Raw genomic sequence first — 70,133 nt, 5'->3', positions numbered from 1 at the left:
TTGTTTGGGGTCCCAAGTCAAGTGCAGCAGCCAGGGTGCTCACTCGTACCCCATTGTAAGACATTTTTCCTGCTCTTGCATCGTTGCATTGGCTTGCTGTCTCAACGTGCGTGGGATTAAGATAATACTGTTTGCATTTAAAGCCTTACAAGGGCTTCCTCCACTTTATATTCAGTAGCTAATTCAATATTATGCCCCTTGAAAGCTCTTTAATTTGCCGATGGTGCCCTTCTGTGTGTACCTCGATCTCGGCTGCGTTCTTAGGGTGATTGGGCATTTTCCTCGCAGCGGCTTTTGCCTGGAACATCGAACAAAGACGCTCACCACATCGCGCGCTTTCAGATGCGCTTCTGCAGCCGTCTGGAATGCTCTTCCTTCCGATATTTGGAAGCCATTGGAGTTATGAACTTTCAAATCTAGATTTAAAACTAATTTCTTCAGAACTGCTATTTGTGTTTTGTTTGTTGTCCTTCCCCTGCACCTCCGATTAGCACGATTGGCTACGTAGAGTGCTAAAGAAGTTCAACAGACATACACACAGAAGTTTAACAGACATACACACACATATGTAGCCCCCTGGCTGTGGAACTCCCTACTGATGCCCCTCCCCCCCCTTCCCGGTTGTGGAACTCAATACCATTGGAGATCAGGCTGTCGGACAGTTTTGATAAGTTATGATTAACAACACATCACTTTAAAAACAGCCTTCTTCGTATAGGCTTGTACCTCTCTGGCTCTAATTTTGCCATCCGGTTCTTTATTGTATTCGTCCTTTTCACGAGCGGTGCCTTGAGACATCTCGAAAGGCACCGAATTAGTGCAAATTATAATTGATCAATCCAGCTCTAATATCATACCAATGTCAAGCATTTTATGCTTTGAAAATGCATTTGACTCGGAGGTAATTAACGCAGTCTTCCCATCTTCCAAAACCCGAGGTCTAAATAAAAATATAGAAATATGAAAAGTAAAAGTTGAACTACACAGATTACATCAAGAAAGTACCAACATTATGTCCACATAAGAAGGGGAATCAGACAACGAGACACATTCGCCCAAGAATGTATTCACAGTTACACGAGGATATTTTTTTCTGAAAACTGGAGTAGAAAACAGACACTTCTAGATTTAAAGCTTTCGTGACTGCTAGGATCCATACTCTTTGGTTCTATTGGGTAAAGTCACGTAGGTGAATTTTTTTTTATTTTCACCTACGTGACTTTACCCAATAGAACCAAAGAAAACAGACACTGATATAAATACTGCAATATTGACCGCGTCAGATTTGTTGATGACACAGTCGTCATAACAACAAATGGAAATGTTAGGAAACGATGGAAGGACGCAAGAAAATAAGGCTGCAAACTTGGGGCTCGAAATATGAGCAAAGCAAAAGTTCTGTACAATAGGGCCACTCGACATTTGAAGATACGTCGCAGAGACTCATGTGGGAAACGCAGCAGGGGATGCTAACCTAGTGCTGGATGAGAGCAGATGAGAGTGCTATTGGAACATGCACTTAATAATGAAATGCGACGTAACAATGTGTCTGAATAAAGGTTCTAATCAGGACTAATATTAAATTATAATGCATTTATATGGCCTTGCTTAAATTCCTCAGCGACTCAAGGCTGCTTACTGGATATACAATCCGTTGGCAGGCATGATGTGGCGTGTGGATCATAAACGTGGTCGTTGACAAAAAAATGGAACAAAAGCCTGAAATGTGCACAAAAAGAGCATGGAGGTGCATTTCTGGAATTAGACCGAGAGAGGCATGTTGGTCGACGCGTAGAGTATACACTCGTTACAAGACACATTCACTGTTAAACGTGACATCTCCAGGTGGTGCGCGTGATATCTCTACCGGATACACGTGGCATCTCTAGGGGGTGCATGTAGCATCTCTAGGGGAAATGCATGACAACTTTAGGGGATATGCGCGACATCTCTAGAGGATACATGTGGCATCTCTACGGGGTACGCGTGACATTTTTAGGGGGTGCACATGCCACTACGGGATACGCGTGACATCTCTAGGTAGTATTCCAGCATTGTGAAGAGTGAGGGTTCCCAGATGTGGAGACGAGGGTTGTACAACTCCCTTCCCGTGGGAAGTGCCATGCCCTGGCTCGCCAGAAGGCGGCACAGCCAGTGGACGAATCGCCATCTGTTTCCATCTGTACAGGAATTGAGTGTTGCCCTCCTTACGTGCGTGGGGTTTCTCCGGGTGCTCCGGTTTCCTCCCACTTGAAAAAACGCTCGTAACTTGGATGAAAATATCTTAAAATAATACAAAAAAAACAATGCAAGACCCTCCTGAAAAAGTCATCGGACTCAGTGTGGCTCTCTTCGCTAAATAAATAAATCTCCATTTTACTCTTCTATGGCTGCGCCTGTTGACCAAGGAAAGCCTCAAGACCGCCTTTTCAGCATGCACACTGCCAATCTTTCGCAGCAGGGGGCCATGTTGCTGCGTGTAATCCCAATTGAGTCATGTGCAGGTAATTGTCAGCAGTGCGATGTTTGGCCAACACCAGTGACATAGCACACATTGTAATAACGTGATTTAGTTCAACTGTCAATTCGTTAATGATTTTAAGTGTACGCTGCTCTTTCGATTTAAAGCTTTCGTGACTGCAGGGATTCATCTTCTTGGTTCTTTCGGTAAAGTCACGTAGAATGGGGATAAAAAAATAAAACTAAAAATTCTCACGACGTTTCGGAGGCAACACAAGCTTCCGTCTTCAGGTGGGACAGTCACGGCAAGATCGCTGATCTTGCCGTGACTGTCCCACCTGAAGACAGTCACAGCAAGATCGCTGATCTTGCCGTGACTGTCCCACCTGAAGACAGTCACGGCAAGATCGCTGATCTTGCCGTGACTGTCCCACCTGAAGACAGTCACGGCAAGATCGCTGATCTTGCCGTGACTGTCCCACCTGAAGACGGAAGCTTGTGTTGCCTCCGAAACGTCGTGAGAATTTGTATTATTATTTTATCCCCATTCTACGTGACTTTACCGAAAGAACCCATATGTACGCTGCTCGTCTGTACGCAGTTGGTCTGATCGTGGTAGACCACAAGCAAACGGCTGGTCCATCTTACGGCAAGATCCGTAGGATGGACCAGCCGTGGGTGGGGGACGGGGGGCATGGTCCGACTATTCGGGGATTTTTCTGGTCTCGTGAATGACTACAGCGGACTGCACAGTGCATACCACGCGAGTGTGCGCCTCACCCTGCACAGCAAACTGTACGCACACAGCCCTCTCGAGCTCCAATCGGAACTTCCCAGCGTCCGTCCAGTGCCAGACTCGTCGAGATGTCAGTTTATATCCCACCGAGACTGTGTGCGTTGTATTATCACAGAATGTTGCATTGTAGGCATCGTGCAGAATGACCCTGACGGTGGTTGGCATCACGCGCTATCCGCACATCGTTAAGAAACTGCAACATCACACACCACGCAATCATGCTGCCGTGTCTCCCATTCACGCCACCATCGTCCACGCACCCGCTACAGGGCTGGGATTGATCGAGGACTTAAGACATCGCCCAGCGATGGCTGGGAGCTCTTCGCAAGGCGTCTCCATGCAACGGCAGCCCAGAGTCTTGCTCACTCTACTGCTACAGATGCTTCACAGGAAATTCGCGCGCGTCACTCGATGACCACACCCCACGTGTACACAACACACCCCACGTGTACACAACACACCCCACGTGTATACACCACACCCCACGTGTACACAACACATCCCATGTCAACACACACACCCGTGTATACACCACCCCCCACGTGTACACAACACATCCCACGTGTACACAACACCCCCCACGTGTACACAACACATCCCATGTCAACACACACCCGTGTATACACCACCCCCCACGTGTACACAACACACCCCACGTGTACACAACACATCCCATGTCAACACACACCCGTGTATACACCACCCCCCACGTGTACACAACACACCCCACGTGTATACACCACCCCCCACGTGTATACACCACCCCCCACACTTGTACACACCCCACGTGTACACCAACCGCACTTGTGTTATATACACCCCCCACGCAACACACCCCTCCTGCACACACCCCACGTACACGTACTACGTGTATACATACTACGTGTACACAGCAGCCGTCATTCACCACTGACGGCGCTGGTGCCAGGCTAGGTTCACAGTGGCCATGCGAGCCGTGCGCGCGCCCACGTGGACCCGAGCCCCGCCCCGGTCTACGTGCCAGGCGCGAGGCTGTCAATGGAGCGGCTGCCGTGACGTCACGACACTGGGCCCGACCATTCGGCCCGCAGCTGCAAGGGGAGAAACGTTTGACGGAGCGCAGCAACGTGAGCAGCCTGGATAGTGTGTGTGTGGGCACCACCGCGGTGTCCACGGGGATATCGCCGCTACCCACACGCAGCAACGCGTTGTGGTGGAGTAATCGAATCGCAACGAATTTAACTGGCAGGTTCAACACAAATGTGTTTGTATTTTGTTTTTCTATGCACGATATGGCGACACCACGGGTGGAGGAGAAGACGCGACTTCCCGGAAAGAGTTTTCACCCTACCCCCCCCCGCGCTGGGCTCGTGATGGTCTCGTCGGCAGTGGGGACGTGCGGCCGTGAACGTGCGGCGCGCGGCGGCGGGGCCTGGAGGGGGCCGGGGGGCGGGGCGGGGCCCGCCCGCTATAAAAGCGCCGGGCGCAGCGCCCCCCCAGAGCCCCAAGCACGCGGTGCTGGAGCGGGGTTGCACGGGGTCGCGTGGGGTCGCGTTGTCGGCTGCAGCGTTCACTGCGTCTAGTTGTGCATTGTAGATGGCTCCGCGTGTACGCGTGGACTGTAGGGGGGCTCTGCTTGTAGCCGTGGACTGTAGCTGTGGACTGTAGCCGTGGACTGTAGCGGCCTCCGCGTGTAGGTGTGTGTATTGTAGCGGACTCCGCGCATCACGCTGGAGGAGACAGCCCCTGTGTGCAGGCTGCCTCTCTACTCATGGGTGCACAGACGCAGTCCACAGGGACTCACGCAAGTTTGGAGCGCTCTGCGCCGGGCCCGTGCGCTCGTGCTGTGGTGGAGGAGGGAGGTGGCCCCAGGCCGTGTCCGGCAGCTCCTGTCGCTCGCATATTGTCCGCCTGTCTCAGTGTGCGTGTGACAGCGGCTGTCGGCTGCGCGCCCCGCCAGCGTCTCGCTGCACCTCCATGAACACGCGCATCGTCTCCGGCAGAAACGGCGGCAGCGGGGTCCCTACAGCCCAGGAGGGAGGTCTCCTCAAGCACAGACATCGCACGAATCTCCTCGACTTTCAAGTTCAACCAGCCAGGAACGACGTGGGGCCCATCCGTCGGACGAGGCTCCAGAAACGGTGCTAAACGAAGTCTCATCCAAGCTCAGAGGGGGAGGTTTCGTCAATATGTAGGGCCGTCAGTGGTGGCCTCAAATCCAACGGGGAGGCCAGCGCGCCAAATACCACGAACCATGAGGACATCGATCTTAGAAGACCGAAACAGATCTTCGATCTTGGACAAAGGACCAATCTGTACCATAAACGAGGACACGTGTTTTACGTTGCCTTGGGCTGGACCCACATCAGGGAAGACGAAGCCGTCACGAAGAAATAAACGAGCACGGTCTGCAGGGGCATGGTGAGGGCTAGGGGGAAGGCCCGGGACGTTGGGTCGGTCCACTGCTGTGGCTACAGTCGCGATGGGGCATGCAATGTGCACGACCGATGAGGCGATTCGAGTTTGGCACATGGGCGTTTTGGAGTCATCGAGGCAAGAGAGGAGAACCACTCTACAAACATCACCAGCATCAACACCACCTCCACCAGCATCACCACCAGCAGCAACCACGTGCTCCGCCACTTTCTCCACCACCAACATCATCACCAGAATCACCACCACCAGCATCACCACCACCAGCATCACCACCTCCACCAGAATCACCACCTCCACCACCTGCCAGAATTGCCACCACCAGCATCACCACCTGCTCCGCCACTTCCTCCACCACCAAAATCATCACCTGCATCAGCATCATCACCACCTGCTCCACCAGTATCACCATTTCCTCCACCAGCATCATTACCACAGTGAGGCCCAGGGCATAATGTTCGCGATCCTCGGCTCCCCACTTCTCAAGTGAGGGGTGACTATAGGCAGTGAGGAGGGGTGAATACAGGCAGTGAGGATGGGGGGGGGGTTGACTACAGGCTGAGGGTTACACGCAGTGAGGGGGGACTACAGGAAGTGAGGGGTGACCACAGTGAAGAGTGCACGAAGTGAGGGGTGACTATAGGCAGCGAAGGGTGACTACGGGCAGTGAGGGGTGACTACACAATGAGGGGTCACTACAGCCAGAGAGGGGTGACTACAGCCAGAGAGGGGTGACTATTCAATGAGGGGTGACTACGGGCAGTGAGGGGTGACTACGGGCAGTGAGGGGTGACTACGGGCAGTGAGGGGTGACTACGCGCAGTGAGGGGTGACTACGCGCAGTGAGGGGTGACTACAGGGAGTGAAGGGTGACTACGGGCAGTGAGGGCCGACTACGGGCAGTGAGGGCCGACTACGGGCAGTGAGGGCCGACTACGGGCAGTGAGGGCCGACTATGGGCAGTGAGGGGTAACTACGGGCAGTGAGGGGTAACTACACAATGAAGGGTGGCTACGGGCAGTGAGGGGTGACTACAGCGAGTGAGGGGTGAATACACAATGAAGGGTGACTACGCGCAGTGAGGGGTGACTACACAATGAAGGGTGACTACGGGCAGTGAGGGGGGACTACAGGCAGTGAGGGGTGACTACAGGCAGTGAGGGGTGACTACAGCCAGAAGGGTGACTATACAATGAAGGGTGACTACACAATGAAGGGTGACTACGGGCAGTGAGGGGGGGGGATTACAGGCAGTGAGAGGTGACTACAGCCAGTGAGCGGTGACTACACAATGAGGGTGGGGGGACTACAGGCAGTGAGGGGTGACTACGGGCAGTGAAAGATGACTACGGGCAGTGAAAGATGACTACGGGCAGTGAGGGATGACTACGGGCAGTGAGGGATGACTACGGGCAGTGAGGGATGACTACAGCCAGTGAGGGGTGACTACGCAATGAAGGGTGACTACGCAATGAAGGGTGACTACGGGCAATGAGGGGGGGACTACAGGCAGTGAGGGGTGACTACAGCCAGTGAGCGGTGACTACACAATGAGGGGGGGGACTACAGCCAGTGAAGGGTGACTACGGGCAGTGAAAGATGGCTACGGGCAGTGAGGGATGACTACGGGCAGTGAGGGTGACTACGGGCAGTGAGGGGTGACTACGGGCAGTGAGGGGTGACTGTAGGCAGAGGGGTGACTACACAATGAGGGGTCACTACAGCCAGAGGGGTGACTACAGCCAGAGAGGGGTGACTATTTAATGAGGGGTGACTACGGGCAGCGAGGGGTGACTACGGGCAGTGAGGGATGACTACGGGCAGTGAGGGCCGACTACGGGCAGTGAGGGCCGACTTCGGGCAGTGAGGGCCGACTACGGGCAGTGAGGGGTGACTACAGCCAGTGAGCGGTGACTACACAATGAGGGGGGGGGGGCTACAGGCAGTGAGGGGCGGGACTACAGCCAGTGAGGGTGACTACGGGCAGTGAGGGGTGACTACGGGCAGTGAGGAGTGACTACACAATGAAGGGTGACTACGCGCAGTGAGGGGTGACTACGGGCAGTGAGGGGGGGGACTACAGGCAGTGAGGGGCGGGACTACAGCCAGTGAGGGATGACTATGGGCAGTGAGGGATGACTACGGGCAGTGAGGGGCGACTACGGGCAGTGAGGGGTGACTACGGGCAGTGAGGGGTGACTACGGGCAGTGAGGGGTGACTGTAGGTAGTGAGGGGTGACTACAGGCAGTGAGGGGTGACTACAGGCAGTGAGGGGCGGAACTACAGCCAGTGAGGGGTGACTACTGGCAGTGAAAGATGACTACGGGCAGTGAGGGATGACTACGGGCAGTGATGGATGACTACGGGCAGTGATGGATGACTACGGGCAGTGAGGGGTGACTACGGGCAGTGAGGGGTGACTGTAGGCAGTGAGGGGTGACTACACAATGAGGAGTGACTGCAGGAAGTTAGCGGCATCGTGACGCTGAGATCACCGCTGGGGCTGCGCGTGTGGAGCGGTCGGTGCGTCCATGGCTGCCGATTGCCGCAGCTGTGGCTGGCAGTCCAGCGGGGAGTGACCCCGCACGGGAGCCGAGTCGTCCGCGTTTTCGCACGTGGAGCGCTCCCGACTCCGGCCTGAGTGGCCGAGTGGGAGGAGAGAAAAAGTTGATGTGGAGCTGTTGAATAAAGCGGTCGCGTTGTGTGGAGGATCACTTTGTGGTGGTGATGGAGATGGTTGTGGAGATATTGTAGATGTTTTCCTAGCTAGGCAGCGTGCTTATTACCGGCTCCGGCGTGGCAGCAGAGGTCACAGAATCAGTCGAGCGGCATTATATTTTCATTAGCTGCATAACGCTGTGTGGAAGCTACCTGGCCTGTCGCTCCAAACGAAACTGCGGGTCTTCTCGGCCACAGTCATGCCCTGACTTCTGTATGCATGTGGAACATGGAGCACTTTTAAGAAACATCTGCGCCGGTTTGAAATATTTCGGCTGGTCTGCTTACCATCCATCCTTGGGTTTACCAGGCTGAACTGTGTGGGGAACTCGCAGATCCTTGAAAGGTTGGCTAGGTCACGTGGCCCGCATGTCCAAGCAGCATCTGCTCGACTGGATAGATGGGATGGTCTGATGTGGTACAGGAGGATATGGAGCTGAGTGGATTTGCCGATGACTGGTAACAGTGTCAAGATGGGCATCTGTGGAGGAGGCTCGTGAAGGACGCTTTTGGCCAGTTGGAGACAGTCATCCAGCAACAACGGAGGATGGAGAAGCGACGCTCACAACAACCAGCGGAACACCGGACGGTTAAAACTAAGCAAGTTGGCGCAGTGGGGGGCACAGGTGGTGCATCTGCCATCAAAGTCAACTCATGGCGCCTGGGTCTGTTCCGTGACCTGTCGTGGAGCTTGCGATACTTCACGTGGCCTCAAAGTGCACCTGGCCTGGCACAGGCGCCGGGGTGACGTCGCCACCACTTAGTTGCGAATGGCGGCTGTGTTGTTGATGATAATGACAGCGTTGAGGGCGGTGATGGCGATGATAGTAATGTCTCGTCGCTGGAATGCGTGTTTCTGCCATAACTTCGCTGGAAACGACACGTTGCCTCATTTGCAAGGGTACGTGATCCTTAAAAGACATCCGCAATTGTGTAATGTAGACCAGGTCTAGTAATGATGCACTCGCTCTTCAGTCACTTAGGTTGGGTTTGTTGGCGGCGTGTGAATCCGTGACACCAGAATGAGCATCGGGTCGAGCTTCCCAGGTCAAGGAGTCCGTGATGGCGCGGGGCAGCACAGAACGCCGCTTTCAAAATGCGCTCTGTGTGCAGCAGCAGCATGAGAGTTGAGTTCTCTCGTACATGCAACCAGGCTGTTGAATGCCCCGAGGAGGTGGGCAGAGGATGTCTCCCGAGCCAGGCACCGCGCGTTGTGATGCTGACGATGCCCAGGGATGACCGGTGCAGCCCTCGAACGCCTGCAGGGGCCGCGAGCCTGCCCCCTGCCACTGACTTTGTTCAAATCTGTAAACGGCGAGAACAAAAAACCTCTATCGTAGTGAAAAACTAGTGGAGGCCGGAGAGCCCTGAGTTCTAACACGAACTTTGTATGTATGTTGAACTTCTTTCGCACTATATGTAGCCAACCGTGATAATTGGAGGTGTGGGGTAAGGACAAACTAAACACAAAAAGCAGTGCTAAAATTAGTTACTTCAATCTAAATTTAAAAGTGCATAGCTCCAGTGGCTTCCTAATATTGGAAGGAAGAGCATTCCAGGCGGCTGCTGAAGCGCATCTCAAAGTGCGCGATGCGGTGACCTTCCTTGCGGGCGCAATGCAATCTGGGTTCCTTTAGAGGGCCGTTGATTGGGACACTGTGTGGATGCTCTCTCGATCTTTAACCGTCTCTGTACTCCGAGGTGAGCGTGAGGGGACGTGACGGGTATCGTTCACTCGGTGGTTGTCTCGTCTAACGAGGCCATTGTCTCTGTGGGGCCCGACAATTAAAGCAGTGCGTATTCAAAGCCTACGTGTTAAACTGAGTGCGTATTCATCTCGCGTATGGCCAATGAACAGCAACTTTTTTTAGATTGGAAAAGACCAAATCCTCGCGGTATATGAATCCTCGCGGTGTTTTGTGTGCACCATTGCCAACGCAGTATCACCGTCAATATAAATTAGCTCAAGCCTCCCGTAAGTCACGTGCTTGTGGCGCCACCCTCAAAGATCCCTCCAGTCTCCCCACGCCGTGGAAACACGCTGCTCCGTGCAGTAACGTCAAGTGCCTCGTGTCACCTCTTCGTCCCTGTCATCACCTCTCCTGACCCTTTTGCTCCCGTTTCTCAGTTTCATTTCCCCTTATTTTCCATTCTCTTTCATATCCCGTTCACATTGGCATGCATTATAGATGCGACTCGACTCGCATCTCCCCGTGATGTGCCACGGGTAAACAGCTGCTACTAAAATTAGAGATCAATTCGTACGTGGTTGATCCACTCCATTGCTTTGTCTGAGAGTTGTTGGATTGCAGAATCATCCGTCCGCATCGCCTTCAGGTTATTATTTCTGGCTACACGACGGGAAACGTTCCGTAGGGTCTGTGGTTCGTAGCCGCAGTCGCATATCGTGTAATTGCTACGCTGTGATGATGATTCCCAAGAATTGTGCATCAGGACACTTCACGGAGCGTAGCAGGGCTGCATTGCACCGAGGGATCACTAATCATTGTGAAACCAGTAGCAATGTAGCGGCAGAGTAGTGTGGAAGCAATGCAGGTAATGGTCCGTATCGCTGTTGTTTCTGGTGACTCGGTCTGATTGAAGGTACTGTTGCCCTTTGTTGGGCTTTCCGAGTATACCGTGATGTGGCATCTTCCCATAATGTCATCAGTTGAATGTTCCCCGTAGCATTCAAATTCAAACATCGGCTGCAGGATTCCTACTTGGGTCCAATGTGTGTTTATAGTGCTTGATAATTGTTCGGAGTTAAAGGAGGCTCTGCTGGAGGGGTGTTTCTCTCTGGCCACACCTGCCATTTGGAACTCTATCTCGCTGCAAATGTACGTATTGGAGGTACACTTGTGCCACATAACACCACACCGGTCTTCATAAACCAGTCTCACGATGTCGCTGCTTGCCCTTGAGTGAGCATCAGACCCTCCATCAGAAGTTGCCTTCGATTCAGCAGCTGCTTTCCCATTCGAACTTGCGGTGACACCACGAGTCGTAGTCGTTTGCTACCACCGTCCGCCAAGAAATTATTCCGGAAATGAATCGAGGAACCGTCCGACCAAGTCTAGGGCACGAGGAGTCAAATCTCGCTGCCTTTGGAACACGGAGCAGCCAATTGCCATCAGGCTGGGTGCTGCTATACGGCAACAGACTGTGAAGCTTCGTGTTCAGCCGCTCATAACATTCGTCTTCCGACTGCTTCGACACCACGAGAACTGATTTAAACGGAGTTGCGAATCGCGAGAAAGTAAATGATTAACGCGAAATAGTTGCTCTTTTTATACCGCCACGACGTTTAAATGCAGAGCAGCAGCATCCAAGTTACTGCCCTCGTCTAAGAAGCAAATGCTGACAAACTCAGACGTGTGTATTACAAGTTGTATTGTTGATATTGTCAATCCTCCCTCAATGTGAACCCTGCAGCAACAATAATAATACAGAGGTAACGCACAGTCGTTCATTACGTGGAGCTTTTTTCTTTAATCCATCCTATGCAATGTTATACATCCATCGTCAGCTGTGTTCATTCACTCTAACATGTGCCTATATTGTGCTATATCACTCATGCAAAAGCGTACCCTGCTCCGAAATACAAAATACGATTCAATCCATCGTCAAAATGCTGTCCATATACAGTACACGACTTCCCATTTCAGAACGCAACGCCACTGCAGCAGCAGTCACGACGTACAGGACCCGTGTCATCAAGACATGGTCCTTAACTTTTAAGTCTGGCAGTCCGCCAGCACCGATTCAAGCAAGCGCGACTCTGCTGATGAGACGCGGTGTATGGCGAAGTCGGCCCAGAGTTTTCCTTGCACGACGTATTCGGTCAACGCCGCCAATATTGCGCACTCGCAGAATGCCGTGGAGCCGACTGGGCTGCAGACGACGGCGCTTGCGTTGTCCGTGTGGCGAGGCGGGCCTCCGTCTTCACAATCTCACGCCGCCGCCCGCGACCTCGGGGCCCAGCTCAAGACGTCTCTAGGAGAGGCTCAAATTGAGTGCAAGGCAGCAGGGGTCTGTGGCCCAGACGCCCACTCCTTCCCCTCGCAACTCCGCAATGACGATGCTGGGGCCCCACTGCTCTCTCGTCGCTTTAGAAGTTTAACCAATGCATTATTTTTGGTAGTCGGCAAGGATAAGCGGAGTACCGAGAAACAAGACCCTGACGATGCCTGCTGTATATTTGGAGTTTGGGAGTTCCTTCTCTCTCCACCATGGTCTTGTGACATTTTCATTTTCTCCGGGTCCTCCAGATTTTTGCCTTCAACATTTAGAAACACGCGTTTCAGAGTATTTGGCTTCAACACATTTACACGTGATAAGCCACTTCGTTGAGCTGTCATTAGTGGCCAGGTCGCTTCTGAATAACAGCTACATAGCTCAATGGGTATTACCGGGTAAAAATATAAAATAGTTGAATAGTTTTATTTTTGTTTTGTTTTAAAACAATGCAAGGGGCGGAACGGGGCGGGGGGAGGGCAGCATCATCCACGACTTGGCTACATCTGCCATCTAGTGGCCACCGCGTGGCCCAGCACGTGGACGCCTCGAGTCGCCTGCCCGGACCGCACGCCCCGCGTCTTGCCACCAGAGCCACCTCCGTGTTGAGGCAGGGAGATTTCCGTCCACGTACACAAGCAATACAGGTGAATGTGTATGCTCTGACTTTAACATAGCTATTTCTGTGACCAGTTACAAGCTAATCACTCAGCTATTTCAATGCTAAATTCTATGCTAATTCCTTTGTCAAGGGGTGCCTCTGCGGATGTGTATGCTTTAACTTAACTATTTCAATGCTAAATTCTATGCTAATTCCTTTGTCAAGGGGTGCCTCTGCGGATGTGTATGCTTTAACTTTTAACATAGCTATTTCTGTGACCAGTCACAAGCTAATCACTCAGCCATTTCAATGCTAAATTATATGCTAATTCCTTTGTCAAGGCGCTTTGTTTCCTCTCACACAGCTTAAAGGTCGTGATCTGAACGTGGCTCTTTCACTCCAGCGCTGTCCTACCAGACAGTCTCGTCCCTTCACCTGATGAAGGCCGCTTGTGTTGTGGCTGAAACGTCGTGAGAATATTATTGTTATTTTATTTTATCAGTTTATTATTTTATTCTCATTCTACATGACTTTACCGAAAGAACCAAAGAAGATGAATCATTGCAGTCACGAAAGCTTTAAATAGAAATTCAATACAGCATTTGTTTAAATGAGTCCCGAGACTCCGCGAGGCTTTCCTGGGTTAAAATTAAGAAAAAATAAAAAGAGGCTCCGATGGTGCTGGACCGGTGGGAAATCCCTCAACGGCGCCGCATGGCCACACGGGGGCGTCGCTCTGCCGGCCACTCCACGTTACCGCCGCGTCCAAGCGCGGTGGATTGCCTTTCATTTTACAACTCGCAATAACGCCTCTGTGTTTGTCGCTATAAAGTACACACCCCCTTCACTTACACACACACGCACACATTGTATTCCTGGGAAGGGTTTTTTTTTTGCTGTAGTGTGGCCTTTGGCCGAACACTGTTTACTCTCATATTCTTGGTTCTTTCGGTAAAGTCACGTTGAAGGGAACCAATAAAATAATAAAATATATAAAACAACGTTACTTTACCGAAAGAACCAAGAATATGAATCACTGCAGTCACGAAAGCTTTAAATCAAAATTTTACTGTTTACTCTCCTAAAGCGATCCCGAGTGTGTTATTGTGATGCACAACAATGAATAGACGCCTCTTGTTGTCGGCGAAGAGCTCAACAAAGAAACGCAGCTGCGATGGCAAGGGTGCAAGGGCCGGCCTCTCGTGCAAGCCGACCGTAAATCCATCACCGCCACCCCTCTGGAACGACTGCACCACGAGGCTACAGTTGCTGTTTAAATACATTTGTCCTTGACAGTAATATAGAATGTCCACTTTTGGCGCTAGTGAATGGTCCTTAAAATGTGGGCGCAATCTACTAATACAACAAACTCAGAGTTAAATCGGTCGCAAATGTTTGACTGTATTTAACATTTCTGGAATATTACCATCACCGTAATACCTGCACCGTAGCCTTGAATGCGTGAGCGCGTGCGCTGAACGCCTCGAGTTTAACCCTGGAGCCGGAGTTGGTCAACACCTCGGGTTTCCCATGCAAGAGGCTACTGGTCTCGGTGGTTTCTCGCCGAGTGATCGATAATGCTGCTTGCTGGCCCGCAAACTCCTCCCTCCCCTCTCTACAGCGGCAGCTGTTTCACAACAGTGCAGGGATTGACAAAGTGGCTTCTTCATGCTTAGCGGTCGGCAACCTGCGGCTCCAGAGCTGCATGCGGATTTTAAAGGACTGCATTGCGGCTCTTGAAATTCGAAAAAAAGTCTTCTTGTTCTTTTGGTTGCCGACCCCTGACCATAGCAGACCAGTTCACCATGGGCAAGGGTTAGCAACCTGCGGCTCTGGAGCTGCATGCGACTCATTAAGGACTGCTTCGTGACGTTAAGGCTCTTGAAACATTTGGGGGAGGGGGGGGGGTTACCGAATAAAAAAAATTGCCGTTGTTTTGTTTGCCAACCGCTGCTCATGCTGCACCACCACACGCACAGGGCTCGTCAGCGGAACGTGGAAGCGCAGCGTCTCACCGTGCCCCGCCAGCGCCTCACCGTGCCCCGCCAGCGCCACGGGCAGGAGCTGGTGATGACCTCTTGAGGCGGCCTTGGTGTTGCCACCAAGGTCAGCCAGAGATGGAGGTCCAAATGAATCGTGGTGATAGCCGTGGTTCGAGCCTTGGCACGTGGAGTTTCCGCCACATTGAGATGTAACCAACACACATGAGCCAGGCCGGGCTCGGTAGCTACACAGCCCGAGCGCACGTGTCCTCGATGTATCTCATCGTGCTTGAGGAGCGTTCGTCTTTACTCGGAGCAGTGGGGGGGGGGGGGGTCTCTAACAACCTCCCCTCGTATCCCCTCCCCCCATCACGGACCCAGTGCCCGTCGTATGTTTCCCCGGCCATCAGCTGCACGAAAGCGACACTCCGCTCGCAGTTCAGTTGCTGGTGCAGTCGACGATGGTGTGACGCCAGCTCTGGGGTTTCATTTGCCAGCCTCTGTTCCGGGGCTTCGTCTGTGCAGGGCGAGCGAGACACCACCGCGGCTCTCGCTACCTCGCAGCAGCAGTAACATCAGAGAGCACGAGGTGCAGTTGAGGAGAGAGGAGCTCCCGAATGGAACATCAGGAAAAGCAATTCTAGATTTGAAGCTTTCGTGACTGCAAGGATCCATACTCTTTGGTTCTATTCGGTAAAGTCACGTAGGTAAAAATAAAATAACAAAAAAATCACGACGTTTCGGCCACAACACAAGTGGCCTTCATCAGGTGAAGGGACCTGACTGTCCAGAGGACAGCGTTGGAATGAAGACAGCCAAGCCCAGTGCTGCTGCTGCGCAGTATGAGGGCCCTCCTCATACTGCATGGCACTCCTCATCACAGTTCCTATGATCACTGTTACATTGTTTTTATAGCTTTATTTTGAAAACAATTGGTTTAGCCATGTTTGTTTGTTGTAGTACAGAGATAGCCTGATAACTTTAATCTACATTGTAATATGGTTGTTATCGTTTCAATTGCATCCCACTTGTATTTTTGCACACAGCGTTGAAATACGGTGTTTTTTCTGGAAGACTTTGCTGTTTTTTCCTGGATTTTTCTGTTGCGTGTAGTCACTTTAAGATGTTTCTTGTTCATGTTTTGTTTTGTTTCGGTTGCACCCGAGTCAAGAGCCGTATGGCTCACAAGGTTATCTCCATATATATATAAAAGGCAAAGTTGTGAATGTGTCTGTTCAAAATGTTTAGCGTACTTTCCGACATGCAACAAACTGGAAATTTGCCATGTGGGTACTTTCTAGACTGTACACCATGCAAAAATGATAAAAATACACTTTTTTGGGGGGGAGCTCAATAATGCATATATTTTTTGAACGGCAAGTGAGCTGTGACATCAAATCTGTCACGTGACCCACGCATGTGGAAGAGTCACGCATTGTAGTGTCGTGGTTAGCGCGCTGCGCGACGAACCCGGCGACCCGTATTCGATTCCCGCTCACGGCCACCACCGGTGACGATTATTTCTACCGCTTCTGGGCCTCCCCTAGGTCGACTCAGCCTCAAACAAGTAACTGCTGTGGTGTGTGAACATCGCCACTGGGGAGACAAAGGCGGCCGGGCGTGCTGCTGTCACCCACCCCCTCGTGTGCCGTGCCGGCATTCATAGGTGCTCGCTAACAGCACTTGCCCCTACAGGCTACACGGGGGATTTTGTCTTTATCCTGTGTGTGTGTGGGGGGGGGGGATTGCGTAGCGATTCGCGCGCTGCGCTACGAACCCGGCGACCCGAGTTCGATTCCCGCTCACGGCCACCACCCGTGACGATTATTTTAACCGGTCCTGGGCCTCCCCTAGGTCGACTCAGCCTCAAACGAGTAACTGGTGTGGTGTGTGAACATCGCCACTGGGGAGACAAAGGCGGCCGGGCGTGGTGGATCCACGTCCTGGGCGAAGCCGAGTAGTACAGCTAGTACCTAATACATGAAACTGAAAAACAGCAGGGCCCTCCTCATACAGCATGCCTCTACTCATACAGCATGCCCCTCCTCATACAGCATGCCCCTCCTCATACAGCATGCCCCTCCTCATACAGCATGCCCCTCCTCATACAGCAGGGTCCTCCTCATCCGGCAGGGCCCTCCTCATCCGATAGGGCCCTCATCATAGTGCAGGGCCCTCTTCAGCATGCAGGGCCATCCTCATCCTGTAGGGCTCCCATCATCCTGCAAGGCGTCCCTCATTCTGCAGGGGTGTCATCTTGTAGTGCTCCCCTCATCCTGCAGCTAAATCTAGGCGGTGGTGGCTATGCACATGGCCTGTAAACCAGCACTGCGAGATTTCCTTCCCATGAGAGTCGACGTGCTAGAAGGTGGTACAGCAAGTGACGAATCGCCATCCATTTACATCTGTATGGGGATTGTGTTGCGCCTTTGCGCGAGTGGGTTTTCTACGGGTGCTCCGGTTTCTTACCACTTGTGTAGTGACATATAATGGGTCACTGCGGCGCCTAGCGCCATCTACCGACAGAGAGAGGAATTGCGTGTGTAGTAGCCAGCAGAGTACACGATGTCATGGAAGAGATCCCTAGGGGGCATGGTTCTGGTGGCTGGCAGAGAGGGGGCATCTGAGGATGTAGCAGCCCGGTTGGCTGGCAAGGGCACGTGACAGGACAAGGTAATGATGTGAGCCAAAGGTGACAGAAGGAACACGTGGTGTATAGCTCAGAATCTTCAGGGAAGTCCCAGATGGGGGCGTGGCCGAGGGCGAAGCCAGGCCACGCTGGGGGGCATAAAAGGGAGGTCCCGGGTCAGGCAGTGTGCCGACTGCCCTGACCCATTTATATAGTTACCCCGTTGTGGTTACTGGTTATGTAGTTACCCCGTTGTGGTCATAGAATAAACGTGTTGCCTTCTGAATGTGTGTGTCTCTCAAGTGAACCCACTACGCTTGTGTAGTAACATCGGGGATGTCACTGTATGGTGCCGGCCCGGAAGGTCCGTGCCGTTCGATGTTCCAACATCGTGGACAGCACCGTGTGGGTCGCTGTGTGTAATACCAGCCCTAGCGGGGCTTGGTGAGCACTGGGATAGTGTGGGCACCACGCACACCGTGTGGTGGGGGCTCCCACGAGGGGGAGTGGGTGAGCGTCAGCCCAGGGGCAGGGTTGCCCCGGGCCATGGCACTGCTACGAAGGGTCGGACCCTAACTCGGGTCTCCGACCACGTGGTTGCCTCATAGGACAAAGAGCTTCAGCTTGAGACATAGAGCTTCCCGCTTCCAGATGTTGAGCTTCCAGCTTGTAGAATGCAGAGACCCCTCTCAGGGACTCGACTTATATCCCGCTACGGTCGGGGCCGCTCCCCTCTCGGCCCCGCCCGCCTTCTCAAGCTGTAGTTGACCCCGTAGACATGTGATCCGGAGAGTCCACACAAGGGGCCCCAGGTGGGGGGGGGCTAATGGGTGATCACGTGTCCGGGGAGAGCTCTTGAGAAGGATTGAGAGAGAACGAGAATGCTCGAGAAGGTGGGCGGGGCCAGGGGCGGAGCGGCCCCGACCATAGGGGGATATATGGTGGGTCCCTGAGAGGGACCGGGGTCGCTGCATTCTACAAGCTGGAAACTCAACATCTGGAAGCGGGAAGCTCTACGTCTCAAGGTGAAGCGCTTCATCTTACGAGGCAACCATGTGGTCGGAGACCCGAGTGAGGGTCCGACCTGAGTGAGGGTACAACCCTTCGTAGCAGTAACTCCTCCGTATAAAGTAATTAGCTTGGTGGCCACCACCCGCTTCTGTATCTGGTAAATGGGCAGTTACTTCTTTGCGTTGCGGTGTTACAATAAATGTGTTGACTCAGTTGGACTCACTACAACTGATGTCGGAAGTGGCCAACATGCTAGTTATTCAACTAGCTGTGTACTATGTCTACACGTCGAGGACCAAGTAGCTGGACGTTGGACGACGAGGACGAGGACTTCGTGCAGCTTTCAGCTCCGGAGGATGCGGGGGAGACGCTGCCAGCGGAGCCGGGCACCATCCAAGCGCTTGATGCTTCGCCGTCGGTGGTGGCGACCCTCCTGGAGGCGCATGAGCGTCTCACGGAGCTCCTCCACGCGGTGACTTCGCTCCTTGCGGAGTTAAGTCTCGCGGTCTTGCCGGCGATGGAAGGAGCGGCGATACCGCTCGTGGATGGCGACTCTGCCGGCTTGGCGGGGTGGTCAGAGGAGGCGCTGCGGGCGCTGCCTGCCATCCTCGACGAAGGCGCCCTTGCAGCGTTTCTCACCATCCCACCACTGGAGAGATCCACCCTTACGCAGGCCTTCGACCAGCTGGTCTCCATCTACGAGCCTCCAGCGGTCGAGCACCACATAGTCGCCAAGTGCGTCTGAGCCCAGGAACTTTTGCATCGGGACAGGGCGCTAGTGACATGTGCCGTGTCCCACATGGAGCCAGGGCCACCGCATAGAGCGGGGCCCTTACAGAAGGTGCGTCGACTCGGAGTGGTGGCGACCGGGGTGGCGGTGGCATGCGGCGGACGGACAAGCGGGGGTGGTCGAGGTCATCTTCTCGTTCCAGAGGTGGCCGTGTTACCTGCAACCAGAGCGAGCTGTCAGGCCACGTGGCTTTGGGCTGCCGTGTCCCACGTTGGCGCCTTCCGGCATCACCGCCACCTTGCTCTTCTCTACGCCCTGAGGCGAGTCGCAACGTACTCCACACTCGACCCCTGGCCTCACTTCACCCATCTCGGCAATTTGGTTTGCGGCCCGATCGCGCGTCGGTACGGGAAAGTCCTATGCGTAATCACGAGGTGTGTCAGCTCCGTGGTCGGAGCTGGCCCATCAAGTAGTGGCTGCAACCGAGGGTTCGTCTATGGTGCTTGGGTCTATCGAGAGTATGGAATAAGGATGCTGATCGACACGAGCGCGTCAGCAACTATCATTTCAGTCCTGATTTGTGACATTCCGCCCCCCAAGTGTCGGGTTCTCGACCTTGTCGATGCGTCGTGTGTCGCTGCTGACGGCGGCTCATTGGGTATCATCGGTACGCATCGCTGATGTTAGCTTTTCGGAATAAATGTTTGTCTCCACAACCCTGACTGTTTCATGCTTGCTTGGAACTGATTTCCTTGGTAGGATGCCATTGGAAATCTGCATTGACCATGGCTGTTTGTAATTGCCATCTGGACACCGTGTGGCATTTTTGCCTTCCCCTACCCGGTTGTGCGGCTAACGTTACAGGTGTCTGTGCGCCGAACGGGGGAAATCCCGGCCGGCGCACGAACGTCTGTTCCCCTCCGTTTGAGGGAGCCGCTCGATTTGGGTACTGCGGGGTATGGAGCTATAGGTCAAATTTCGGTGTCTGACGACCAGGAACCTTGTGCTCAGGTTCTTTATGCTGGGTTGGACACCACGATCATTCAGGAGGGTTACGGAGTGGGCTCATGCGGCTCCGGCACGTCCAGTAGGGGGCGTTGTTGGAAATGCAGGTACTGAGCCTTGCACGCTACGATCCCGGGATGTAGTTAATTGCTGTGCTGTCCACCCCTCTCGCCTTGAACCGGTTATCGCACCGCGCGAATTCATCCCATCTCCATATCGCTGGCGCCGAGTGTCGAGTGCGTCCGGTGACCCGGGGCAGGTGGCCGCTACGGTTGCTCCCGGGCGAGGAAATTCTGTTCTGGCCGCTGTGCACCTGGCGTCCCCTGACCGGCCGCACATGCCGGTTTCGCGGGCTTCGAGCAGTGGATCCATCGGCCCGGCCTGCTGCTCTTCGTGAGGAGCCGGGTTCAGCAGGACATTAGCACATTCCCTACAGGTCCTCCAGGGTGAGCGAACCCACCTCCCCTGGGGGGGGGGGGGGGGGTGGTGGGGGGGGTCCGGCATCACGGACTCGCTCTAAGACTCGTTTTCGTGATCCTCTTGCACACATGCTCCCACGCTGTCACTTGCTTGTCACGCTCGCTGAGTCGAGGCGGTCATTGGCTGAATCCCGGCCGCCATTGAATCTCGTGAGTGTTGTTACACGGTGAAGGTGGGGGGTGCGATGGCATGGGGGATCCCGTGGGTTACGCCTTTTTATATATTACTGTTGGAATGGTGTTGTTTTCGCGATTCCCTGTCGGTTGCTTGTCGTGCTCGCCGAGTCGTGGCGGTTATTGGTTGATCCTTGCCATCATTGCGCTTGTGTCCGTCGTTGTACGATGAAGGTGGGAGGTGTGATGGTAATGGGGGATCCCGTGGGTTACGCGGTTCTTTTATATTGTTGTTGAGATGGTGTGGTTATTATTGGTTCGTTGGTTGCCACTCTTCTCCCTGTTTGTTTGTACATTTGTACATAGTGTAATTTTTGTACAGGTGAGTTGGGATATTTATTTCTGTTCTTGTTATTGTTGAGGCACACAGTGTTTTTTTTCCTCGTTGCATTTCACTTATTGTTTGTTTAAAGGGGGAGTTTACAGCCAGGACGGCTGGATGCTACGAAGGGGAGGTGTGATGTAGTGACATCGGGAATGTCACTGTATGGTGCCGGCCTGGAAGGGCCGTGCCGTTTGATGTTCCTACATCGTGGACAGCACCGTGTGGATGGCTGTGTGTAATACCAGCCCTTGCGGGGCTTGAAGAGCACTCGAATAGTGTAGGCACCACGCACAGCTTGTGGTGCGGGTCCACACAAGGGGCCCCAGATGGGGGTGCTAGTGGGTGTCCGGGGAGAGCTCTTGAGAAGAATCGAGAGAGAACAAGAATGCTCGAGAAGGTGGGCGGGGCCGAGGGTGGAGCGGCCCTGACCATAGGGGGATATAAGGCGGGTCCCTTGAGGGACCAGGGGTCGCTGCATGCTACAAGCTGGAAGCTCAACATTTGAAAACGGGAAGCTCTACGTCTCAAGCTGAAGCTCTTCGTCCTACGACTCAGTTGGACTTGTATAAACACTTATTAATTGCCTGCATACATTTTAAAATCAAAAGCTAGTTCAGGACCCTCCTGAAGTCTTATAATGCTGTGGCTCTCCTGGATAAATAAATACAAATTAAAGCAACCGGGTATATATTACAGAGGCCTTCATCCAGCAGTGGATAGAAAATGATGCGTTAAATCATACGTGTCCTCAAATCAAATTTAAATGCATAGGAATACGAAATGGCGAATGTTACTTCTAAAAATATCTCAATGGATCAGAACCAGCAATCGCTCATATAGCTCCCACCTGCTCTCCTCAGAGTTCGGGCTCTTACGCCCAAACGCACGCAACTTAATCGCCTGCATCTGCTTTGCCCACAAATGAGCAAGCGGTTGAGAAAAAAAGCCGTGCCTGGGCGTGGCGACAACCATCCAGCCTCGGCCCTCACAGCATAGCCCCGCCCTCTTCCCCGGTTAGCTCCTCCCCGCGGCAGGGTGGTAGCGACCATCATGTGCAACACGCAATGATGAACCCTGTTGCTCCCAACGGCCGAGCGGTCCGATGCCGACAAGCCGAGTTCATCTCCTGTGAACCTAACAGATCCCAACTGGGTGCACAGGTGTCGATCAGTTGCACAAGCAAGCAGTGCAAACCGTCGATTGCTCGGGCATAGAGTATCGCAGCTCTGCCACTATATTGCTCGGGCATCAGTCACACTCGCCGACTGGCTCCGACTCGAAAGGGTGACCGCGGCATCTCAGTGCCGGCTCGGACGCGCGCTGGGCAAGGCGAGCGGCACGGAGAGAACGCTTCTCTGGGGCTACGGGGCGTGATGAGAGGAGCTGGCTTGCTTCGGTCCCAGCGATCGTCGGCCTCTAGGCCTTGGTGCCACACTCTGTCGGCACCGAGCACCATGTACAGGGACCACTGTGTCTGTATGGTCAGGGGCCGGCAATTCAAATAACAAGAGCCATTTTTTTCGAATTTGGTAAAAAAATCATCTATATTTGAAGAGCCGCAATGCATGTGAATATGGTCACGAGACAGTCCTTAAAGAGCCGCATGCGGTTGCCGATCCCTGGTCATGGGAGTGCATGGCCAGTAGGGTGAGGTACAGATTGAATGTGGAATGTGGTTTCATGACAGAAAATATAATTCTTCTGTGAAAAGCCAAGAGGCTGGCCACCGCTTTAGTCAGGGCTCTTAGTGGGCCGAAGTGGTAAATGCCGATTACCTGAATAAAAAACCCACTCATTAAAATTCTAGTAAATTCCACAAAATAGCATAACGACTTACGGAGTAAAATGCATTAAAATAAGAATTTACTATGAAAAAGACCGTGATTGATAATTACAGACCGAGCACGACTGTTGCGAGTTGTACAGTTTCCCTCGACACAAGGGAGCGACGGCGCCATCGCCCTGGCAGCGCCGCTGCAATGCCACTGTGATGTCACTGTTATGTCACCGTCGCATCACAACACACTGCGCAGATTCTTCCCAGTGGCATTTCAAGTTTGCTTCAGATACTCGCCAGCAGCCGGTGGACAATGGTGACAGGTCAGGAAAACAAGAAACCTGCACGATCACAACAAACATCGTTTCTACTACACCACTTGAATAAACACATTAGTGGGTTAAATTATTTCCTGAAGGCTAGTCGACCAAAAACGTTGAGATAATCCGTTCCTCCCGGTGACAAAAAAATGCTATTTAAATGTAACCTGAAAAACGATCGCCAGACGCTCCACACCGCACATCGCTGCTGCTGCTGCTGCTTGCGCCTTGAGTGGCGCCCACACGAAGCGGCACTCGGCTGCCCGCCGCACGAGAACCGCTCTCCTCCACGTTACAAGCTCCCTGCATAGCCAGTGTTACTCACCCCAGTTACAAGCTCCCACCATTGCAGTGTTACCCACCCCAGTTACAAGTTCCCTTCATAGCCAGTGTTACTCACCCCAGTTACAAGCTCCCTTCATAGTCAGTGTTACTCACCCCAGTTACAAGCTCCCTCCATTGCAGTGTTACCCACCCCAGTTACAAGTTCCCTTCATAGCCAGTGTTACCCACCCCAGTTACAAGCTCTCTTCATAGCCAGTGTTACCTACCCCAATTACCGTATTTTCCCGCATATAACCCACGGGGTATACCACTTTTTACAAACAAAACAAGACCCTGCGGGGTATATGGAGGTGCTATCCCAAAAAATATTTTACACGTGTGACATGTCATAACTCATTTAATATTTTCATGGTAGGACTATCCACTATGCAACACTTACCTTTGACTAAAGCACTGCTGAATACATCACTCACACTAAAATTGCACATGTTATCACGTTTTAAATGATTCGAATTATTTGTACAATGAAACGATGTTTGAAGTGGGTGCACTTTGTTTACCGTAATACTTTCAGTGGCTGTAGGGGGTGCAAAAGTTTCAGCTGAGGCTATGGATTGCACAATGGGAAGGGCCTTAACAAGCGTGTACCAGACGTGGAATCATAATTGCTGAGTCCCGTAGGCCGCTGCTATTGGCTGAGCACTATACAGTCACGACCATGAGCTTTGTTTCAAACTTCCAATGGCTTTGTTGCCAGGAGGCAATGACGTTACCATAGTGTCGCTATTGTCTGGGCAGTGCGCAATCTACCAGTGCTAAAACTGTACAGGGGTAACTACCGGTCCAGTGGCTGTAATATGATGAGGTCGAATGCTGGTAAGCCTAACAGTACGCTTTCTTACTTATCTACCAGTTATGTGTTACTTATTTTTTGGATATTTACTTTAATTACTTATTTACTGTTTTAAGTTGACTCGTTTCCGGTTAGTTTGTTTTCTTTGTGCACGTTATGATTTTAATGTTAACAATTGATAGTGGAATGTATTACAAATGTAAACTTTGTTTAAATATGATGGAATTAAGCTGCGGTAACGACGTTAAAGATATGAATGCATGCGGGGTGTATGGAGGTGCGGGCTATCTGAAATTTGTTTTACACAAAACGCTATTTTTGCGGGGTATATGCGTTTGCGGGTTATATGCGTATGCGGGAAAATACGGTACAAGCTCCCTTCATAGCCAGTGTTACCTACCCCAGTCACGAGCTCCCTGCACATCCAATCAGTGTTACATACACCCAGTCAAGAAATAGTTTTACATCCAGTGCAGTGAATGGCCAGTAGCACATTAGCTACTTTCCAATACATTGAGCAATCATAAACAGATGAGCCACAGCCCGATGTGTAATGAGTTGCTTATTATCCTGAAGGAGTAATGTGTAATCTATTGTCAGTGGAATGCAAATGTTTTTTCATTCATAAACTCTCCCCGATTCGCGTCCTAACGTTTCACTAACAAACACTGAACGCATTGTTAAGGCCCCAAAGAAGCAACAGTGGGAGACTCCCACCACCGCTTCCAGAGCCTCTGTATGTCTGCCTGTGCGGAGCAGATACTAAACAGGAAGCCTTGGAAAGTTGGTATAAAGGAGGTTGTGGGTTCGATCCAGACCCAGACACCTGTATATTTGGAGTTTGTATGCCTCTCTCTACCCGTGGTTGCATGGATTTTTCTCCAGGTCCTCCGGATTTTCCCTCCATATTTGGAAACATGCGTTTAGAGTATTTGATTGCTATCATTTAAACAACTTCGTTGATGATAAGACACTTGATCGAGCTATCATTTATAGGCAGGTCGCTTCTCAAAAAGAGCTGTATAGCTCAGTGGGCCTTAACTGGTAAAATACAAAAAATCGTTACTTTTTTTATTTATTGTGTGGCATTTAAAATAACATTTGATGGCAGGAATGCAGCCATGTGGCAACTGTAAACAGATGAAGACAATGGCGCTGAGCAGATGGGTGGCCCAGTCTTCCGAGCCCTTCACACGCCAATCCCACACATTCCCAGCGACATCTCGGGGCGCTACCAAGGTATAAAACGACTCGACATATTAACACACTGCAGGTGAAACGGCCACTGCAAGTCCTTTACAAACAGGAATAAAAATAACAAAAACGACGTCCTCAGGTGGTCGCCGTGCATCCTGCCAACTCGGCGACGCGGCGCACGGACTTCACCGAGGGGGGCGACGGTCAGGCCCGGCAGCGACAGTGCTTCTGCACCACGACATCATCGCAGCAGCGGCGGCGTCGCAGCAGCGTTGTCATCGCAGCAGTGGCGGCGCAGCTGTTGCGCAGCAGCAGCGGGGGCGTCGTAACAGCAGCAGCGGTGCAGCAACAGTGTCGTCACAGCAGAAGCGGCGCAGCAGCGGCGTCACCACAGCAGTGGCGACGTCGCAGCAGCAGCGACGTCGCAGCAGTAGCGACTCCACCTACGTTCACGTCTTCCCGTCTTCTGCGCCGAGGTTCCGGTTCTGTAACAACGCTGCGTGGCCCTGCAGGCAGCAACAACACAGCTTGCCTGCAGGTCGCTTCAATTTAAGTCATGATTACAAATGACTGCAGGGCCAAGTGGTCAGCAAGCTTGCCTCCGAGTTCAGAGTTCACTGGTCTTCCCTCGTCTGCACATTTGTGCGGATGCCAACGATCCGGCGCCGTTCTCCGTAGCAGTAGACCCTCGTGTACCAGCACCGGGGATAGATTTCACAAATGTAAGCAGACGCTAAGTTGCCGGGACCATTCTCTAAGCAGTATCTCGGAAGGTGCTCGGCCGGCCTGATCAGCATGAATGCGGTCACGGCAGAGCGACGATGCCGCGCCACCTCAGCAGTGGTGCCGCGCGCCGACGCCAAAGCTCAGCAGGGTTCACACGTAGATGCTCTCGGGGTTGAAGCTGGAGAGCAGTGAAGTGTGGAGCACGTGGGGGGCGGGCGGGACGAGCCGGGGCTCGCGGGACACCGAGCCTGGAGAAAAAAAACGGCATGATCGCATGGAATACTGAAAATCGCGCGGCACGGGAGGTCACAAAACGCGCAACGGAGCGAGGCACGAGGAGATGAGGACATGGGAGGAGGATACTGGCACGAGGTCACGAGGCCCGATGAGGATACCTACATGAGGATATATGACACGAGGACAGACCACTCGGATTAAAGATTATCACGGTTGGCTATGTATGGCACGAAAGAAGTTCAACATACATACACCAATGTGGACCACACAAGGGCAGCACGTGGGGATGGAGACTCGTGGCACACACGGACCTGTTGACCACCCAGTGGACTTGTGCACCACCACATTTCGCTTGGACGTGGAGATCAGCCACAAGTGGCCTAAACCTGACGTTGAATGCAGAATCTCACAGTGTCTACGAGCCCCTGAGAGGCACGGTAAAACTGCGCCTGTCACACCACGAGCCTGTAACGCTGAGCGCTTGTTACAAAGCGTACCTCTAATTCTGCACACCTGTGATCACGCGGGGGTGGGGGTTGATGAAACTCACAAAAATGGGATACATACGTGGAACAGCAACCTGCAGGCGAGATGCCCATGGAAGGCAGTACAGGAAGTAGGTTTACATCTATGCAGTGTTTTGAATTCCCCTCCTATATGCTCATCTTTTCTCCGGGAACCTGCAGTTCCCTCCGGCACACAAGAACTTTAACCCAAACATCCGAGGACCCGAGCCCCCACTGTCCCGCTACTCACCGGCATCGACCGCCACCGCCGTCGCGTCATCAGGCGGCTCGGAGAGCACGGTGACACGGCTGCCCGTCTGCGCAATGAACTGCTGCAAGTGCAGCTGGCGCAGCTCGCGGCCCAGGCGCTCCGCCTCGCCCTCCTTATCCTGCCAACGAGACCAGCAGCGGCACAAACGCAGCGCTCTCAACGCAAACAACACCACTGCCACCACCGCCGCACAGGGGAGGTGGCCGGTCACCTTGCAACATCACAGGGCCAGCTGATGCCACCGGGGGTGCCCCCTCACACGCGCTGAGGTGAGACGCGTGGTGGACTTTGAACGACGGCGATGGCGACCGAAGCGCCCCGTCCTCTGCAAGAGTCCGAAGGCCAGCAGGGGGCGCCCTGACAGTGAGGAGTTGCCTCTCTCCATTGCCACGCTCCTCTCAGGATGACTGCGAACGACCCATGCCCCTTCTCCCTGCTGCCGGCACGGCGCCCAAACCAACTTGGCTATGGCCCAGCTACTTGGGGGCACAAATGCAAGTCAGTTCTTGAAGCGATCGCATTGTTCTTAAAGCGTTGTAACCCAGTACCCATGTTTACAGATGTGTACCGCGTTGTGCAATAAAGAAAGAGCAGGTGACATCTGAGCCGGTGACATCATCAGCCCTGGCAACCTGATGATGCCAGGGAACCGCTGACATCATCGCTCTTACCAGCAGCAGGCAGCTGTGTGTGTTCTCTACAGAAAGGCTCTCAGCGTGCCAGACAGTTACACGTGGCTGACCTCGCAGCCGGTCCAGCATCAATTACGTGAAAGGTGTCGTTAGTTATGGGCTACGACCACACTGACAATTAAAAAAGTATGGCACTGGCCGAGAGGCAGATGAGATCCCAGATATCAGTGCTGATGGTGCAGGGGAACATCGCACTCACACGCAGGCTCCGTGCAGCCTCCTCAAGCGAGCAGTGCACCACCACGAGGCTTCCGTCGAGTGAGCGGGCCTCGCGCTCCACCTCCGCCAGGCGCGCCCTCAGGTCCGCGGCGCCGCGCTCGGCCCCTCTCTGCTGCACGGCCGCCACCTCGGCTTCGAGGCGGCGTGCCTCTTCGGTACGGTGCCGTGCGGCCTCGCCGGCGGTCCGCGCACGCTCCCTCGCCTCGCTAAGCCGCTGGGCCAGCTCCGCCTCGCGCTCCGTCTCTCGCCGCCACTCCGCCTCCAGCGCCGCCTCCTCCCGCTCGTTGCGAGCAATCTCCGCCTCCAACTGCGCCGCCTCCTTGGCCACCGCCGCCACGGCGCCGCCGTCCTCTCTCCCATCGTCGTCGTCGTCGTCGTCTTCGTCGTCGGCGCCGACGCTCCGTGCGTCACGCTCCTCCCAGCGCCGCAGCTCCGCGTCCGACGCGTCGATGCGTGTCTCAACATCGCGCAGGCGCTCGTTCTGCAGCCGCACGAGCCGCTTCAGCTCATCGGGCCGCGCCGGTGGCGCGGGCGCCCCAGGGCCGCCCGCCGGCTCCCCGTGGCCTCGCCCGCCGCCTGCCTTCTCCAGCAGCTTGCGGATGCCCGGCGTGAACGTGAGCGACTTGCGCATCACCTCCCGGCGCCGAAGCGAATCCGATTCGGGCTCCGGCGCAACCACGGTGGCCCTGGCACCAGCTTCGGCAGGACGCGGCCTTCCCTGGTGGGGCAGGCTTTGGTGCGGGAAGGCGCGGCCAGGCCCCGGGTCCTGCTCACGGCCGGGTCCCGTGCGGCGCAGTAGCAGCTGCACGTCGGCAGAGTGCTGCCCCCATGCGGCCAACGCCGCTGCCAGGCTCTCGCCCGGGCACAGGTGGCGTTCCGTGTCGCGCCATCGCTCGATGAGTGTGTAACGCCCCGTGCGGCCTGCGACAGCCAGGGGCACAAGCTACGGGTTACAGCTGCGGCTAGAGATGATGACGTCACTCACGGCGGCCATAGTGATGACTGTGACAATGACGACAATCACGATGTTATTAGGTGAAAGAACATTGATGGGGTGGAGGTGCAGTGGTTAGCATGCTGCGCTAGGACTCTGGCAAATCCTGGAAACAGCTTAATTAGTAGCAAGTGATATCTGAACCAGACCTGCCCACTCACTCCTTCGCTAGCCCGCACTGACCAGCATGGTCATTGTATTGTCAAAAAGAACACCACGGTCTTGGAAGGCCTTTATTGGTGATTTGAGAATGGCTGGAACTTATTTTTCTATTTTATAACGGCACTGCACTTTTTAGGTGTGCGAGACAACACTAGGCGGTGCTAAGTCACGAGGCCAGGTGGCCGCTCACACTGCGAGTTCCAACTGTGCACAATGGTTGGACTCGTCCCCCCCTCTTCACTCGGACCGAATCCTCAGGCAGTACACGCACTCGAGATCTCAATGCACACACTCGTGTTGTCTTACCGAGCGCTTGAGCGAGGGCAATGACGACATCGTGGCAGGTGGTCGCGTCTGTGACACCGCACACCACCCGCGGCACCCCCTCCACCCACACCTTCAGCTCCATCGGTGGGCCCTGCCTCCCTCACACGTGACTTGCTCTCTCGCTCTCTCTCCCTGCGCTCACAGGGCCCTCAGTCCGAATGGGCCCCAGCGACCCGCGCTGGCTATGAGAACTTTGCAGAAAACCACCCCTTCGCTCGTCTGATTGTCGACGGCCCAAGGGTGGCGGCAGAGGAGGGGCAGGAGAGTAGGACACAGAGAAAGCTTGTGGGACGAGGGGCCGGGGAGCGGCGCGTCGATCGCTGGTAAGCCCAAGAGTCACCGTCACCGCTCTCCTGGGTCTCGTCTGGAAAGACGTGAGGTGGAGCGACACACACACATACATGCACACACACGCACACACAACGTACACACGCAATGCACAGATCCCGCATTAGAGGCTTCATTCACAAAATTCCATTCCACGCAACGGGGCTTGGGGACAAAGCGGTAGAGAAGATTGGGTCGAGACTATTTACCAGTGTGCCTGTGGATTTACAAATCACCTCTCCATAACCAATCATAGGCAAGGCGGTGTATGCGGTGCGCTGGAGAGAAAGAGATACCATTAATTTCTCAAAATTATTGCGAACTTTGACCACAAACTCCAAACTGGAGACCAAGCCACGAGCGCACTGTGCAACGGTGGAGACAGATGCTCTCTGGGGACTTGTTTAAACCAGGAATCAGTTTCCTTCAGTGCAGAGTGAGGCTGGCCCTGGCCGGGGCCGCGAACAGCCACACACCTGGTTCCATCTGACCTCCGTTCGCCAACTCCTGGAACCAAGTGCCTCCATTCAGACTGGATCATCGCACGCTGCTGCAAACTGCATGCAATCCGAATGTTGCTCACGTGGCCATTGAAAAGTTCTCTCTCTCTCCCTGTTCAGGCTCCCCCTAGAAGACTTTCGCCGATCTCTACTGCACAAGCCATAAACACCCCTCCCCCACCCCCTTGGACACCACACTGGGTCGCAGTGTCCTCTCCATGCTCTATGTTGCTCCTGCCTATCACCGTCAGGGTTCCTTCACTTTGAAAGTTAATTAGTAACTTGGAGTCTGGGGGCTGGGGAGTCGTTCATTTCGAGGCATTTACTCGCTCCGTCTCCATCGTCTACGTGCGGTGCCTCTTTGATCCACGGTAGCACACAGACACTCGCAGATCACGGCTCGTGTATCATTGAGTCAATCGCACGGCAAGACCTGGGTGTTATAATCCACCAAATAATGTCGAAAGCAAACCTGTGATTGAGATTATGCGGGAAATGCCACATTATTAGGTTTTATTTTGCGACAGCCTGTGCCAACTTTGCGCCAAGCAGAGCGGCACCACTGGGCAGTGTTCCATTTTTCCCCCAGTTGGGGACTCCAACTCATGCTCCAGATTCACAGCCGAAAGCTTGGCTGACCGCCTGCTGCTGCTGCTGCTGCCACCGAGCCACTGAGCTCCGGTGACCTCTGCAGACCTCGTGGATGTTGCCAGCAGTGGCGAGGACCGGGCCTCTCCCGGTGCCCTGGGCCTCAGAGACGAGCAGCGATTGTGGGCGACCGCTCTTGCCGCCATAGCAACAGCACAGATGTCCCCGTACGGCGCCTGGTGACCTCTTGGCAGAAAACAAAGCCCAAGCCTGGCAAGGGCCCCCCCCCCCCCATTGGTCGCTGGAGAGCCGCCGGGTAATTAAAGTCCCGGTGGTAAATGCTCAGTATTACAGAAGAACGTTAGATGTTAACTACCCTCGCCTGCTTTGCAGGGGGTCGTGGGTTCGATCCTGACCCTGGCGCCTGTATATTTGAAGTTTGCATGTCTCTCTTCCCGTGGTCGTGTGGATTTTTCTCCGGGTCTTCCAGTTTTCCCTCCACATTTAGAAACGATCATTTAGAGTGTTTAGTTGTCTTCTTTGGTTCTTTCGGTAAAGTGACGTAGAATGAGAATAAAATAATAAATTGATAAAATAAAATAACAATAATATTCTCACGACGTTTCGGCCACAACACAAGCGGCCTTCATCAGGTGAAGGGACGAGACTGTCTGGTAGGACAGCACTGGAGTGAAAAAAGCCACGTTCAGATCACGACCTTTAAGCTGTGTCAGAAAAAACAAAGCGCCTTGACAAAGGAATTAGCATAGAATTTAGCATTGAAATGGCCGAGTGATTAGCTTGTGACTGGTCACAGAAATGGCTATGTTAAAGTTAAAGCATACACATCCGCAGAGGCACCCCTTGACAAAGGAATTAGCATAGAATTTAGCATTGAAATAGCTAAGTTAAAGCATACACATCCGCAGGGGCACCCCTTGACAAAGGAATTAGCATGGAATTTAGCATTGAAATAGCTGAGTGATTAGCTTGTAACTGGTCACAGAAATAGCTATGTTTAAAGTCAGAGCATACACATTCACCGAGGCACCTAGTACAAATCAAACAGGAGAATTTAGCATTGAAATAACTAGGCGAATTTAGCATTGAAATAACTGAGTGATTAGCTAGTGACTGGTCACAGAAATAGCTATGTTGAAGTCAAGGTCTACACATCTGAGCTATTCACAGTAACTGGGTATACAATACAATGTATAATGAATACTATATAGTGAACCAATAAAAAACTAAAATATAAATTACCTTAATGTTATCAATAAACTCTATATTCTCCAATCAGCTAAGCTACCAACAATAAGTTGTTATATATCACAATGCTATATGGCGAAAAAATGGGTGGATTCTTACCTTCAACTTTAGCAACACGGATAGCTACGGGCCCCGCTCAGACGGACGAGTTCATCCAAGGTCGGAACAGAGGAGGGGGAGAGACACAGCTGCGATGCGCTATTATACTCCATGTTGTAAACCATACCATTAACCGTGGTGTGAGAGGTATTAAGAGTCAATGTTGGTGAAAGAGCTGCGGTCTGAAGGTCATCGTAAAATACAATTAATTAAGAACGGAAATGGTTTAAAACATCTTTCCAATGGTTACTAAGCCAGAATCCATCTTCTCGGTTGAAATTGTCTCTGTGCTTGTATATGTGAATGGCCTCATGAACGAATCTCTCATGGTAGCCGGTTGGTTTGCAAAGAACCTCCATCTTGGAGAAGTCAATGTCATGTGAGGCCACTGAATTATAACAGGGATCTGCCACGGCAGAGGAGTTCGTCCTACCGTGTTTCAAGTCTGCTTTATGTTCACGGATGCGGTCCGAGATATGTCGTTTGGTTTCTCCAATGTAGCTACTACCACAGAGGCACTTTAGTTTGTAAACGCCCGGGTACTGTATGTCTGGAACAGCATCTTTTACAGATGGAACTAGATCACGGATTTTATGTATTGTGTTGAATCGGACCTGGATCTTGTGTTTATTCAAGATTTTGGAGATCTTTTTAGTGACCCCTGCAATGTAGGGTAAGGTGATGGTTTTGAGTGGCTCCACAAGAGAATCCTTCTTCATGACTGGAGTGATGGCTTTGCGGATTGTGTAGTCGGAGTAACCATTAGCCCTGAGAGCCTGGTGTATGTGCTTGAGTTCACTGGTAATGTGTTCCTGGTCGGAAATGCATTGGGCTCTATGATATAGAGTCTTGATGAGGGAGTTCTTCTGGGATGGATGGTGGTGGGAATCCGGTTTCAAGTAAGCATCTGTATGGGTGGCTTTCCTGTAGACAGAGTGACTCATTGAACCATCATGTCTCCTTTTAATTAAGACATCCAAAAAGGGTAGTTTGCCATCTTTTTCGACCTCCATGGTAAATCTGATGGCTGGGTGTATGGAATTGATGTGGTCGCGAAATTGGTCTAGAGCAGGCTGGCCATGTGGCCAGATGACAAAGATGTCATCCACGTACCTCTTCCATAAGGTCAGGCGTAGAGTGGCAGTCTGGATGACGTCAGTTTCAATTTTTTCCATGAATACGTTGGCTACAACCGGAGATAGGGGGGAGCCCATTGGGGTGCCCTCAGTTTGTTTGCAGAAAGTTCCATTCCAGGTGAAGTATGTGTTGGTTAAGCAATGTCTCACCAGGGGGGGTACATCAGTGTGCAGTCCTTGATGAACCAGGTCTTCAATGATAGCGATGGTGTCAGGTACCGGGACTTTGGTGAACAAGGACACCACATCAAAACTGACAAGCACGTCGTCTGGGGACAGGGAAATGCCTTTGATTGTCGATACCAGGTGAGTAGAATTGAGTACCGCAGAGGTGGTTTTTCCAGTGAAAGGTCGCAGTATATCAGCAAGAAAACGTGCCAGTTTATAGGTGGGGGAGTTGATAGTAGAGACGATGGGACGAAGGGGTGTATCTTCTTTGTGTATCTTTGGAAGGCCATATAATCTTGGTTGTCTGGCAGCAGAGGGTTTCAACGAGAACTGTTTGGTCTCATCAATTAATGCTGTTGAATCAGAGATGATTTTGTTCGTTTTGGTAACCAGGCTGTTGGTGGGATCTCTTTTTATTTTTGTATAGCTGCCATCTTGAATTTTGTTGTTATATTCTGTTTTGTCCATGATGACAGTGGCATTGCCCTTGTCGAGAAGATGGATTCTGGCTTAGTAACCATTGGAAAGATGTTTTAAACCATTTCTGTTCTTAATTAATTGTATTTTATGATGACCTTCAGACCGCAGCTCTTTCACCAGCATTGACTCTTAATACCTCTCACACCACGGTTAATGGTATGGTTTACAACATGGAGTGTAATAGCGCCTCGCAGCTGTCTCTCTCCCCCTCCTCTGTTGCGACCTTGGACGAACTCGTCCGTCTGAACGGGGCCCGTAGCTATCCGTGTTGCTAAAGTTGAGGGTAAGAATCCACCCATTTTTTCGCCATATAGCATTGTGATATATAACGACTTATTGTTGGTAGCTTAGCTGATTGGAGAATATAGAGTTTATTGATAACATTAAGGTAATTTATATTTTAGTTTTTTATTGGTTCACTATATAGTATTCATTATACATTGTATTGTATACCCAGTTACTGTGAATAGCTCAGATGTGTAAACCTTGACTTCAACATAGCTATTTCTGTGACCAGTCACTAGCTAATCACTCAGCTATTTCAATGCTAAATTCTATGCTAATTCCTTTGTCAAGGGGTGCCTCTGCGGATGTGTATGCTTTAACTTAGCTATTTCAATGCTAAATTCTATGCTAATTCCTTTGTCAAGGGGTGCCTCTGCGGATGTGTATGCTTTAACTTTAACATAGCCATTTCTGTGACCAGTCACAAGCTAATCACTCGGCCATTTCAATTTTAAATTATATGCTAATTCCTTTGTCAAGGCGCTTTGTTTCTTCTGACACAGCTTAAAGGTCGTGATCTGAACGTGGCTTTTTTCACTCCAGTGCTGTCCTACCAGACAGTCTCGTCCCTTCACCTGATGAAGGCCGCTTGTGTTGTGGCCGAAACGTCGTGAGAATATTATTGTTATTTTATTTTATCAATTTATTATTTTATTCTCATTCTACGTCACTTTACCGAAAGAACCAAAGAAGATGAATCCTTGCAGTCACGAAAGCTTTAAATCGAAATTTAGTATTTAGTTGCTATAATTTCCACGCGATAAGCCACTTCGTTGAGCTATCATTTGTGGCCAGGTCGCTTCTGAAAGAGAGTAACTCAGTGGGCCATACCTGGTAAAATAAAAATAGTAATAAAATAGTTGGCCCTCCTACATTCAGCCGTTCAAACATCATTTGTGTTTTGGCCAAAGGTTCCCAACATCAGGTAGTTTCCTATTCAGTGAAAAATATCCATAATTCCCAATCGCACAGGCACAAGTTGGGATCAGCTTCAAGGCTTTCATCTCGGTGCAAGGTCCACACACGCCCCCCTCCTCAGCGGCACTAAAAATTGCAGTCTCCTCACTCCGAATCTCAAAGCAGTTTCCAATTCTCAAAGAATTAAACCCTTTACAATCACTGGCAGGAAGACTCCAGCTACAGCTGGATGAAAAGGCTCTCCAAGTTGTTGGCATTTCACATTGCCTTGTGATGGAACAGAATCAGAAACTGTATTTATACCAGAGAAATCCGATGAGCTCTAAAGCTCTTTTTCAACAACAAACAATACAAAAACACGAAAGGAGTGCAAAGTATAGGAAATGTAAGCAAGTCAATAATAAAAGTATATAAGTACAAATGGCACAAGTACATAAATTCCTGCCGATATTTTAACACTAAATTCAAGCTTGGGCAAGGGATAAAAACAACAATAACATTCCCAGAGCACACCAAGACAGCACACATTCCCTCAATAAAAATGCACGTGAACATTGAACTATCAATACACGGGTGGTAAACAATCCAGCTTTCTCCTGTACGCGAGCCAATCTCCCCTTCCACGGTGGCGTCCCTATCTCTCTCTCTCTCTCCCCGTGGTCGCCTAGATTTTTTCCTCCGGGTCTTCCGGTTGTTCCCTCCACATTTATAATCAACATGCGTCTATATAATTTAGATTATTTTCCTGCTATAAATGTCCACATGATAAGCCACTTTGTTGAGCTATCATTTGTGGCCAGGTCACTTCTGAAAAAGAAGCTAATAACTCAGTGGGCCTTAACTGGCAAGTAAAAAACCATTTGTTTTATTTCTGAAATTATTTGTTTACCTTTCCGATACTTTGCACTCCTATGGTGTTTTTGTATTTTTTGGTGTCGTAACGTTCTGATGCGCCCCTACTGGACATGTATGAAAAGAGTTTTAAAGCTCATCGGATTCCTCCAGTACAAATAAATATTCTGATTCTGATTGCGCGTTCCCCAACCTTTGGCCGTTTTGTCGTCAGCGTCGAGTGTCGCACGTCACCCGTTGTGTAAGTGACGCATTCTACCTGCGTCCTCTCACTTCCCTGACACATCTTTAGAATGTCTATATACCGTCTTTAAAACGTCTCTCATTTGCATTTGTCTTGAGTCACGTTCCTCTTTCGGCTTCGGTGTCTTTTCAGACGTGAACATCTCCTTCACGCACTTTGTAGCTGCAGACGAACGTTCCAAATATGGACATAATTCATGAACCAGTAACAACATGGGACAGCTGACATGGAAACTTGCCGTGTGTTTGCATAGACATGGATAGACGATTGTGTGCACATGAATGAGTTGTGCATTTGTGGTGTACCAGTGACGTGTAGGGCGATGGAGGAGTGTAATTATGTTGGGAGGTGCGCGTGTGTGGCGGAGTGGAGTTGAACTCCCTGTGATTGCGGTGCCCTCACCATGCACACCTGCAGACATCACAAACACCGTGTGGTGCTCAACCGCCATCGGCCCCATATCCTGCCGTCCAAAATAGATGCTCACTAACAGCATTCCTCAACACCAGCAGTGGGTGCGTGTGTGACCCATGTGTGTGTGACCCGTGTGTGTGTGTGTGTGTCCCATGTGTGTGTCCCATGTGTGTGCCCGCTGTGTGTGTGTGCCCCATGTGTGTGTCCCGTGTATGTGTGCCCGCTGTGTGTGTGTGTGCCCGCTGTGTGTGTGTGTGCCCGCTGTGTGTGTGTGCCCCATGTGTGTCCCGTGTGTGTGCCCGCTGTGTGTGTGTGCCCGCTGTATGTGTGCGTCCCGTCTGTGTGTGGACCCGTGTGTGTACATGTGCACCGTGTGTGTGTGTGGACCCGTGTGTGTGTGTACATGTGCACCGTGTGTGTGTGACTTAGGAGGTGCATGTGAGACTGTGTGCCACCCGTATGTGTATGTGCGCCCCGTGTATGTGTGCGCCCCGTGTGTGTGCAACGTGTGTGTGCGCCCCGTGTGTCTGTTAGACCCCGTGTGTGTGTGACCCCGTGTGTGTGTGTGACCCCGTGTGTGTGTGTGACCCCGTGTGTGTGTGACCCCGTGTATGTGTGACCCCGTGTGTGTGTGTGACCCCGTGTGTGTGTGACCCCGTGTGTGTGTGACCCCGTGCGTGTGTGTGACCCCGTGCGTGTGTGTGACCCCGTGCGTGTGTGTGACCCCGTGCGTGTGTGTGACCACGTGTGTGTGTGACCCCGTGTGTGTGTGACGCCGTGTGTGTATGACCCTGTGTGTGTGTGCGCCCCGTGTGTGTGTGACCCCGCGTGTGTGATCCCGTGTGTGTGTGACCCCGTGTGTGTGTGACCCCGTGTGTGTGTGTGACCCCGTGTGTGTATGCGCCCCGTGTGTGTGTGACGCCGTGTGTGTGTGACCCCGTGTGTGTGACCCCGTGTGTGTGACCCCGTGTGTGTGTGACCCCGTGTGTGTGACATCGTGTGTGTGTGACCCCGTGTGTGTGACCCCGTGTGTGTGACCCCGTGTGTGTGTGACCCCGTGTGTGTGTGACCCCGTGTGTGTGTGACCCCGTGTGTGTGTGACCCCGTGTGTGTGTATGCGCCCCGTGTGTCCATGGCGACACTGTGGTTGGGGGGGGGACTCCCTTCTGCTCCCTCACCAAGTGTTGTGATTCTGACTTCCTGGATCGTGTCCTGACGGCGTTTGACGCAGTTTCAAGTGACACGTCGCTCATCTAGCCGCTACGTTTGGTTTTGGGGATCGCTCTTCGAGTCCCCGGTGTGGGCTGTAACATTCAGACGTGGTACGTTAAACGCTCGCACACCGCGTGACAATTGAATGTGTGTTGCTGTGTCGGGCGGTGGCGTATCTCAACAACAGTGTCAGACCGTGCAGCGGTCCAACCCAAACATCGATTATGAATCATACTGCAGTGTTGGCTGTGATAGTACTCCGTGTGTTCAGTACGATAAGCTCAGAAACGCCGTGCGAGTGTGTGTGTGTATGTACATGTCTGCCAGGCCGACGTGTGTCTTGTGTGTTTACGTAAGCACGTGTGTTCCCAGAGGGAGTGCCAGCCCTGACATTGTCATTAACGCCGCCTCCGTCACCCTCCCCGCCTCCTCCCTAACAAACAAAATGAGCTACAAACTTAATTAAATTCCTCAACTTGCCTCCACCCTGCTTCCCACCATGTCAGCTCCCACGAATGTAAACATCTGTTTGTACAACCGGTCAATTCCTCAGAGCAGAATGTCACCGCAAGCCACCGGCTGGTCTGTACCCTCGTGCAGTCCCCGGTGGGGTGTCGTGGTGGTGGTGGTGCAGTCCCCGGTGGGGTGTAGTGGTGGTGGTGGAGTCCCCAATGGGGTGTAGTGGTGGTGTTGCAGTCCCCGGTGGGGTGTCGTGGTGGTGGTGCAGTCCCCGGTGGGGTGTAGTGGTGGTGGTGCAGTCCCCAGTGGGGTGTAGTAGTGGTGGTGGTGCAGTCCCCGGTGGGGTGTAGTGGTGGTGGTGCAGTCCCCGGTGGGGTGTAGTGGTGGTGGTGGTGCAGTCCCCAGTGGTGGTGGTGGTGCAGTCCCCGGTGGGGTGTAGTGGTGGTGGTGCAGCGGTTTGCGCGCTGCACTGTTAACGCGACGAAACCGAATTCGATTCCCGCTCACTGCCAATGCCGGTGACGATTATCTGAATCGGCCCTGGGCCTCCTCTAGGTGAACTCAGCCTCAAAATGAGTACCTGGTGTGGTGAATAAACATCGCCACTAGGGAGACAAAGGCGGCCGTGCGTGGTGCTGGCCACCCACCTCCTTACGTACCATTCCAGGCCTTCATAGGTGCTCGCTAACAGCACTTGCCCCAACAGCCTGTTAAGGCTATACGGGGGATCTTTGTCTTGCAGTTCCCAGTAGCGTACCCTTACCCACAACCCAATGCTTAGAGCCCTTGCATGACACCTGGTTTATCCACAAACCAACAGCTTCCAACCCACGTTTATCCATCGAAGTATTAATGTTTCCGAGGATTGAACCTTCACCAATGGCTAACAGCACAACCAGCTGTGCGATGGCAAAGTATCCAGGCAGGCTCAGGACTTGGCCTGTAGGCGCCTTGGAACCTCCTGTGTTCTGTGTCACTTACTTGCAGTTTGGCTGAGCGGTTAAAACTAACATGGCCGCAGATAAGCACTGCTGAGATAGTGATGTCGTGGATTCTTACAGTGCCAAGGGTACATTTCCTTACGTCTCTAGTCCAGCCCACAGCCGGCCCAGCCGTGTCTAGAGGCAGCAAGGTTGGTGTCTGTCCCAAAGCCGAGTGTCTTTTCTCAAGTCGGGTGTCATTTCCGAGTAGGCTGTTTGTGTCCTTGCAGTCTCTTAGGAGATGCGTGAAGCTCGGTGAATCATTTACCCGTGCGCAATCAGACCGGGCTGGCGCCCCAAGGCTGCAACACCTTGCTGTTCCACAAATAGCATTTGTCATTGCCAATGAACCCGACAGCCTTCGTACACCTATGGGTTTCAGCAATAAAGAGACACGATTGTGAAAATACACATTTCCCAGAGATGTTGACAACAGCGTGCATCTGCTCACGAGCACCTGAAGTGCCGAGACCTCACCACAAATACCATCGACCAAGCCCCGGACACATTCCTCAATCAGCTTAGGTCAGGGGTAGGCAACCCATGGCTTCGGAGCCGCATGCGGCTCATCAAGGACCGCTTCATGGCGTTATTTATCAAGAAAGTCTCGTTCTTGAATAAAATGGCTCTCCTTGTTATTTTGGTTTCCGGTCCAGACTGACTGAGGTTTGTAGGCACAGGGAACACATTACAGTACCACTTTGTTGCAAATGATTGGAGCGGTGGTGCAATGGTGAGTGTGCTTCACTTTGAACCTTGCAACCAGGGATCTATTCCTGACCGTGGGCTAACGTCAGGTGGTTAATGCTATCAGAACCTGTCCAGGGACGCCCACTTCAACCTGCACTGGCGAGAGTGACTTCACACGGTCAAACAACCCCCATGTCCGGCAAAGGGTGGGGGTGGACGTCATCCAGCAATGGATTGACAATGGCCTATACTGGACAATGGATTACCATCAATGCATGTTCTGGAAAGATGTCACCTTCCACACTCACCACAGTAGCGCTTTGGACTAAATAATATTATCGAAACTTCAAGCAAAGTATAGGCGGTGTATGACGTCAAAAATATAGTTTTGCAGAAGCGGACCGGTGGACGCGCAGTCAGGACGCGTTCCCTGCTGCTTCACCCTGATAGAGAGCACTGGCCAACGTCGCCGCAAGGCACGAGCTGTGATGACGTTCCGTGGCACGATGCTCGGCGACGCACCGTAACAAACTAAACAATTTTTAGTTATTTAAAGCTTTCGTGACTGCAGGGATTCATATTCTTGGTTATTTCAGTAAAGTCACGTAGAAGGAAAACAATAAAATAATAATAAAAAAAATTGTTTTATATTTTTATTATTTTATTGTTTCCCTTCTACGTGACTTTACCGAAAGAACCAAGAATATAAATAATTTTTATTTATTTTACCAGATAAGGCCCACCGAGCTATATTGCTCATTCTCAGAAGTGACCTGGCCACAAATGATAGTTCAAGCGAAGTTGCTTATCACGTGTGGAAATGTATAGCAGCCAAATACTCAAAACGCGTGATGCTGATTCCAAATATGGAGCGAAAAACCTGAGCACCCGGAGAAAAATCCACGTGACCACGTGGAGACAGAACATACAAACTCCAAATATACAGGCGTCAGGGTCGGGATCAAACCCACAACCTCCTGTATACCTGGCGAGATAGTTACCATATTGGCAATGCTGGGCCTGCAAGCCCTATGCAGCCAAAGCAGTGGCTTTCTGTTTACATTACTATCCCCATAAAGTGCCAGTGCTAGAAACACGACCTTAGGTCTGCCAAAACTTGTGTCAAACCTTTGAACCTATCTACGTGACTTTAAGAAAATATTTTCTTTGAACCTATCTATGTGACTTTACCGAAATACCCAAAGAATATGCTACTTCTTTCACATGGCTGAGCAACAACTACAACATTTCATATTCAGGTGGTCAAGCCAGATAACTGCGTTAGGAGCAGCGGAATGTATCGCTGTAATGTCTCCATCGTATTTGTAGATCGGGCATTGCATCGTAATATATGCTGTATGGTCTGTTCTGGATGGCTTTCAGCATGAAAGCCATTAGCCCAGTGCTGTCACACGTGTGTGGCAATGAGCAGTGCGTGCGTCGGCACAGCTTGGGCCGATCCCACCGAGGTCGCCTCGCGCTTGCGTGCCGGGTCCTGCGGGGAACGCTGCACGCGTCGCAGAGCGTGCGGCACGGATACTTTGCTTCCCGTCTGCTTCGGCGATAACCGGACGCAATCGACGCTGGTGGAGGCGGTCGTTGGTGTCACCAGGATTGGCTCTGTGGCTGAAGGCCCGCACCGTAGTGCTGCGTCGGTATCAATGAAATATGGATTCGGGCATCAGAGCCCGAGTTACCGAGGGGCCGGGGGGTGAGACACGCCTGGCACTGGGCCTACAAGTTCGAGCTGCTGTGCTCTAGCCCAGGGCTGGCTCCCTCATGAGCTCCGAGTCAAAGTCAACACGGTAATTGGTATCCTGGAGTTAAGGAAAAGGTTCCTTGTGTACAGCGAGTGTTGTTGTCTTAAACCTGTCAAATAGCGTACAAAAATATAGGTCTCTTAATTCCAAAATCACCACGAGCATTCCATCCGTCTGTCCTGGCCACTCGGCGAACACAAGGGCAGTGAGCGACACGCCGGAGAAGTCTCGTGCACAGGTCGAGTTTGCCTCCTTTGTGCAGGCAGGGGGGCCCGCCACCAATGCAGCCTCTCATCTCTGCCAATAAATATCCGTCGGCTGACAGTTCCCAGCGACACAAGAGAACTGTAACGTGTGATTGGCGCTGGCGATGCACAAGCTGATTGTCTATTTAGGACAAAGTAGAAAGCCCCTGAGAATGTCGATACTGCGAGTGTCTGGAACCACAGCGAGCACAGACAGCCCGCGCTAGTGTCCAACGCACAAGCCCCTCACCAAGCCCCCACGCTTCATCACGGCCGCCACCGCCTGGCCACACCCGCCTGCTTCACGGTTCACAAGCAGTCACGGAAATGTTACGTGGGCAGTGTAACCTTCACGCAGGTTTCATCAGAGGACACTTAGATAAGGGGGCAACAGAACAGCGCAGCGAGACGAATGTGAGCACATGACCACTTTTCGATAAACGGGTGCCAAGTGATCTAGATATGCCAGGTTCAGCAGGCGATGAATGGTACAAGGATCTAGATGGCTGAATGTTGACGCTTAAAACGCAACGGTTTTACATGTGCAATGGGTGGTTTAAATTCTAGAAAGCAACCCTAATTTCGCCCAACCAAGCCAAGGCCTGCACGCAGCGCTAACGCCTCTGCAGACAGAAGTCCTCATCTGTTTAGGACCTTCCTTTTGGCCTGCGCGTCCTTGCCAGCCCGGTGGACACCCCGCACCGTGTGTTGACAGCCACCATCATCAATAACCACCGCCGTCTTATGGTCAACAATGAAAGGTGGTGCTCATTTTGTCAAGAGAAGAGCGGCTAAATTTCGATTGAAAGCTTCCGTGACTGCAAGGATTCATCTTCTTTGGTTCTTTCGGTAAAGTCACGTAGAATGAGGATAAAATGACAAATTGATAAAATAAAATAACACAATAATATTCTCACATTATTATTGTGTTATTTTATCGATTTTTAATTTTATTCTCATTCTACGTGACTTTACCGAAAGAACCAAAGAATAAGAAGAGCGGCTGTTGGAAACTCATTGCACGCGCACGAGCAGTCCCTATCAGTGGCGAGGCAGGGTTTAGTGAATGCATTTTCAATGTGGTTCTTCAGCACCCTCAGAGCGGTCCCTGCAACGGGCCGTGGGGCACATCGCTGCGCTACGATCCAAAGGGACCCACAGATGGACAAACAACGCCGTGGCGTACCCACCGACGCGCACCGAGACCCTGCGTTATCTCGAGCTGTTGGAGCCATAATCTTAATGGAGCTCGGCTTGTTGATAATGGGACACGCCCGGGTAGGACACAGCCCAGTGCATCTGCACTTTGTCTGCGTGTGAGAAGAGTAGGGGCGGATTCTCAATCATGTGGCAGTGGGGGGTGCAAAGCAGTGGGAGGCACGGCCACCTTTGTGTTTTGACTTTTTGTTCTGTTTTTAGAAGCGACTGCCCTAACCCGATTTTCCTTTTCATTAAGAGGCCCTCACACCCCCTGCAGTGCAGGAGTCGGGGGAGATATTTTTTAAACAATGCTCCCAGTGAAATTCCTCTCAGAGTTTTGCAAATATAGGAGCCTTCCTTTTAAAGTCTCCTAATTCTCGCTCACCATACTAAACGTCAGTGGGGTTTTCCTTGGCTGAAAACTGGAGGGGGATTGAGGCAAACCCTATGCACTCGGATGGTTATTCTTCATCCGAGCTGAAACTAAATGGAGAATCTGGCCATCTTTATCAATGCACAGCTTTGTTCAGTATTCAAATGTTGACAAATTGCATGTGGCCCAGAGATGGCAGAACAGCAATGATTTTATGAATCTGTGTGGAGTATTGAGCATATTCCCTCATATATGTGCGTTTCTATAGGTACCCTGGTTTTCTCACATATACCAAACATTCATTGATGAACTTGGCTAAAAATATCCGAATAGAAGACTATTGTAAAACAGTGAGGTTTCACTCATTAATGTGAAATATTACTGCCGTTATCAGTGAGATATGTATGACAACTTGACTCCACGTGAACCTAGCCAGTTATTCACACTGCATCTGTTGAACAACTGATATAGAGGCTAGGACCACCCTGGCATAGGTGATCCGGACCAACTCGCTCCGACCGAGTGACAATCCCAACCGTGGGACAGAATAGGAATGGGTACGGAGGGGGGCAGCGGAGGGCAGCGGGGGGTTCTGCCTTCAAGCAATTGAACAGTGGAGGGGCAGGCCTCGTGGTGCCCCCTCCCCACCCAATTTGCAACCATCATGGCTACGCAATACGCGACCCCCTCCCCAACACGCCCCCGGGAGGAAGAGGAGGCTCTGCCACATTCTCACCATCCCGGCGGAACTTAAACTATATATATATTTTTTTAAAAGGTAATGCCCACTGAGCTATATAGCTCTTTTTCAGAAGAGATCTGGCCACAGACGATAGCTCAACGAAGTGGTTTATCACGTGGAAATTTTATATCAGCCAAATACTCTTAAAGCATGTTTCTAAATGTGAAGGGAAAAAGTGGAGGACCCGGAGAAAAATCCGTGCAACCACGGGGAGACAGAAACTCGATATAAAGGCGTCAGGGTAGAGCTCACACCCATGACCTCCTGTATACCAGGTGAGGGAGTTAACATTTGCTACCGTAGCTTCAACATCTCACCACGATGGCTTCAATTAAACCAGATCCTTCTTCTTTGGTTCTTTCGGTAAAGAGATGCCGCGACTCTAAGGCGCTTTGTTCCTCTCACACAGCTTAAAGGCCGTGATCTGAACGTGGCTCTTTCACTCCAGCGCTGTCCTACCAGACAGTCTCGTCCCTTCACCTGATCGTCGTGAGAATATTATTGTGTTATTTTATTTTATCAATTTATTATTTTATTCTCATTCTACGTGACTTTACCGAAAGAACCAAAGAAGATGAATCATTGCAGTCACGAAAGCTTTAAATCGAAATTTAAACCAGATCCTGCCGAGAACAGTGAGCACGTGGCTGTGGGCTGTGACATGGGTACACAGGCAGCATCTTCTTCAACTCAAAATCACAGTTTCCCTGCAGATAACAAGACGTGCATTCCAATACAAAGATCCCCCGCCGTATTGCTTTAACAGACTGAAGGAGAAAGTGCTGTTAACGAGGAGCATCTATGAAGGCCGGCACATCACATGGGGGAATGGGTGGCCAGCACCACGAACGACTGCTTTTGTTTCTCTAGTAGCGATGCTTACACACCATACCAGGTACTCATTTGAGGCTGAGTCTATCTAGGAGAGGCCCAGGACCGGTTCAGATCATCGTCACCAGTGTTGATGGACGTGAGCAGCAATCGAACTCGCGTTGCCGGGGGTCGTAGCGCAGCGTGCTAACCGCTACCCAACCGCTCGTCGCACTTGCATTCCAATACACAGTCCACTGTGGACATAACGGAAGATTTTACTTCTGTAGAATATGCACGTGGAGCACAGGATCTCCCCAGGAGAGTGAACAAATATTGACCGCAGTCTGCCTGGGGTTTGGGTTTGTGAACACGCAAGGTTTCTCCGAATTGTGTTTACTGCGCGTTAATTGAACAGCCCGAGTGTTTGTTTGGGGGTAGGGTGGCTGCACGACGGTCTGCACCACAGAAGCCACCAGCCAGGACGTTCCAGAGGCTCTGCCCTCGTAACAACGTTCTGGCTACTTCAGATTTTTAAAGGGAGGGAGATTGCTTGTTTCAGGCTAAACCATGCAGGGCTACAATGGAAAGGACAAAAAGATTATATATATGAATGGCTCTTACTTTGACGTTGTATCACTGTGTGACCACATTAAAGCTGAAATCACAAAAAGTAAACATATCCATAAGGCAGTAATTGCTAAAGGTATTCACTGTGTTATACCCAGGTCATTAATTAATGGTGTTCGCAGAAAAATAAATAAAATGCCTTAACAAGCGCTGCCTGCGTTATGAAGAGCACCTCACTCATAGGGGGGTCGGCGACGCGGTAGAGCACGTGACCGCCGCGCACAGACGTCGGCAAGCAACCGATGACTTTACAAGCCAGGCACCACGGGCTGCGTCTGCACCATCGTCTAAACCGGGTAAACCATCGATGCCTTTTCGTACAATTTAACAGCCACGTGGTATTGTGCTTTGATGCTGGTGACCCCTGACCCCCCGTTGCCCCGGATTATCCAGAGTTGACCAAGTCAGCTTCATGGCCTCTGCTGCAGATCGGGCACTGCGTCGCATTGGAATCTCCGTTCGCGCTGGGTGACACTACTTTTATAAAACAAGCGTGGTTATTCGTGTGCGCGGCCATTCCCCGCGGAGTGTGCCAACCAATGCGCATGCATCGCTCCAGGGGCCCCCCGAGTCACCTCATGGCTGCCCACGTAGGTTTCACCTTCGCTCTGAATGTATCCTGCACAGATGCACGGATACACTTGACACAACTCTACAATTTCGATTAATTGTGACACACTGACGCCCTTACCTCTGTGGTAATGAAGTATTTTGAGCGCCTGGTTCTGGCACACCTCAAAGCCATCACAGACCCTCTCCTGGACCCCCTTCAGTTTGCCTACAGAGCCAACAGGTCTGTGGACGACGCAGTTAACATGGCCCTCCACTTCACCCTACAGCATCTGGACTCCCCAGCATCCTACGCCAGGATCCTGTTTGTGGACTTCAGCTCTGCCTTCAACACCATCATTCCTGCCCTGCTTCAGGACAAGCTCTTCCAGCTGAACGTGCCCGACTCCACCTGCAGGTGGATCACAGACTTCCTGTCTGACAGGAAGCAGTGCGTTAAGCTGGGAACACAAGTCTCTGACCCCAGGTCCATCAGCACCGGAACTCCTCAGGGCTGCGTCCTTTCCCCACTGCTCTTCTCCCTGTACACCAACAGCTGCACCTCCAATCATCTGTCCGTCAAACTCTTGAAGTTTGCGGATGACACCACCCTCATTGGGCTGATCTCTGGTGGGGATGAGTCTGACTATAGGTGGGAAGCTGACAACCTGGTGACCTGGTGTAGCCAGAACAAGTTAGAGCTAAATGCTCTAAAGACAGTTGAGATGGTTGTGGACTTCAGGAAGAATACAGCCCCACTCACGCCTATTACCCTGTGCGACTCCCCAGTCAAAACTGTAGAGTCCTTTCGCTTCCTGGGCACTATTCTCTCCCGGAACCTCAAGTGGGAACTGAACATCAACTCCCTCATCAAGAGAGCTCAACAGAGGATGTACTTCCTATGGCAGCTGAAGAAATTCAACCTGCCAAAGACAATGATGGTGCACTTCTATACAGCAATCATTGAATCCATCCTCACCTCCTCCATAACCGTCTGGTACGCTGCTGCCACTGCCAAGGACAAGAGCAGACTGTAGCGTATCATCCACACTGCTGAGAAGGTGATTGCCTGCAATATACCAACCCTCCAGGACCTGCACACCTCGAGGACCATGAGGCGAGCGAGGAAGATTGTGGCCGATTCCTCCCACCCTGGACACTCTCTGTTCCAGGTACTCCCCTCCGGCAGAAGGCTGCGGTCCATCAGGACCAAAACCTCACGCCACAAAAACAGTTTCTTCCCAACTGCTGCTAGCCTCTTAAACAAAGCCAAGGGCTTACACTGACTTTAACATTTAATCTACAAAATGACACCTTGCCATATTTACACTATGGTACCCTATTTGTATTTTTTTGTATTTTTAGATTGTATCTTATAGCTACTTTATATTAAATATTTATTCAAAATTTTACATTCTTTAGCCCCTTAGTGTTAGACTTTGTACCTTTAGTATAGTTTAGACTTGTATACCACTTATTTTAGATATAAGTTTACTGTATGTTGAATATATGCACCTTCCTGCCAAAGTAAATTTCTTGTCTGTGCGAACTTTCATGGCGAATGAAACCCCTTTCTGATTCTGATAATTTAAACCGGGCTCAATTCCAGCGTTGTAGAAAACTAGAAACGTTTCAACCGAGCGGTGGAAATGAGCAGTGATTGGGCCATTTCAGACCAGATACAAGCACATTTACAGAAAACTGCCTGTCCAGCTGCAACACAGGGAGAGCATTTCCTTATTACCGGAGTTAAATATAGCAACAGTCTTTCGCTGCCGTGAACGTCCATGGACCTTCAATACAGTGAGCTCTCCGAAGCCACCTGCAGCTGGTAGGTTATGCTGATGAGCCCACGGGTGTGAGACGTATGAGTCTGCCTCTTCCATGATGACTTACTCATGCCTTCCTTTAAGGCCATTGAGCCAAACGTCCATCAGTATTGATTTGAAGCTTTCGTGACTGCAGGAATCCATATTCTTTGGTTCTTTCGGTAAAGTCACGTAGATAGAAAATTTATAGATCACGACGTTTTGATCGCAATACAAGCGACCGTCTTCAGGTGACAGAGAAAAAGCTACTGAAACAAGGTCTTATATAGGCCTGAGATGGGTGCAGCCTCAGGGTAAGAGGGCGGGGCTAGAGATGGTCTCCCTGAGGCTGTGGAAGTGGCTATTGTATTGTGAGAGATTAGCATGCCAATGCACGAGCTTAGTATGTCGCAGCATCGGTGACTTGCCGAGTAGGTCGCAGCATTGGTGACTGTGCGAGACGGACATCCAGCCTGTCAATACAAAGACATCCAACCTAATAATGCAACTCAGAGAGTCAGCTAAAATCGCAGAAAGGATGGAAACATCACAGCAGGTTACGACTTTACCTGGTTAATCACGTCCTTTCAATGATTGCTCAATTTGTACCCATCTTCTCAGTTGAAGTTTTGTCTGTGTTTATATATCTGGATGGCTTCATGAACAAATTTCTGATGATAGCCAGTGGGTTTGCAGAGTACATTCGTCTTGGAAAAATAAATGTTGTGTGTGCCCACAGCGTTAAAACAATGATCAGCAACGGCAGAGGCATTGGTCCTACCATGCTTCAGATCTGCCTTGTGTTCGCGAACACGGTCCGAGACATGTCGTTCCGTTTCCCCAATGTAACTGCTGCCGCAGCCACAACTTTGTTTGTAGACACCAGGATATTGCATGTCAGGAATCACATCCTTTACAGATGGGATTAAATCAGCAAGGACGAGCGTTTTGAACTCTCAGCCGACAAGTGCAATGCCACTGTCATCATGGATAAAACCACATACAACAACAAAATTCAGGACCTTCTTATGGATGGTAGCTATACCAAAATCAATAGAGATCCTACCAACCGCTTGGTTACGGAAACCAACAATGTCACCGCTAACTCGACTTCTCTAATCGAACCAAGCTGCTCTCTCTAAAACCTTCTGTTGCTAGACCACCCAGATTTTATGGCCTTCCAAAAAATCCACAAAGAAGGTACACCACTCCGTCCAATCGACCTCATCATTAATTCACCCACCTACAAACTGGCATGATTTCTGTCTGAAACCCTGCTTCCATTCACTGGTAAGACCACCTCTTCTGTACTTAACTCAGCTCACTTCGTTTATCTAATCAAAGACATCTCACTGTCTCCAGATGATTTGCTCGTCAGTCTCGATGTAGTCTCTCTGTTCACCAAGGTACCTGTGCCTGACACCATTGCAATCTTTGAAGACTTTGTCCAACAGGGACTGAATTCTGATATGCCAACTTTGGTAAGGCACTGTCTTACCAACACATACTTCACCTGGAATGGTACATTCTACAGACAAAATTAGGGTGCCCCAATGGGTTCTCCCTTATTGACAGTGGTAGCGAATGTTTTCATGGATAAATTTGAGACAGATGCCATCCAGACATCCACCCTACGTTCTTCCTTGTGGAAGATATACGTAGATGACACGTTTGTCACCTGGCCACATGGCCAGCCAGCCCTAAACCAATTCTTCCACCACATAAATTCCATACACTCAGCCATTAAATTCACCATGTAAGTGGAAAAGGATGGCAAGCTACCATTCCTAGATGTTTTGATCGAGAAGAGACCTGATGGCTCGTTGGGACATTCTGTCTACAGGAAAGCCACCCACACGGATGCCTATCTAAAGCCTGACTCCCACCCCCATCCAGCCCAGAAGAATTCACACATCAAAACACTACACCATAGGGCCCGTTGCATCTCCGATCAGCACCACCTAGCCAGTGAGCTGGAGCACGTACACCAAGCCCTCAGGATGAATGGATATTCTGACTGTATAATCTGCAAAGCTGTCTCCCCAGTCATGGGGAGACAACCATCTGAGGACCCAATCAAAACCATCACCTTGCCATACATAGCAGGGGTTACCAAAAAAAAATTCAAGAACCAGGTTCGTTTCAACACAGTACACAAAATCCGTCATTCGATCCCATCTGTAAAGGAAGCGATTCCTGACATGCAATATCCTGGTGTCTAGAAACTGAGTTGTGGTTGTGGCAGCAGTTACATTGGGGAAACGAAACGACATGTTTCAGACCATGTTCGTGAACACAAGGTAGATCTGAAGCTGATCATTGTGTTAACACTGTGGGCACACACGAAATAGATTTTTCCAAGACGAAGGTACTCTGCAAACCCACTGGCTATCATCAGAGATTTGTTCATGAAGCCATTCAGATATATAAACACAGACACAACTTCAACTGAAAAGATGGGTACAAATTGAGCAATCATTGGAAGGAGGTGATTAACCAGGTAAAGTCTTAACCTGCTGTGATGTTTCCATCCTTCCTGCTATTTTAACTGACTCTGAGTTGCATTATTAGGTTGGATGTCTTTGTATTGACGGGCTGGATGTCCTTCTCGCTCAGTCACCGATGCCGCGACATACTAGGCAGGTCACCGATGCTGCGACATACTAAGCTCGTGCATTGACATGCTAATATCTCACAATAGCCACTTCCACAGCCTCAGGGAGACCATCTCTAGCCCCGCATATAGTCCGCATACGCATATAACCCGCAGATGCATATAACTCGCAGACTCATATACACCGCAAAAATAGCGTTTCGTATAAAACAAATTTCAGCGTAGCCTGCACCTCCATATACCCCGCACGCATTCATATCTTTAACGTCGTTACCGCAGCTTAATTCCATCATATTAATACAAAGTTTACATTTGTAATACATTCCACTATCAATTGTTAACATTAAAATCATAACATGCACAAAGAAAACAAACTAACCAGAAACGAGTGAACTTAAAACAGTAAATAAGTAACAAAAGTAAATATCCAATAAGTAAGTAACACATAACTGGTAGATACGTAAGTAAGCGTACTGTTAGGCTTACCAGCATTCGACCTCATCATATTACAGCAACTCGACCGGTAGTTACCCCTGTACAGTTTTAGCACTGGTAGATTGCGCACTGCGCAGACAATAGCTGCACTACGGCAACGCAATTGCCTCCTGGCAACAAAGCCATTGGAAGTTTGAAACAAGGCTCATGGTCGCGACTGTATAGTGCTCAGCCAATAGCAGCGGCCTAAGGGACTCAGCAATTATGATTCCGCGTCTGGTACACGCTTGTTAAGGCTCTTCCCATTGTGCAATCCATAGCCTCAGCTGAAACTTTCGCACCCCCCTACAGCCACTGAAAGTATTACCGTAGTTTACGGACAAATGTAAACATTGTACAAACAATTCGAATAATTTAAAACGTGATAACGTGCAATTTTAGTGTGAGTGGTTTATTCAGCAGTGCTTTAGTCAAAGGTAAGTGTTGCATAGTGGATAGTCCTACCATGGAAAAATTAAACGAGTTATGACATGTCACACGTGTAAAATATTTTTGGGATAGCCCGCACCTCCATATACCCCGCAGGGTCTTGTTTTGTTTGTAAAAAGTGGTATACCCCGCGGGTTATATGCGGGAAAATATGGTATATGGCCAAGCCACGAGCCGTGGGTCCCACGTGTTGGCTCAAGACACTTTGAGGCGTTGCTTTCCAGGACCCTGCAAGGAGGTCACTTCTGTGACGTTCGCTGTCAAGGTCCCACTCTTGAGTGGACGTGAACCACAAGCCAAGCCCGCATGGACGGCACGACGCAGTGGCCATGAGAGGGCGCCCACGCCACAGCACCACCCCTCTGCTTGCCCAGCATCAGTGACCCAAGGGCAGCGCTCATCCACACGTGGCCTTTGGCCAATCGAGTAATTCCACATTATGATGGCAGAACTCTATGAATATTTAAGAAAGCGTTTGCTGATGGCTTTCCACAGACTGGTGGAAATGTCACCTTCCCATTTCCGGTGATATTCCTTCTTCCATTAAGCACGTCCCTTCCAATATTGATTCACACCAAGTGTACGTTCCACACTGCTATGGCAGGGACCAGTCCCATTAAATACAACAAAATCTGTTACATTTCTACTGATCAAATTCCACATTACCATGCCAGGAATAAGTTAAACACACTTACTGTTGACTTTCCACTAAGCAGGGAACATGCCATGATGTTGTCACTGGAGCCTGTTAATCCACGATTAAAACCCACCCACGGGTTCACATCCAATCTCTTTACTCCGTGACCCCACCAGACGTACAGAGGCGCCGACTTCTCACTACTGTAATAGCAATTCCACGTTCCCATGGCAAGCCATAGATCATCCCTTATTAAATGCAACCAGCACTGCTGACGTGCAGTCCGTGATGCTATCAACAGGTGGTGTATATTTTACCGACCCTGAAGGGATGATGGTGATGATTGTGGGTGTTACGATGCTGCACATCTGCAGATATAAAGGCACATCGCGCCGTCCTCACTCGCACACGCAATCCACAGTGACACGTGTGTGGAGCGGTGGCAGTGGTTAGAGCACTTAACGGAGCCCCGCATCTTCGATTAGCACGATTGGCTACGTACGGTGCAAAAGAAGCTCAATATACATACATACGGCGACCTGTGGTTCAACTCCTGACCTTGGCTAACATCTCAACCAGTAGAGGGCCACTCCTCCTTCACTGAACAGTGTGATGCAGTACGATTAAATAACACCCATGACCGGCGTGGCTTGGGAATGCTCTCATCCAGCAGTAGATTGACAAATGGCTGTATCATACATTACAAAAATATCACTCAACATAGGCACACAGCTCACTCGAGCGTCCTTGGCAGTGATGGTCGTGATAGGGTAGGCTGTGATGGCAGTGATGGGGGAGGCCGTGATGTGGATGGGGGAGGGATGTGGATGATGGGGGAGGGATGTGATGAGGGCGATGACTCAGTACGTTGAACTGGTTCTCGTTAGCATATCAATTAAAACCGCCCCCTGATTAAATTACGTGAACCGACACCGCCCTAGCGGGCGCTGTGCAACAATCGAACACAAAGGCCACTTACTCGCCCTTCGAGAAACCCCTTCAGGACAAAGTTTTTACAAACACCAGAGCACCTCTCCCTACAGAGTGAATGTGACTTGGTGTAGCTACGCCACACTTATGATGAGGGAATGATTCGTGGATAAATGGGTGATCGGGTGAGTGAATGGGTATATGTGTCGGTGATTTGGTGGGTGGGTCATTGGATAGGTGGGTGGGTGAATGGGTAAGTAAATAGTGAGTCAGTGAGTGAATGTGTGGGTGAGTGGGTGAATGGGTGAGTGAATGAGTGACTGCGAATGAGTTCACCCCGGATGTCGCTCCCCCATCACACACACACACTCCCCCATCACACACACACACACACACTCCCCCATCACACACACTCCCCCATCACACACACACTCGCCCATCACACACACACACACTCGCCCATCACACACACACACACTCCCCCATCACACACACACACTCCCCCATCACACACACACACACACACTCCCCCATCACACACACACACTCCCCCATCACACACACACACTCCCCCATCACACACACTCTCCCATCACACACACTCCCCCATCACACACACACACACTCCCCCATCACACACACACACACTCCCCCATCACACACACACACACTCGCCCATCACACACACACACACTCCCCCATCACACACACACTCCCCCATCACACACACACTCGCCCATCACACACACACACTCGCCCATCACACTCACACACACACACACTCCCCCATCTCACACACACACATACTCCCACATCTCACACACACACACGCGCCCATCACACACACACACACTCTCCCATAACACACACACTCGCCCATCACACACAGACACACACTCCCCCATCACACACACACTCCCCCATCACACACACACCAACAACCAGGCACTGTAAGCGCGAACTCCACTTTGTAATATAATACTGTAGCTGCATTGTGTTTATACGCGTGGTGTGCTTTTGTCAGAACTTGCCACACACCGTCTATGAGCAATGCACTGCGGCGCTCCTGTTGGTGGTGGTGGTGATAGTAGCGGTGAGGATGACGATGATGGATGTGATGAGGTCGCATCATCGCCTCCGACGCACAGCTCCCTCGCTCTCCGTTTGGGGGGGGGGGGGGGGGGGTCACGACACCAGCGCTGTGCGGTGGACCCCACGCCACCCTCGTCACAAGTTCGACACCCATCCACTCACGTCCCACTCGCCTCTCATCCTTACACAACACTCGCATCGCGACGCACGATCATCTCCACGCACACCCACTCGCTCGCATCTCGCACTCACTCGCACACCCACTCACACGCTCACATCTCACACTCACTCACTCACACGCCCACTCACAAGCACTCGCTCACATCTCACACTCACTCACACACCCACTCACAAGCACTCGCTCACATCTCACACTCACTCGCACTCGCAATCATCTCACACGCACACTCACTCACACTCATCTCACACGCACACTCACTCACTCACCTCACACCCACTCACACTCATCTCACACTCACTCACTCACACGCACACTCACTCACACTCATCTCACACGCACACTCAATCACACTCATCTCACACGCACACTCAATCACACTCATCTCACACGCCCACCCACTCACACTCATCTCACACCCACTCACACTCATCTCACACGCACACTCACCCACACGCACACTCACTCACACGCACACAAACAAAGATCCCCCATATAGCCTGCACAGACTGTAGGGGCAAGTGCTGTTAGCGAGCACCTATGAAGGCCGGAACGGTACACGAGGGGGTGGGTGGCCAGCACCACGCCCGACCGCCTTTGTCTCCCTAGTGGCGATGTTTACACACCGCACCAGGTACTCATTTGAGGCTGAGTCGACCTAGGGGAGGCCCGGGACCGGTTCAGATAATCGTCACTGGTGTTGGCCGTGAGCGCGAATCGAACCCGGGTCGCCAGGTTCATAGCGCAGCGCGCTAACCGCTACACTATCGCTCCCCACTCACACTCATCTCACACGCACACTCACTCATCTCACTCACACGCACACTCACTCATCTCACTCACACGCACACTCACACGCACTCGCAATCATCTCACACGCACACTCACTCACACGCACACTCACTCACACGCACACTCACTCACACGCACACTCACTCACACGCACACTCATCTCACACGCACACTCATCTCACACGCACACTCACTCATCTCACTCACACGCACACTCACACTCGCTCACATCTCACACTCACTCACACCTCGTACTCACTCATCTCACACGCACACTCACTCACACTCATCTCACTCACACGCACACTCACTCATCTCACTCACACGCACACACCCACTCGCTCACATCTCACACTCACTCACACGCACACCCACTCGCTCACATCTCACACACACCTGTTCCCTCACTCACATCTCGCACACACCGAATGACCAACTGTTATCTCTCTCACGCACACACAGACCTCGTCACTTTGCGGATAAGTGCTGCTGTAGCTATTTTTATTTTACCGGGTAAGGCCCATTGAGCTATATAGCACTTTTTCGGAAGCGACCTGGCCACAGATGACAGCTCACCGAAGTGGCTTATCATGTGGGAATGTAGAGCAGCCGAATTATTCTAAACACGTGATGTTGATTCTAAACACGTGATGTTGATTCTAAACGGGAGGACCCGGAGAAAACGCCACGCGATCACGGGGAAAGAGAGACACGCAAACTCCAAATATATATGGCAGGCATCGTCAGGGTCGAGCTCGAACACACGACCTCGAACACACAACCTCGTGTATACCAGGCAAGGGAGTTCACATCCCAAAGCCATCGTGGCGGCCACGGTGTGGTGGGGTCCCGCTGGTGTGGTGGGGTCCCGCTGGTGTGGTGGGGTCCCGCTGGTGTGGTGGGGTCCAGACTGGTGTGGTGGGGTCCCGCTGGTGTGGTGGGGTCCCGCTGGTGTGGTGGAGTCCCGCTGGTGTGGTGGGGTCCCGCTGGTGTGGTGGAGTCCCGCTGGTGTGGTGGGGTCCCGCTGGTGTGGTGGAGTCCCGCTGGTGTGGTGGGGTCCCGCTGGTGTGGTGGGGTCCAGACTGGTGTGGTGGGGTCCCGACTGGTGTGGTGGGGTCCCGACTGGTGTGGTGGGGTCCCGCTGGTGTGGTGGAGTCCCGCTGGTGTGGTGGGGTCCCGCTGGTGTGGTGGAGTCCCGCTGGTGTGGTGGGGTCCCGCTGGTGTGGTGGAGTCCCGCTGGTGTGGTGGGGTCCCGCTGGTGTGGTGGAGTCCCGCTGGTGTGGTGGGGTCCCGCTGGTGTGGTGGGGTCCCGCTGGTGTGGTGGGGTCCCGCTGGTGTGGTGGGGTCCAGACTGGTGTGGTGGGGTCCCGACTGGTGTGGTGGGGTCCCGACTGGTGTGGTGGGGTCCCGCTGGTGTGGTGGAGTCCCGCTGGTGTGGTGGGGTCCCGCTGGTGTGGTGGAGTCCCGCTGGTGTGGTGGGGTCCAGACTGGTGTGGCGGGGTCCAGACTGGTGTGGTGGGGTCCCGCTGGTGTGGTGGGGTCCCGCTGGTGTGGTGGGGTGCGCCTGGTGTGGTGGGATCCCGACTGCTGTGGTGGCGTCCCGCTGGTGTTTACACCGCGCGCCTCGCTTAGATTTGAGTCGATGTCGGGCAGCCCAAGGAGACCAGGTGAGGCGTCACCAGCCACTGATGTTAGTCGCGACAACAGGAGGACCCGCTCCAACACACTCACTCACTCATCAATACACACTCACAACTCAAACACCACCCCGTATATATACACAGCACTACAGCCTTTCACAGGCTGCCGATCGTTGTTTGCGAGCGCCTATGAAGGCCATCACGGCACATCATGGGGTGGCCGGAAAGCACCACGCCCGGCCGCCTTTATCTCCGCAGTGGCGATGTTTACACACCGCTCCAGGTACCCATTTGAGACCGAGGCTACGTAAGGGAGGCTCAGCTGGACCCGCTTCAGATGATCGTCACTGCTGTTGTCCGTAGGCGGGATTCCAACTCGGGTCGCAGCGCGCTAACCACTGCCCCACCGCTCCACACAAACTCAACACTCGCCGCGGCCTCACCTGGGCGATCCGGGGGCCCGACAGCAGCGGTAGCAGCAGCAGCAGCAGCCACAGGTGGAGTGAGTTTAGTTGGTGACGCAGGTGGAGTGAGTTTAGTTGGTGACGCAGGTGCGGCCCGAGCGACGCGGGACGTGGGTCCCGATCTTGGTCTCTCTCCTCTCCCGTCTCGCCTTCCCGCTCTCGCTTCAGTCCCTGTCGCCCCCTCTATCGACTTTTCCGCTCGCGTCGCGATCCCGTGAGCGCCGTGTGAGGCAGAGCCCAGCCCTAACTACAGCCCTGCCCCCACGCACGTCTCCTCCTCCTGCTGCTGCTGCTCAACCACGCAGCACCACCCCCTCCCATCACCCCTTAGCTCCCCCTCAACCCAGCACCACCCCACCTCCCCCTGTCCCTCCCCCAGTGCCAGCCTCCGTCCCCTCTCTCCACTCCCTCACCTCTTCCTTCCCAGCACCATCCTCTCTCCCTCCCTCATGAAACTTCACACGAGCCGTGTGTTGTCCCATGGGGGTTAGAGTCGAGTTAGGGATAGGCGCGGGACTGGAGAGGGACAGGCTTAGTTCGGGGCGAGGTTTCCGAGCCGCGGAGTTGAGTATTCGAGACCATATTGCGAACATAGATAGTTGCCTATAGATGGATGAGTTTAGCTTCAGCAACAGGGCAAGTAGTAAACACAGTGCCTGCAAATACTGCTGCTCTATGCATTGGACAATCACTTAAACGAGCTCCCACATGGAATAACGAAGGATTTTCTAACGAGTATCATCATAAAAAAGGATCACGTGTGATTTAGAATGAGATTGACCTGTGATAAATAGTTTATTTTTACATACAATATATTTGTATTGTTATTTCGTGTTTTCCTCTGAACAGTGGCTCCATTGTAGATGGAATCAACGAACTGAAATGAAAGCTGATATCTTGACAGACCGTCTGTAAGAAGCTCTCTGTGAGAAACCGTGGCGTTTTCTGTTACGGCATATCCAGTCACCTGTCCGTCAACCGATATTGACAACATACCCACGAGTGTTTTTGTTGCATCACTTAATTCATACTTCCCCTGTTAAGGCCAGAATTGGCAAGCAATAACATATTAAATGTAAATTATTGGCAAGAGTGAATAAATTGGGACCTTAGAAGAAGCAAAAAATTCTAGTTACAGAAATACCTCGCCGAACGCGGGGGTTACGTTCCTAGAAAATGTCTTGTTTGGGCAAAACCATGTTAGACAAATAATAGCCCGTATGGGAAATATAGGGTTGCGTTCCTGGGTCCGAAATTGCCACCCCCTCTTTGTATAACTGATTCGACATTATTTTCCCCCACTCATAAAAAAAAAACTTTAAACAGATAATGGAATAAAATATATTCAGACATAGAATTAAAGCAAGTGAAACTGAAAATGTTTATTTGACTTGCGACGAATGATAACAATGGTGATGATGGTGATGTGGGTCGGGGTGTTGGAGGGGGCTCACAGGGGTGACGGGCCCTCTCCAGGGTCATTCGACGGGCCCTCTCCAGGGTCATCCGATTAGCGCGGTTGGCTACATATGGTGCGAAGGAAGTTCAACATACAGGCATCCGCAGCATCTACTGCACTGCAGTGTTACAAGCCAACCGCGCACTCCTTGTCGACGTGGAAATGAGAATCTTATCAATGTCAAACCGCGTATGGCCAAAGCATCACCCCTGTGTTCTGGATAGCGTAAATATAGAAATGTGTTGTTCAAACCGCCACCACCCGACACAGCCAATTAGTAAGGTCTGTAACGTAAACAAAATGTGCCAATTAGTTACTAGTTCAGCATACTGGTGTGTTGGAGAATAAACCCACAACATTTACAATTCAAGTACAACGTTTCGCCGGTAATTAAGGTTTCTTTACCTGGTTAAATAAAGATGAAATATAAATAAAATAATATTACTTGCAATCCTCTCTGTTTTCTTCAGCAGCTTATAATAAAAAAATTGTAAACTCACTAATGTGCTACTGTGGTCATCCAGAATAGACCTTACAACATAACGCAATGCCCCGTTCCACAAAAACGGAGCTATTGCAGCGATACACTCCGCTCCTCCTAACGCAGTTATCTGGCTTGACCACCTCAATGTTGTTGCTCTGCATCTACATCAGCCATACGAAATAAAAAAATCACATTGGTATTCAAGGGAGATGGAGAGACTGTCCCAGGGCCTGATTACGACACGCCATGGTATCTGTCGCTAGGACCCACTGCTGCATAGATCTAATCAAAAACTGCTTCAACATTGTGTTTCCCATGGAGGCAAACCAATCTGTCGGTGGCTCACCAAAATGTTGTCACTACTTGAGCAGAAACCTCAGGATGCAACACCTCACCCACTCACGGCCGTTAAGCATCTCTTGGATGAGCCAGCCTACGGTCTTGTTTTCCACTCTGGCGAGATGACTCATGCTCCTCCACAGGATGATAAACGATTCCCTGCATCAACAAGCCATTCCTCGATGAGCCCTGTCTACCACGGTGGCTGACAGTCTCCGCTCGTTGACGTAGCGCCACACGGACTGCCCTGAGCTGTCGCAAGTTCACACTCGAACCCATTTCTTTGAACACTCGCCTCTCACGAGACGCGCCCTGACCAACACAGGCTCTCGCGTTTGTCTCCAAAAGCGCTCATTTGTTGAAGTAACCCAATGCCTTCCCTCGTGTTGAATGTAAATATTAAATCCATCCGTGCAAGTCTCTTACTGCCACCTGAAAGCAGGGCCGTATTATCCAGTAGGTACAGTAGGCACTATGCCTAGGGCCGAGGAAAACTAAAGGACCTACGGAAAAGATTTACCATTATTTTTTTGCTTGGATAATAAAAAATGTAACCAATATATCTTCTTGAATAAATATGTTCATATGGCTGCTCCTTGCATTTTTTTGCAGTGGTAACAAGTCGTTGACTCGTTGTGAGGCATATTATACCTGAAATAACAAACAAATATTTAAGCTTAAACGAAAGTAAAGAAATATGGCCCTCACCATGCGGTCGTCCTGTCAAAACATTGAATGTGTTATCGATTAAAATGAACGGTATCCTTTAAAGCTGCGTCATCCAATTTGATAATAGGAAAAAAATGTTGAAGAAACTTTCGCTTATATTTTTATGCTTACCTTGGTTTTTTTCTCAATAGTTTAAAATTAAATCTGCTTATCTGCGGCACAGCGCGCTCCCATCGAATGAGGGCACAGACTAAATAATGAACGTATCAGTAACGACATCTGTCCAGCGGCTGGACAAGGTATGTGTGAAACAAGTGAGTGACAATGGAGGTAGTAACAAACTGTAGAAAGGTATCACTGGCGGCCTACGAAACAGAAATGCATAGGGCCTAGAATAACCTTAATCCAACCCTGCCTGAAAGAGAGAGGAACAAACCGCCGCCATGCTTCCGCTGGGAGGGTTCCATGTGGTCTAGGATCGTGCGATAGGACATGATCCTTGCGGCCCGGCCAGTACTTATTCACCTTGCTATCTCTTCATGCAGGAGTCACCTTCTCTGGAGTCGTAAAGGCCCTTCCCTGAATCAGGTTTAACACCGCCCCTATAATGTTGATATACTGCAGCTGGCATTTTGTGCCATTCAGGATAAACTCATGGTCCTGAAGGACATTTACCACCTCTGAGAACACAATCTGTAGATCCTTTGTGCAGCCCGATTGGATTAGGTCATCTAGGTACGCCTAGATATGCTGAACCTTGCTCCTGAGAGATGCCACCATGGCCACGATTTTGGAAAAATATCCTGGGTGATGCTGTCAATCCCAGAGGAACAAGGGATCTGTGTAATCAGCGTTATGCTTTCACTATTCATTTCAATAATTTTTTGTTCGATATTTTAATCGCTTTGAGATATCTTGGGCTCATACTAAGCGAATATTGATTGAATTATAACAAGAGGTGTGAGATGTCTATACTGATTAGAGGGCAGGAGAACTGGGATGAGCCGTGGCATGAGACTGCAGAGTTTCTCGAGAACTCTTAACACAAGACCTGTGGGGGTATTGGCTGCATAACACTACATAGAATGAGTAGGTACCTTTCTAGCAGGATCCAAGCGGCGTGATAGCGGGTCTCGCCATATGGCTTCTTTGGGTTTGGGTCAGGATGGCACTAGGCTGAGGCTTAGAGTGCTTGTGACTGTATGCTGTGTGCGCATTGTGTGCATTTTGTTTTCGGGGATGGCGTTGAGACGATGGTTGTTCGGGACTGTGACCGTGTGGGCTTTCAGATCGGTGTAATGTAGAGAGAGTGGTGTCAGGCCAAGCCCCAATCACGAATTCCAAAACACTGTGTACAGAGTTCAAATGACATTCCTGTGGGTTTTCCAGTTCACGTTGTCGGTGTTTGCACCGCTGACTCAGTGCGATATGTGCTATGGTGGTGTGTGATAGGGTGACTGCGTGTGTGTGGTAGTGTGTGTGATAGTGTGTGTGTGATAGTGTGTGTGTGTGATAGTGTGTGTGTGTGATAGTGTGTGTGCGTGGTAGGGGAAAAAACGGTGTTCCAATCTCCGACCCCCAGGAACAGGTTTGCAGATTTGCTGAGCATTTCTGTGAGGTCCTGGGGGAGGGGAAACCCCTCAGCCAGGAAAACATCGTGGCACAAAGTGGGGATGACCCTGCTGAGGCTGCGGTGCCTCAAATATTGGAAGAAGTCACCCCCTGTGAGTGGCTGGCTGAGGTGCCATCTGTTGCGATAAGTACTGAAGGCGATCCGGAGTCTGAGACCAGGAAAGGCACCGGGCAGAGATGATCTCCCAAGCGAAATGCTGAGGGAGGGTGGCATTTGTGCACAGACTGTCCTATATGACATCATGACAACAGTCTGGACCATTGGACAGGTTCCGCAGGATTGGAAGGATGCCCTGGTGGTCCACCTTTTTAAGAAGGGGGACCGCACAGACTGTAACAACTACAGGGGCATCTCACTCCTCAGTGTGCCGGGAAAGGTCCTGGCAAGGATTATTCAACATCACCTTGCCAGGCACGCTGCGGAGAGGCTTGTGGAGCCCCAATGCGGTTTCAGGAAAGGGCGGTCCTGCACAGATGCCATATTTCTGTCCGTCTGCAACAGCAGAGGTGTAGGGAATTCCAACAAGACCTACATCTCTGCTTTATTGACCTGGTCAAGGCCTATGATACCATCAGTAGACATGGGCTCTGGGTTGTTCTTCGTGCATTTGGAGTCCCTGACCCCCTGCTCACGATCATTAAGGACCTTCATGATGGTGAGCGGGTCCGGGTAAAACTACGTGGCCTGGAGTCAGAGCCATTCCCTGTACACCTTGGGGTGCGACAGGGATGTCCTCTGGCTCCCACATTATTTAACATCTATTTTGACCACGTAGTTCGTGAAGTCTTCAATAGCTGTACCGGGGGAATCTCCATTTGGTACAGATATAATGGGAGGCTGATCGATGCCCGGGTGCGGTTAAGGGATGGCTCCCTATTGCTCAACCACGTTATGTATGCCGATGACTTGGTAATAGCTGCTCAGTCAGAGGAGGAGTTGGAGACGCTGCTGCTGAGACTGGAGCGTGCCACTAAGAGGTGGGGCCTTACCATCAGCCCCACCAAAACTAAGCACCTGCCTGGGTATTTTGTACCATCGGACACTCCACCCCCACAACTCCCAATCGGTGATGGGGCAGTTGTGGAGAGAGTGGAGAGTTTCCCATACCTGGGCAGTGTGCTTATGACTGGCTCCAGTTTAACAGCAGAGGTCTCACTCCGAATCAGTCGAGCGGCAATATCTTTTCATCGGTTGCGTAACGCTGTGTGGAAGCTACCTGGTCTGTCGCTCCGCACTAAGCTTCAGGTCTTCTCGGCCACGGTCATTCCCTCCCTTCTCTACGCTTGCGAAACGTGGACCCCCCTAATGGAACATCTTCGCCGGTTAGAAACATTTAGGCTGGCCTGCCTACGATCCATCCTGGGTTTAACCAGACTGGATTGTGTGAGGAGCTCACAAATCCTTGAAAGATCTGGGCAGGGTCCCATCGGTGAGCTCCTCCGGCAGGCAAGGCTGCGATGGCTGGGTCATGTAGCCCGCATGCCCAGCCACCGCATGCCGAAACAGCTTTTGTTTGGCCGGATTGAGGGGGCTAAGCGGGCGCGGCACGGGCTAGAGAAGAGATGGAGTGATGTGGTACAGGAGGACGTGGAGCTGAGTGGACTTGCCGATGACTGGTACCAGCGGTGTCAAGATCGGCCTCTGTGGAGGAGGCTCGTGAAGGATGCTACTGGGCAGTTGGAGGCAGTCGCCCTCCAACAACAACGGAGGGCGGAGGAGCGACGCTCACAACAGCGAGCGGAGCGCCGGGTGGCTAAAGCACAGCAGGTTGGCACAGTAGGGGGCACAGGTGGTGCATCAGCCAGTCATCTCAGTCAGTCGACCCGTGGCACCTGGGTCTGCCCCGTGACCTCCTGCCAGCGGGCGTTCGACACTTCACGTGGCCTCAGGGTGCACATAGCCTGGCACAAGCGTCGTGGTGACGTCACCGCCACTTAGTGGCGAATGGCGGTTGTTGTTGTTGTTGTGTGTGGTGGTGTGTGTGTGGTGGTGTGTGTGTGATAGTGTGTGTGTGATAGTGTGACTGCGTGTGTGCGACAGGGATGTCCTCTGGCTCCCACATTATTTAACATCTATTTTGACCACGTAGTTCGTGAAGCCTTCAATAGCTGTACCGGGGGAATCTCCATATGGTACAGATATAATGGGAGGCTAATCGATGCCCGGGTGCGGTCAAGGGATGGCTCCCTATTGCTCAACCACGTTATGTATGCTGATGACTTGGTAATAGCTGCTCAGTCAGAGGAGGAGTTGGAGACGCTGCTGCTGAGACTGGAGCGTGCCACTAAGAGGTGGGGCCTTACCATCAGCCCCACCAAAACCGAGCGCCTGCCTGGGTGTTTTGTGCCATCGGACACTCCACCCCCACGGCTCCCAATCGGTGATGGGGCAGTTGTGGAGAGAGTGGAGAGTTTCCCATGCCTGGGCAGTGTGCTTATGACTGGCACCAGTTTAACAGCAGAGGTCTCACTCCGAATCAGTCGAGCGGCAATATCTTTTCATCGGTTGCGTAACGCTGTGTGGAAGCTACCTGGTCTGTCGCTCCGCACTAAGCTTCAGGTCTTCTCGGCCACGGTCATTCCCTCCCTTCTCTACGCTTGCGAAACGTGGACCCCCCTAATGGAACATCTTCGCCGGTTAGAAACATTTAGGCTGGCCTGCCTACGATCCATCCTGGGTTTAACCAGACTGGATTGTGTGAGGAGCTCACAAATCCTTGAAAGATCTGGGCAGGGTCCCATCGGTGAGCTCCTCCGGCAGGCAAGGCTGCGATGGCTGGGTCATGTAGCCCGCATGCCCAGCCACCGCATGCCGAAACAGCTTTTGTTTGGCCGGATTGAGGGGGCTAAGCGGGCGCGGCACGGGCTAGAGAAGAGATGGAGTGATGTGGTACAGGAGGACGTGGAGCTGAGTGGACTTGCCGATGACTGGTACCAGCGGTGTCAAGATCGGCCTCTGTGGAGGAGGCTCGTGAAGGATGCTACTGGGCAGTTGGAGGCAGTCGCCCTCCAACAACAACGGAGGGCGGAGGAGCGACGCTCACAACAGCGAGCGGAGCGCCGGGTGGCTAAAGCACAGCAGGTTGGCACAGTAGGGGGCACAGGTGGTGCATCAGCCAGTCATCTCAGTCAGTCGACCCGTGGCACCTGGGTCTGCCCCGTGACCTCCTGCCAGCGGGCGTTCGACACTTCACGTGGCCTCAGGGTGCACATAGCCTGGCACAAGCGTCGTGGTGACGTCACCGCCACTTAGTGGCGAATGGCGGTTGTTGTTGGTTGTTGTTGCGTGTGTGCGTGTGTGATAGTGTGTGTGTGTGTGATAGTGTGACTACGTGTGTGTGATAGTGTGTGTGTGTGGTAGTGTGTGTGTGATAGTGTGTGTGTGGTAGTGTGTGTGTGATAGTGTGACTACGTGTGTGTGATAGTGTGTGTGTGTGGTAGTGTGTGTGTGATAGTGTGTGTGTGTGGTGGTGTGTGTGTGATAGTGTGTGTGTGTGGTGGTGTGTGTGTGATAGTGTGACTGCGTGTGTGATAGTGTGTGTGTGGTAGTGTGTGTGTGTGATAGTGTGACTACGTGTGTGTGATAGTGTGTGTGTGTGTGGTAGTGTGTGTGTGATAGTGTGTGTGTGGTAGTGTGTGTGTGATAGTGTGACTACGTGTGTGTGATAGTGTGTGTGTGTGGTAGTGTGTGTGTGATAGTGTGTGTGTGTGGTGGTGTGTGTGTGATAGTGTGTGTGTGTGGTGGTGTGTGTGTGATAGTGTGACTGCGTGTGTGTGCGTGTGTGATAGTGTGTGTGTGTGGTAGTGTGTGTGTGCGGGAGTGCTGCGCTACGAACCCGACGACCCGAGTTCCATTCCCGCTCACGGCGAACACCGGTGACGATTAAATTATCTAATCGGCCCTGGACATCCCCTAGGTTAACTTAGTCTCAAATGAGTATCTGGTTTGATGCGTAAACCTCTGCACTGAAGAGACAAAGGCGGCCGGGCGTGGTGCTGGCCACCCACCCCTCATGTGCCCTGTCGGCTTTCATATGTTCCCGCTAACCGCACTTGCCCCAACAGTCTGTCACAGGCTATACGGGGGATCTTTGTCTTTTGTGGATAGTGCGTGTGTGAGGTAACGTGTCTGTGTGTGCAGCCCGTGCATACCTCCTTGGCAGCGGCTCGCGAGCGATGTGTGGTAACACTGCGCGCGCCTGTCGCCGTGGAATGTGGAGAATGGGGGGCACTGTGTGTGTGGAGGGGGGCACTGTGTGTGTGGAGGGGGGCACTGTGTGGGGGGGACACTGTGTTGGGGGGCACTTGGGGGGGCACTATGTGGGGGGAGGAGGCACTGTGTGGGGAGACACTTGGGGGAGGCACTGTGTGTGGGGGGGGGGGCGCTGTATGTGGGGGGCGCTGTATGTGTGGGGGGGGGTAGTACAGTGGAGGTTAGTGCGACAGTGGAGGTTAGCGCGACAGTGTGACTGTGTGTGACAGACAGGGGGGCGGTAGTGTAGTGGTTAGCGAGCTGTACTCCGAATCTGGCGTCCCGGGTTCAATTCCCACTCACGGCCACCAATACCAGTGACGAATATATGAATCGTCGATTCAGCCTTAAATGAGTACCTAGTGCGGTGTGTAAACATCACCACTAGGGAGACAAAAGTGGCCGGGCGTGGTGCTGGCAACCCACCCCCTTCATTTGTGCTACTCACTAACAGCACTTGTCCAAACATTATGTTAAGCCTATACGGGGGATGTTTGTCTTTGTGTGTGTGGAGGTTACCGGGGCTCGTGATGCAGGTGCTCTCTGTGTTGACGCAACTGTAAGGGAGTTGAGGTTAAAAAAGCCTTGAGATTCACAACAAATGTTAAATCAGATATTGACATGAACATTATAAATGTGAACATGACTGCCCATGTTGTTCACATTACCGAGGACATCACGTTCCCCCTTCCCTGCAGGGTAAGGAATGTGAAACACAATATTGGACAACATTTTTCACATTTCCTAAAAAGCATCCCTTTGGTTACATGTCGGAAGATTACGCACAACAATGTCATCATTTAGATTTCCGAAGTCGTTTGTTAAACATCTTTCGCATAGTACGTAGGCAACCGTGCTAATCGCAGGTGCGAGGGAAGGACAACAAACTAAACACAAAAATCAGTTCTAAAGAAATTCGTTTTAAATCTAGATTGTTTAAAAGTACATAAACTCAGGTGGCTTCCAAATATCGGAAGGAAGAGTGTTCCAGACGGCCGCAGAAACGCATCTGAACGCGCGCGATGGAATGACCGTCTTTTTCGATGGTCAGCCAAACGCCGCTTGGAGGATGACCGTGATGGTTTATGCTCCTTAACGAGATCAGCGAGGCATTGTGGTTCATTTGTGGCAAGCACTTTGTGTGTAATGAGTCGTTGTGTGCACCGTGCCGGGAAAGTCGGTGATGTTGATGGCCACACGGACAAATACAATCCAGATGTTGTTCACCGTGATGCACACTCGTTAAGAAGGTGGTCCTCCGGATTAGGATCGTTATGGTTGTTATTATCCAGGGGGGATTTAAATTTACGTAGGGCAATTCAAACACAGCCGGCGGAGTCCGCAACCATGAGAGACGAGAGCTGCTCTCCAGAACTTCACTAGTGCAGTGGGCCTTACCCGTTGAAATACAAAATATAGAAATAGTTTAAAAGTTGTAAATCCAGTGCTGCTAGGCCGTGCACATTTCCGTTGCTGGTCCTAGGCCACGAGAGTCGTCTGCTGAAAGACCGCTGCACAGCTGGTCATTCAAACACAGATAGTTCCTGTGTGTGGGAGTTCATATGACGATGAGGCATATGAGCGGGAATTCCACATTCCCGTGGCAGAGTCAATAGGGCGTCCTTATTTGTTTTCTGCGAGGTGACGCCTTAAAGTATCAACCTCTGCGGACTGGCGGTGATGTTGATGATTGTAATTCGGCAGGTCTCGCGTGGAAGCCGTGGACCGAGCGCCCGTGTCGCGATGCGGTGCCCGGGCAGGGCGCCCGAGTCGCTCCGCGCTCCCCGCTATTGCCGGCCGATAGACGCGGTGGTCAGCATGTCAACAAACGCCTTTCAGGTATATTTTTACTCTATGGGGAATGCAAAAGCCAAACGTCATTCATGATGGGCTCGTAACACGGCGCAAGAGGATGCTGCTTCCTCTCAACAGTCTCAGTGACGCACTGCGGTGACAAGCGCCGCCGGCGTGAAGCGACTCGCGGCTGTGGTTTGTGGATCATCCTTCAGTTGACAACGCGTGGCCAGCTGTTTTTCCACGCGCATTTCAACTGCAGCGTCTACACCAGGGGTCAGTGACCAACATAACCCCTCAGAATTTTTATGCGGTGAAAAAACCCCTCAGAATTTCAAGAATCGCAATGCTTGTGAATACGAGATGAATTCGAGATGAATTCGTAATAACTAACGTCACGAAGCAGTCCTTAGTGAGCTGCATGCGGCTCTGCAACTGCTGGTTGCCGGCCCTCTGCCCATCTTCAACTGGACTCCCATGGTCAGGGGTCGGCGACCAAAATATCAAGAAGGGACATTTATTTTAGAATGCCAAGAGCCGCACTACAGTCCTTAAAGTGTCGCACGTGGCTCCAGAGCCGCAGGTTGCTGACCCCTTGCTGACCCCACGAACAGACGCGCAGGAGGGATGCTGCCCCGGTGCTGTCTTACCCACTGCTGTGTTTGAATGTCGCGTGTAGGCAGGCGCAGCGACTGGTGAGAGCTGTTCCAGACAGTGAAGGCGGCAGCGAAGAAAGTGCCAACTCCCATCGCAATGATGCGCCCTAGCATTGCGAGGCTGATGGAAGTGAATGGGAATCGGGGAAATTGTACGAGCAAGGGGAGCGCGAGGACAGCCCCTCGAGGTTCATAGCACGCTCAGCGTGGCAGCACGCACACAGCATGCACATCACATGCACCAGCACGCAGTACACACACAGCATGGCATCACGCAGCATGCACATCACATGCACGCATCACGCAGCACGCACGCAGCACACAAGCAGCACGCAGTACACACGCAGCACGCAGTACACATGCAGCACGCAGTACACACGCAGCACACAAGCAGCACGCAGTACACACGCAGCACGCAGCACACACGCAGCACGCAGCACACAAGCAGCACGCAGTACACACGCAGCACGCAGTACACATGCAGCACGCAGTACACACGCAGCACACAAGCAGCACGCAGTACACACGCAGCACGCAGCACACACGCAGCACGCAGCACACAAGCAGCACGCAGTACACACGCAGCACGCAGTACACACGCAGCACGCAGCACACACGCAGCACGCAGCACGCAGCACACACGCAGCACACACACAGCACACACGCAGCACACACGCAGCACGCACGCAGCACGCAGCATTGCCGCCCGGGCCGCGGAGGCCGCGACCCGGTGCAGCACGCCCCGTAGGCCCGGGGCCGGGTGCGCGCCGCTCGGTGTCACGCGCTACTGCTGCCGGTGGGGCAAGAGGGGAGGCGTGGAGAGGAGGCTGGGGGGAGCTGCGTTGTTTATTCAGCTCCTCTCCCCACGTCCATCACACACGACGGCGGACGCGACCCGCGGAAACCTTGACATCTAACGCACGGCAAACGGCG

General features: G+C 51.7%; 1 protein-coding gene and 1 long non-coding RNA gene across 2 annotated transcripts in view; one reads left to right on the top strand and one right to left on the bottom strand.

Annotated features, from left to right (window-relative positions):
* Positions 1 to 11,855: 11,855 nt before the first annotated feature.
* LOC116945468 (ras association domain-containing protein 8-like) lies at positions 11,856 to 58,226 on the bottom strand. The gene is made up of 5 exons (XM_032959787.2): positions 57,895 to 58,226; positions 29,886 to 30,270; positions 28,404 to 29,344; positions 27,492 to 27,630; positions 11,856 to 26,746 (listed from the first exon to the last, which is right to left on the bottom strand). Exons 2-5 carry the CDS (start codon positions 29,986 to 29,988, stop codon positions 26,649 to 26,651), a joined length of 1,281 nt encoding a protein of 426 aa, XP_032815678.1. The 5' UTR covers positions 29,989 to 30,270; positions 57,895 to 58,226; the 3' UTR covers positions 11,856 to 26,648.
* Positions 58,227 to 66,917: 8,691 nt separating this feature from the next.
* Positions 66,918 to 70,133, top strand: part of LOC142928860 (uncharacterized) — a 6,288-nt gene continuing 3,072 nt past the window's right edge. The window contains exons 1-2 of the long non-coding RNA XR_012945171.1: positions 66,918 to 68,589; positions 69,224 to 69,388. This is a non-coding gene — a long non-coding RNA (uncharacterized LOC142928860). The remainder of the gene's footprint in view (positions 68,590 to 69,223; positions 69,389 to 70,133) is intronic.

This window comes from Petromyzon marinus, chromosome 24 (assembly GCF_048934315.1).
Source record: "Petromyzon marinus isolate PM22_M1 ecotype Great Lakes invasive population chromosome 24, UKy_Petmar_22M1.pri1.0, whole genome shotgun sequence".
Lineage (NCBI taxonomy): Eukaryota > Metazoa > Chordata > Hyperoartia > Petromyzontiformes > Petromyzontidae > Petromyzon > Petromyzon marinus.
Note: the sequence above shows the minus strand (reverse complement) of the source record. Positions and strands in the feature narration are given on the sequence as shown.

What these genes read in the sequence shown, in the direction of transcription:
- LOC116945468 (XM_032959787.2), bottom strand. Translation starts at nt 29,988, where the DNA reads ATGGAGCTGAAGGTGTGGGTGGAGGGGGTGCCGCGGGTGGTGTGCGGT. An exon ending in TGCCCTCGCTCAAGCGCTCG is followed by an intron (nt 29,345 to 29,885) that starts GTAAGACAACAC and finishes TGGCTGTCGCAG; the next exon opens with GCCGCACGGGGCGTTACACA. An exon ending in GGCGGTGGCGGTCGATGCCG is followed by an intron (nt 26,747 to 27,491) that starts GTGAGTAGCGGG and finishes TTTTTTCTCCAG; the next exon opens with GCTCGGTGTCCCGCGAGCCC.